General features: G+C 39.7%; 1 protein-coding gene, 1 long non-coding RNA gene and 1 pseudogene across 7 annotated transcripts; 1 reads left to right on the forward strand and 2 right to left on the reverse strand.

Moving 5' to 3' along the window:
- Positions 1-1,142: 1,142 nt before the first annotated feature.
- On the reverse strand, positions 1,143-12,474 carry LOC103886701. The gene is made up of 2 exons (XR_650480.4): positions 10,725-12,474; positions 1,143-1,436 (listed from the first exon to the last, which is right to left on the reverse strand). It is a non-coding gene; the product is annotated as an uncharacterized LOC103886701 (long non-coding RNA).
- Positions 12,475-13,022: 548 nt separating this feature from the next.
- On the forward strand, positions 13,023-37,682 carry CDC7 (cell division cycle 7). Of its 5 annotated transcripts, none has more exons than XM_003892179.5 (12): positions 13,023-13,152; positions 13,855-14,032; positions 19,800-19,883; positions 20,208-20,343; positions 23,527-23,620; positions 23,711-23,853; positions 24,999-25,248; positions 25,884-25,979; positions 26,752-26,930; positions 27,730-27,812; positions 32,052-32,201; positions 35,954-37,677. In XM_003892179.5, the coding sequence occupies exons 2-12, from the start codon at positions 13,918-13,920 to the stop codon at positions 36,346-36,348; spliced, it is 1,725 nt and encodes a 574-aa protein (XP_003892228.1). In that variant the 5' UTR covers positions 13,023-13,152; positions 13,855-13,917; the 3' UTR covers positions 36,349-37,677. The 5 variants fall into 5 exon arrangements, with proteins under 5 accessions (XP_003892228.1, XP_003892231.1, XP_003892230.1 ...); XM_003892182.4 differs by having other exon boundaries at positions 13,023-13,081; XM_003892181.5 differs by having other exon boundaries at positions 13,033-13,152; positions 13,889-14,032.
- A 6,125-nt stretch (positions 37,683-43,807) lies between these two features.
- On the reverse strand, positions 43,808-50,009 carry LOC101000771 (annotated as a pseudogene). The gene is made up of 2 exons (XR_004183251.1): positions 49,880-50,009; positions 43,808-48,477 (listed from the first exon to the last, which is right to left on the reverse strand). The product of XR_004183251.1 is annotated as a WD repeat-containing protein 82 pseudogene (transcript).
- Between the last annotated feature and the right edge of the window lie 17,338 nt (positions 50,010-67,347).

Genomic DNA, 67,347 nt, shown 5'->3' on the forward strand with positions numbered 1-67,347 from the left:
ACTTATCTTTCACTTTTAATATCCATGGTAACTACTCATGAGTGAACTACAGTGGAAATATAGTAGAAAGAACTCATTGGCCAGGGGTCTTGCTACAAGGAATTATCTTGTAAAGTTAACTTACTTTGACAAGTTCCAGATGTGCTTCGTAGCAGAAATACTGAAATACAGGAACCTAGTATAGATCACAGAGATGTGATTTCTTGCTGTATAGAAGATGAGTGTTTAGTACTCATCTAAACATAGGATCTAAAAATTGAATATAATTTTTCTGCTTACAGGATCTAAAATTGAATATAATTGTGTTTTTTAATTTTATTTTTATTGGTAAAACTGCTATTTATTTGGGGTGATATGCTTTATACATCACATGCTAGAAGACACTGTTCATTCTCATTCCTGGGCCTCCGTTTTCCCTTTCCTTTTATTTTTCGGTAGCCACATTCAGTCTCTTTCTTAGCTATGTGATGGTTGGAAGAAACAGGGACTATATATGTGTGTGTGTGTGTATATATATATATATATTTTTTTTTTTTTTTTTTTTAGACAGAGTCGCACTCTGTCGCCCAGGCTGGAGTGCTACCTTGCCTCCCGGGTTCAAGTGATTCTCAGGCCTCAGCCTCCCCAGTAGCAGGGATTACAGGCTCTCACCACCATGCCCAGCTAATTTTTGTATTTTTAGTAGAGACGGGGTTTTGCCGTGTTGGCCAGGCTGGTCTCCAACTCCTGACCTGAAGTGATCCACTTGCTTTGGGTTCCCAAAATGCTGAGATTACAGATGTCAACCAACGCACCTGGCCAGCTATATATTCTTAAAACATACAGCTCATGATCTTCAGGGTGCTTAGAAGGCAAGCGATCCTTTTTAGCTCCCTATAACGTATTATCTGAGATCACAGTTATCCTTTTTGAGAGACGACCACATGGGGATATTTCTAGGTAGTGAGGACATAACCCTAGTTTTGTAATACCCAGAGGACCTACCAGCTTCCTAAAGAGGTGTCATAATCCGGAGCTCTACATTTTTAGACATTTGTGGTACTCTAGCCTTTTCATGTGGCTAGAGAGAGAATAATGTACTAGCAAACATAAGTATCAACATAGAATTTGAACCATTCAGAAGGACTAGAATCACTGCTATGGACGGATGTTGAATAATTTTATTGACTTTACCACAACCCATTCCCAGCTACACAAGCGGCAGCAAGAAAAGACACCATGTGTCTTTCCCTTCACTTTAATAGAGGCACTGAGTATTGCTGGCTTCTCCACCCCCTCACGTCAAAATTAAATGCCAGTCACTGTCCATCCATAGTCATGCTGTTAACAAAGACTTCAGCATAGAGACTCCTGCAATATTTCCTCCATCTCCTGCCTTGTGGAGGATCATGGGATAAGTGTATTTTTTCACACGGAAAGAGTAAGCTGGTGCTCTCCTGTCAAGAAAAAGAAACTACCATTAGAAAGCACTAGTTACAATTCTTAGCTGTTGTAATTAACAAATACTAAGTAAATATTTGTGTACTTTGTTTCTCCATATTAAACAACTCATGTATTGCATGGTAAAATTTTTTCTGCGTGCCTTAGTGACATTTGGTTTATCTCTATGTTGACTTCACAATGCAAGCTGCAATTATGATGCTCAGCAGTTGGCAAACCTTTTGCATAAAGGGCCAGCTAGTAAATATTTTCGATTTTGTGGGCCACACATCTCTGTGGCAGCTACTCAACTCACCTCTGCCGTTGTAGAGTGAAAGCAGCCATAGACAATACTAAACAAATGAGCATGGCTGTGTTCCAATAAAACTTTATTTATGAACACTAGAATTTGATTTTTATATAACTTTCATGTGTACCAAATATTATTTTACACACTTTTTTCAATAACTTAAAAGTGTAAAATCCATTCTTAGCTTGCAGTGTGTACAAAAACAGGTAACAGGCTGGATTTGTCTCACAGGGGATTTGGTCTATAGTTCTCAGACCCCTCTGATGTTCCAACCTCAAACTTACGAAAGTTAAGTTTATCACTATATTTAAAGCTTCAAAGTTAATTGTGCCTATGCCTCCATTTTAAATTTATTTTAGGGTCAGGCATGGTGGCTCACACCTGTAATCCCAGCACTTTGGGAGGCCAAGGTGGGCAGATCACCTGAGGTCAGGAGTTTGAGACCAACCTGGCCAACACAATGAAACCCCTCTACTAAAAATACAAAACTTGGCCGGGCATGGTGGCGCATGCCTATAGTCCCAGCTACTCAGGAGGTTAAGGCAGGAGAATCACCTGAACCTGGGAGGCAGAGGTTGCAGTGACCTGAGATAGCACCATTGCACTCTAGCCTGGGAGACAGTATTTTTCCCATTAATAGCTGAACTGAGATAATCAGCACATTTTGAGACTCCATCTCAAAAATAAAAATAAAAATAAAATAAAATTAAAAATTTATTTTAGTATTTTTGAGAAGGGGCAGTGATGGATAGCCTAACTTGAAAATTCTTCTTTGGGATGAAATTTTATATTTAAAACTTAAAACTGAGAAGATAATTGTTCTAAATCTGAAAAACCACTAGCACTAAACCCCGATTAATATTGCTGTATTAAGTTATATCTTAGTAAATCGTCTTAAATAATGGACAGTCACATCTTTAGGTTTTTAAAAAATAAATGTTGGCTAATTACAATCTTATTCTGTAATTTTAAAACACATAAGAATATGAAAAGTTTTGTACAGTATTGATATATCATTTTCAAAATGTGTTCTTAAGCATATTTCTTTTCCAACAAAAAGGCACCAACACGAAGGGCCTGAACTTGAAATTTGTAGGGATTTTTCAAAATCTTAAATCATCTTCTTTAAAGATAACAAACAATTGGAAGTCAAGTCATTATGATTTCATCATAGTGGGTATTTTTCCCATTAATAGCTGAACTGAGATAATCAGCACATTTCAGAGTAGTACCAGATGCTAGCAAGTTTCAGTCCCTGGAGATGAAACTTGACATATCACAGTACTTGCTCCTTGACCTCCCAGTCCTAATAGTATTTTTTACTCTATATTGGAGCCCTAGGAATGTACAGATCTTAATTTTCATAAGTTTACATTTAAATTTTTAAAATATGAATTTGGTCCTGTGAGTCTCTCTGAATTTTAGTAATAATAACAGGATTTTTTTTCTCCAGAGTGTTTGAAATCTGTCTGTTTTAGGAGGAAAATATGTGTTATTTGTTTTCTTTGTATGCTGCAATTACCTTCAGGTGCAACATATTTATTTCATACTATAAATACTTTTTCTCCCTTGGTAGATTTGCAGGTATTTTTTAATCAAGTTTCCTATTCTTCATGTTTTTGGTTTTTGAAATTGGGTTGCAACTATCCATAGGTATCACCAAAAAAAAAAAAAAAAAAAGATAAATGAATAGATACACAACAACACTAGATAGATAAATAATTATTATACTAAACTTCTTGGCTTCCTTTAAAAAAAATTGTTTTTAATCTACTCCTGAGAGATTTGCATCTCTTTAAACTGTGCTACAGGACAATTGGACAAAAATTAGTATCTTTTTTTCAATAATAGAGCATGAAGTTACCTGTACTTGAAAACTGAATTTCAATTTGAAGGCAGCCTGAGTAAGGTATGAAAAAACTTAAAAAAATATATAGTTGAGGTCTCCTGGAAAACTGGATATCCACAAACAAATGAATAAAGCTGGGGCCAGGCACGGTGGCTCATGCCTGTAATCCCAGGACTTTGGGAGGCCGAGGTGGGCAGATCACCTGAGGTCAGGAATTCGAGACCAGCCTGGCCAAAATGGTGAAACCTCTCCCTACTAAAAGTACAAAAATTAGCCGAGCGTGGTGGTGGGCACCTGTAATCCCAGCTACTCAGGAGGGTGAGGAAGGAGAATGGCTTGAACCCAGAAGGCAGAGGTTACAGTGAGCCGAGATTATGCCACTGTACACCAGCCTGGGTGACAAAAGTGAGACTCCATCTCAAAAAAAAAAAACAAAAAAAGAATGAAGTTGGACCCTTACCTAACACCATTTACAACAATTAACTCAAAATAGATCAAATATCTAAACAAAGAGTTAAAACCATAAAACTCTTAGAAGCAAACAAAGGGACAAATTTTCTCAACATTAGATTTGACAATTATTTCTTGTATATGACACCAAAAGCACAGGCAACAAAAGAAAACAATTGACAAACTGTACTTTATGAAAAGTTAAGCTTTTGGGATTTTTCCTCTTGGGAGTAAAAACAAAACAAAATATTTGGGTATCAAAAGACACTATTAATAAAGTAAAAAGTCAACCCACATAATGGGAAAAAATATTGGCAAGTTATACATCTGATAAAGGATTAATACCCTGAATATAAGAGAACTCCTAAAGTTCAACAATTCAAAAAAATTCAAAAAATTGGCAAAAGCCTTGAATGTACTTTTCTCCATAGAAGATACACAAATGGCCACAAACACAAGAAAAGATGTTCAACATCAATAATTACTTGGGTAATGCAAGTCATAACCACAGTGAGATTCCACCTCACATCCATTAGGATGGCCACCAATAAAAAAAAAAAAAAAAAGTGTTGGCAAAAATGTGGGGAAATTAGAACTCTGTGCACTGTTGGTAGAAATGTAAAACGGTGCAGCTGCTGTGGAAAACAGTATGGTAGTTCATTAAAAAAACTAAAAATAGAATTACCATATGATCTAGCAATTCCACCACCAGGTACATATTCAAAAGAACTGAAAGGGTCTCCCATGTATACCCATGTTTATAGCAGCATTATTCACAATAGCTAAAACATGGAAGCAACCCAACTGTTCACTGACAGATGAATGGATAAGCAAAATGTGATACAGTCATCCCTCGGTATCCATGGGGGATTGGTTACCAGACTCCCCGCAGATACCAAAATCCATAGATCCTCAAGTCCCTTATATAAAATGGTGTAGTATTTTCACATAATCTAGCCAATCCTCCCATATATTTTAAATCATCTCTAGACTACTTGTAATACCTAATACAAAGTAAATGCTATGTAAATAGTTGTTATATTGTATTGTTTAGGGAATCATGGCAAGAAAACGTCTGTATATGTTCAGTCCAGATGCAAACATCTATTGTTCCCCCTGAATATTTTCAATCTCAGTTGGTTGAGTCTGCAGATATGAAACCCACAGATACAGAGGTTGTCTATGCACACAATGCATCTACATACAATGGAATACTATGTAGCCTTAAACAGGAAGGAAATTCTGACATATGCTACAACACAGATGAACCTTGAGGACAATATGCTAAGTTAAATGCGCTTGTCACAAAATGGCAAATCTGTATGATTCTGCCAGAGTTACTTAGAGTAGTCATATTTATAGAGACAGAAAGTAGAATGGTAGTTGCCAGGGTCTGAGAGACTAGGGAATGAAGTTATTGTTCAATGGGTATAGAGTTTCAGTTTCATCGGGTGAAAAGCGATCTGGAGATGGAAGGTGGTGATGGTTGCACAACTATGTAAATGTACTTAATACCACTGAACTGTACACTTAACAATGGTTAAGATGGTAAACTGTATGTTATGTGTATTTTACCACAATAAAAAAGGAAAAAATATATAGTCGAGGTCTAATCCAAATGAAGACCTTTGTGTTCAAAGGATCCTAGATTCCAATTTCAGCTCTGCCACTTTCTGGCTTCTTGTTATCAGTAATTTACTTAGTCTTTTTTTTTCTTTAAAGACAGGATTGGTCTGCCTCCCAGGCTGGAGTTCAGTGGCCTGATCTTGGCTCACTGCAGCCTCGACCTCTCAGGCTCAGGTGATCCTCCCACCTTCACCTCCCAAGTAGCTGGGACTGGAGGTGCACACCACCATGCCTGTCTAATTTTTGTATTTTTAGTAGAGATGAGGTTTCGCCCTGTTGCCCAAGCTGGTCTCAAACTCCTAGGCTCAAGCAATCCACCCACCTCAGCCTCCCAAAAGTGCCGGGATTACAGGAGTGAGCCACTGTGCCTGGCCAGTCTTTTCTAAAGCTAATATTTCTCATCTATAAAATAGGTCCAATAATTAAAGAATTAATAACACATAAAAAGATCTTACTGCAGTGCCAAACACAGTGCCTATGACAGTGTGCATCAAATGCATCCCCTTCCCTTACATTCATTATGTCCGTAATTCAGATATACATCAAATGGGATCAAGAAGGAATTGCAGAATTTTTCCCTTATAGCACTGCTATTGAACTTTTCTCATTTTTGTTTGGGATGCTTGGATAAAAGAGAAGTCTCCCAGTTTGATTGCTAGAATTTATGTCCCTCGATGCCAGTACTATGTTCTTTTACCCCATTCAGTGTCCATTTACCTCGTGAAGTGGCCAAAAGTGTCTATTTCCCGTATTATTCTAATGTAGGCCTAAACTTAGATATTATGTACTTACTTCAATTCCAGCTGTACCCTGAGGAAAGGGGTGGAGGGCAGAACGGCTTATCCCAATTTCCCTCAATAATTCACCAGGTTCTTATAAACAGGCCTATTTTAGAGGAGCAGTGGGCCACAAAGAAAGTGCTGTCACCAGCTGCCTAGCTCTTGTTGCGAGCCCATACCTTGTGTGCAGGGAGTACCTATTCTATTTGTTCATACTCTCCCACTGTTGACTCCAAAGCAGAATACTCTGTTTTGGGTGTTTTTCTAAGGGGAGGTAGAGGAACATGCTTTGTTAGTGACCCTTCTTGGACCATGACTTTGTCTGCTACTGACTATCATCTTCAGGAGGAAGCCAAAAAATGGCAGACTCAAGTCTCAATCCATCATCCAGGCATGTAGGATACGCATGGAAGCCCTTCCTATGTTTAGAGCTCAGGTCATCCCTTCCCTAACCTCTCATCCAACAGGGACCCACTGCTCACTAATCCACCTCCTCCAAAAAAGCTACATCACAGAGAAAGGGATGTATTTTCATTGGCTAATTTGTTCCTACGATTCACTTGTTAGAATCACTGACCTGGTTATTATTACTTCAACTGCTTTCTCTTGCAAAGGAAACCACATTTGGTGATGCTGGAAACAACATTCTTGTCAATCAGCAATGATGAAATCAGGGTTGCTACTTTTGCTTTCTTGTAAGCCTTGTACTTAATCAAACTAGATGCTTAGTCTCTTTTCATTATCTCTCAAGGAGAAATAAACACAGAATAGAAATGTCCTATATGCAGTATAGGGCCTCATATAGAGGAGACTAAAGAAATTGAAGCTTTTCCAAAAGAGACCATTTCAGGTCATCTATTTTAAGTTCTCTCTCACTCTTGCTCTCTCTTTTTATATTTGTATACATTTAAGGGGTACAAGTGCAGAGTTGTTACACGGATATATTGCATAGTGGTAAAGTCTGGACTTTTAGTGTATCCAGGACCCATATAGTGTACATTGTACCCATTAAGAAATTTGTCAACCATCACACACCCCTCACCCTCCCATTCTCCTGAATCTCCAATGTCTATCATTCCACACTCTATGACCATGTGTACAGATTATTTAGCTCCCACTTATAAGTGAGAATATGTCACTCTCCATCTCTAAACATTTGTTGAATAGGCCACTCAGCTTATAGCCTCTTCCTCCTATAGTTCATTTCCTACACTAAAGTAATCTCAATAAAGCAAGTCTATTTGTCCCTCTCTCCTATTTAATACCCTTCATTAGTTCTCTATAGCCCTCATTTTGAGAACGGCACACAAGAAACTTCATGATATGTCCCTGTCTACTCTCTAGCTCAACTCCTACCAGTCTTTTTCTTGCTGTTTGGGCTAAAGTAATACCAAAGAACTTAGAGTTCCCTGAAAACATTTGTCTATTTCAGTCTTCTTAGAATGCCTAGCAGAGTATCTCTTCCTTACCCTGTTGACATGGTAAACACCTATCAATTTTTCAAAACCCAGCGCTTTTCCAGAACAATTTTCTGACCCAAAGTTAATCACCTCCTCATAGAATTGTTGCTCAAGTCAAGTAATTAATAAATGTGTATTGTTTAGAAGAGTGCTTGGCCTGTGGTGAGCTCTATGTCAGTGTTAGCCATGATGATAATGACAATGATGAGATTTCCTTACACAGTAATTGACATATATGTGGTCAGTGAATATTTTTCCAATGTTATTGAATTTGTCAAATAAATGAATAACATGGAATAAGTGTTATTCATGTTACTGTGATAAAAGCTGGAGTACAGGTTGCTAGGGAAGCATGCACCCAGGAACTCAACCTATTCAGTTGAGAAAGAAATGTCTTGAGAAAGACATGCTCCATGCTGGGTCATAAAGGATAAACATGAAAACTGTCCACTTCAGCCATTAGATATATATATATATATCTCAAGCTACTTAAGAGTGGAGTCCTCTTTTTAGTCATTTGTATATTACAAGTACCTATTGTGTTGCTGGACACAGCAAGTGTGAGAAGGCATTCATTCAACGAAAAAATAAATTCAAATGTTAGGTGTCTTCCACGAGCTCTCCCAGAAGCTTTAAATATTATTTGGTTTGTGTAACAATCCTGTAAGGCAGTTATTTTTCTGTCCTACATTACTAATTGAGAAATCAAACTTTGGTAAATTTGTGGACCTTTGTATATTTCAAATTTTCTTGCTGCTTCATTGTAGTTTCAGAATTGATTTATAGCTTTTAGATTTTTAAATAATTTGCAATTTTATTTTTGAAATAAAAATTTTCCCCATTAAATTCTAAGTGTTTTGTCCTGGTATACTTTATAATGACTGGCTAGAATTTCATTTTATAACCTGGGAATTTCTACATTTACTTGGCCATTGCCCTAAGAAATAATTTCTGTTCAATTTCAAAAGCTATGTATTTGCTTTACTTTATCTTTTTTTTTTTTTTTTTAAGACAAGGTCTTGCTTTGTCACCTAGGCTAGAGTGCAGTGGTGCCATCACAGCTCACTGCAGACTCAGCCTCCAAAGCTCAAGCAATCCTCCCACCTCAGCCTTCCAATTAGCTGGGACTATAGGTATGTGCCACCATTCTGAGCTAATTTTTTTTTTTTTTTTTTGGTATTTTTTTGTAGAGACAGTGTTTCGCCATGTTGCCTAAGCTGGTCTCAAACTCCTGGACTTAAGCTATCTGCCCTCTTCAAACTCCCAAAGTGCTGGGATTACAGGCATAAGTGACCACACCCGGTCTGCTTTATTTCTATCCTAGGTTAATAAATTCCTCCAAGATAGGAGGTTCTAAGAGAGTTTGTCAGCTATTTATATATATAATAGTAGAGAGGGGGATAAGATTTCCAGTAAGTTTTCCTTTGTCATTTCTTTCTTTCCTAGTCATTTTTCTTTTTTTTCTTTTTTTTCTCTGTGTGTGTGTGTGTGTGTGTGTGTGTGTGTGTGTGTGTCCTTTGGTAGGGACATTCATGGAGAGAAAGATGAGCAGAATTATTTGAAAGTTGTTTTGGGAACTCATTCTGAGTTTACTGTACAACTGACCAGAGGCTCCCCATTTCTCCCAGAGTTAGAAGTTGCACCCAACTCAAATTTCCACAGGCCTCAAGGTCTCCAGTAGCTGGGCATCTGGTTTTCCCAGACAACACTTAGAATTACTCGGCTTCTAAATGCAGATTACCTGGTGCCTAAGTAGTTTGAAGTCCACTAATAAGATTGTTCTCATGTGCTCCCTCTAAGAAAGGAGGACACTTAGAGGATCCCTTTGTAACGGCACAGATCCACAATCTCACTGGCACAAACAGGTCCATGGCTTCCCTTGCTAACTCTGAGTTAGTAACTTCTTTCAGGCTATAATGGGTCAGCTGTGAGTTATGGAAGGGACAGATCCTGGGCTAGGCTATCTAAAGAAAACTTCACTGACTTTGGAGGATACAGAGAGAAACAAAAGATAACAAAACATACACACACACACACACACACACACACACACACACACGCAGCACAAACAGACCTGGAGACAGAATAAACATGTTATGAAGGAAAAATGGTAAAGGCACTGGTCTGACCCTAAAAAAAACTTTGTATATGTAGTTATCAAAATCTCTAAATAATAATTTTTAATCAACAACCTACCTTCAATCTGCTTACAGGAGACATAAGTGCAACCAACCATTTGAAACCTAATTTCTAGCTGAGCATGGTGGCATACACCTGTAATCCTTGCTACTTGGGAAGCTGCGGCAGGATAATCGCTTGAGCCCAGGAGTTCGAGGCTGTAGTGATTCATGATCATGCCACTGCATTTTAGCCTGGGCAACAGAGCCAGACCCTGTCTCTACTAAGTAAATACATAAATGAATAACAAAAATAAATAAATAAAACCTAACTTCTCATTGTACATTAATTCCATAGCCATTTATTAAATCCGTACTATGTGAACAGCCATGTACTAGGTATTACCGACAGGATCACAGAGAAAGGGGGAAAAAGTACCTACTAAAAATTAACTAATACAAGCTAACAATGTCCAGGCCTATGGGACCAAGCACTTTACATGTATTATGTCACTTTATCTAATTTAATCCCTATAGCAAACCAAGCAAATATTTGTTCATTTTACATTTTTGAAATATGAATGTCACAGATATTGAACAAGTTACACAGCTAGTATAAAGTTTATAAACAATTTGGCACTGTAGCCACCATTCTATTTGTGTGCCCTACCCTCCCGATAAAGACAAGAAACCAAACTAAGAAACAAACCAAACCTCAAGAGTTGTCTCCATTTGTAGATCTTTTGTTTGTCAATAAATTCAATATAGTCTTTCTGTCCCACCCCAAAGTTGCTCTTTCTAAAGGCTCTAATGACTATCTCTGATCAGTTCTGTATCCTCACTATTTCGTGAAGCATTTGCTATAGATGACCACTTCTAATTGTAAAACTTTCTGCTCTTGGCTTCTATGACATCGCCTTCTTACCTCACAGACTACTACTTTTCAGTCTCTTGCTGGTTCTTCCTCCTCCTCTGCTCAACTGTGAAATGTTGGAAGTTATCATAGCCCAACTCTCTATCTACAATCTTTGCTTAGATAATATCGTATAGTCCAAGACTAAGTTTCATCTACAAATTCATAAATGCCAAGTTTATTTCTTCACCCTGAACTATACCCCAGACCAATATATTCATCTGTTTCTTTGACATCATCAGTTGTATATCTTGAACTTGATTATTGTAAACGTCCTCCAGACAATGACCACCAGGAACACAACTACAGCTGAGCAACTTGGATTTATTGCTTGTTTCAGTACACGAGGATGCACACCATGGGGAACCATGGGATGTCTTAGGAAGAGGGTGTTAAAAAGGACTTGTTATAGAATTTGAGTTTGTGTTAGGAGATTTATGGAAGGGTTCAAGAAAGAGGGACTTTGGTCTGGATTGGAAGCTGTAAGGAAGCAAGGATAATTCTATAATTGGGTATTTTAGTAAGTATTATGTAGAAGGAAGGAAGGCTAGACTGAGGCTAAAACTATAATTGGTAAAGAAGCAGCAGGCGCTCGTATTAGCCAGGATAAGGAGATATTTGATCACTTGTATGGCTTGGGCAATGTTGATGTTTTGTCTATGTTCAGGTATGATTACAGAGTGATCTTACTTTTGTCTTGATCTATCATGGTCAAACTCTGTCTTGTCTTGATGTTCTGTGAAATTGTTTATGTTCAACAGAAGAATAAAAATGCTTAGCTTTGATTGCCAGGCCAGCTCAAAACAACGGCAAGCCACGCTGGTAGTACCAGGCCATCTCCTGGATGTCACGGTCTGCTTTTCTCTTTCTCAGTATCCACACTAGAATTCTTGATTTACTCTCTTCCACCTCACTCAATCAAAACTCATTACCTCACAGACTTCTATGTGGCACTACCACCCACACATATGCTAGCCCCAAAACCTAAGATTCACTCTTGATGATGCCCTTTTCTTAATTTTCCACAGCCAATCACCAAATCCCATTGTCTTCTTTCTTTTATTTCTTCCGCCATTGTTCTGGTCCAAACTACCATTATCTTTCTCCTAAACATGAAGTGCATCCTATTTCCTCTGCTTCCACATTTGCCCCTCTATAATCCATTCTCTTCATAACACATAGATCATATCACTCCCTTGCTTTAAAACTTTCAAATAGCTTCCTATTGTACTCAAAATAAAAGCCAAACTTCTTACCCTGGCTTTCAAGGACCACGGTCTGGCTTCTGCCTAACTCTCCACCCTCATCTATCTGGGACTATCTTGCCGCTCACTCACTACGCTTCCCCCACACTGGCCTTTCCTGCCCTGCCCCTGCAACATACCAAGTTCCTTTCTCTCTGCATTTGCCCTGTCCTTTCTTTGCCAGAACAATAGTCTCCCTGCCAGCTCTTTCTCATCCAGGTCTCTTTGAGAGGGCTTCCCTGACCATCTAGATGCCACCTTTCTAGGCACTATCACATCTTTTCATTTTATTTCCTTCAAGTAGTAATCAATACCGGAAAGAATACTGTTCATGTATTCATCCATAATTGTCATCGCTTCATTGGAATTTAGCTTCCTACAGGGATGGTGTTTGTCTTGCTCACTATGATTTCAGCCCCTAGAAACCCGCCTACCTCAGAGCCAAGGACTCAGTAAACAGTACACACTGCCTTCCTGCCACTGTGCTAATTTCTACTAACACAGTAACAAATAATCAGCATTTTCTGCTTGTTTTTAACGGAAAGTAGGGCACTCAATGAAAAGGAAATAAAAGCAGAGTCAAGAAAGTGCCTTCTATCCATGGAGTACCCAAGTGTTGTGCGGCCACGGTATACAGGGATGTGTCAGCACCGGAGGTGTTTCCTTCTCTGAGCTAGTTTCTTTCCTGGAAATCATGTTGGGCCCTTAGCCTTATGGTTCACCCTGTTTTTTAAGATCATCCCGGGGTTTCATTCCCGTAACCGCTCTTGCAGCTGGCCAAGGCGGCGGGAAGAAACCCCACCCTCTTGCGCAAGCGCCCAGTAGCGGAATCCGCTGGGTCGAGGGCTTTAGTGTGCGCATGTGCAACGAGAGCTGCGGCGGGAAGTGTTGCGCAGGCGCATCCGATCCACTCGGTAGGTGGGGAGCTCTTGGAGACGGCGACCCAGGCATCTGGGGAGCCCCAGAAGTCGTACTCCCTTAAACCGTGAGTTTCAGACGGTTTGTTCCGTGGCGCGGGATTGTGAGGGATTAGGAACGAATTCTGGATGGTGACTTCGGTTTTCTCGCCGTGCAGTTCCTTTCCCCGCCCCCCTTCGGATCCCTCCGACCTGCGGCGGGAAAGTCGCGCGCCTGCGCACTAAGCATCTGGTTCGGTCTGGCCCGAGGGAAGCCGGTCTTTTCCGGCTGACCTCGCGGCCAGGGCTGGTCGGAGGATTCCCATTCATTAAGCTATCTCCTCCTCCGCCCAGTACTCGTAGCCAGGGTCGTATCAGTTCTCCATCAACTTGCGTGGGGCCTTGGACGAGCTTCCTGGCGCTCCCTGTCAGTGGCGAAACGGTTTTCTCCCTCGGTCCTTTTCCTGACTTCAAACCGCCCCCGGCGCTCGGCCCCTCCCCCACGCGGTCCCGCAGGCTACGCCGGACTCGCAGCCTCGCCGTTTCCCACTGCGCCCGCTGCTGCGCGGGTACCCAAGCCGGGAAATTCTCCCTGCAGCCCCCTGCCGGCGTTTCTGATAGGTGAAAATAAAGCACATGGAATTCCTTAGAAAAGGCCACAGTATGCCCTACTGTGGAGGTTTGGACACATGGTGCGTTTGAAAATGTTTGCCCCTTTGGGGGCAGTGGCATGTTTTTAGTGCGTGGTTTAGCGAGTGATCTAAACTTCTCCAGTGTTCTAATTTTTACAGCTGCTTTGCTTCCCCTGTGGATGTAACCCCTTAGCTGGCATTTTGCATCCCAATTGTCTTGTGATGGAGGCGTCTTTGGGGATTCAAATGGATGAGCCAATGGCTTTTTCTCCCCAGCGTGACCGGTCTCAGGCTGAAGGCTCTTTAAAAAAAAACGAGCAGAATTTTAAACTTGCAGGTATGTGTTTAATTCCAAAGATGTACAGTTGCAGAGATTTTTCAGGCAACAATTCTGTGTTTTCAGTTGCTCTCAAAAAATAAGTAGATTGAATCTTAAAGTGAGTTGTGTGTTTCTATAGGACAGTGTTTTAAAACAGAGCTTCATATGATCTAAATGTAGGACTGAATTGCAATTTGGAAGACTGTAATACAACCCGTTTTACGGTTGAAGTTGTTATGGTCATCAATATTGGTAACTAAGAATGCAGAAATTTGATGATGCCCAAATTAAATTTCTCTTCTCTACCTGTGTTCTTGTCTCTACTCACCACATTGCCTTAAGCTTAAATTTAGAAATTGACACTGGAGATCATCACTTAAGTATTCAAAAGCAGAACTCACAGAGAAAAAAATATGAAATGTTTGTAGCAATAATAAAGCACCATATCTCAGTGTAGAGCATGAAATGTTGTTTGGCCGTAAACCAGACCTTGGGGTGAAGAGGACAGGGTCAAGCAGTGCGTGCTTTTGTACACTCGCATGTGTGCTTTCATTTCTGCTCTGGCACAGGACCTGGGACATAGTAGGTATTTATTAATAATAAATATTTGTTAAATAGAGGAATTCTAGTTGACTGTATTTTTTTTCCTGAAAGGGTAGCCAGATCTTTTCCATCTTTGTCTGAAGTGAATTCTGTGCTTGTCCAAAAGATACTTATTTTGACCTTTTGTCCATATATTCTTTATAACCCCACCCTAGAAAAATATGACATCACATACTTTCTGCTTTGATGGAAGTCATTTATCCCAGTTACCTAAACTTGAAACTTTAATCTTCAGCTGATGCTTTTTATTTGTTCCCCATATCGTCACCTAGCTTTATTTCTTTTTAATAGGTATGGCATTGTGTCTTCTTTCCATTCCCATTTCCACCACATTAATTCATTTCCTTACACTTTGTTCCTGATTTACAACAGTTTCTCACCTATGTTGCCTGCTTGCACTTTTCCATCCTTCAGTTCATCTGGTACGTTGGTGCTAGAATAATCTTAAAATGCCACTTTCATCCAGTTTCGTGGATACTGTTCCTCTTCCTTTCCATTTTTCCAGCAGTTAGCTGTTTTTTTAGTTCATCTTTCCCTTACTAGTCATTGGACACATAACACAGTAACACAGTCATTGTAGTATTCTTTTTCTATCGCTTAGGATTCTGCATTTTGTCTCCACTGTAAGCCCCTTGGTGGCAGTATCTCCTCTGGCTTCTGAAGTATGTTGCGACTTCAGCAGAGTATCTGAATGGATAACTCTGACTTGGTTCTGGCATCTTGTTTAGGAGAATGCCACTATTCTAATATTCTGAAAATCTGCTGGGAAGTAAAGAATGGGGTGAATTTTATTCCAGATTTCAAAAGTTTTGTAGCGTCTATGTAACAGAATATTGGACATTATAAATAATACGATAAATTGTAAAACATGCTAAAACTTTACTCTTGCAGCTCTTTTTAAAATATGATCCTTAATAACAGCTAAAATTATATAAACATAACTTCAATGGGGAGTAAAGCTGATGAGGTCCAGGCACGTAACAGTCTCGTAATCTAATTGGGAAAGTAAATCAAATTAGATCATAAGACAGGTATATCCCTGCACCTTATCAGCTTTACTCCTTATTGAAGTTATATTTTTGATTGGATGTTTTATATATCTTTGCATTCCCAGAGCTTAACAGTGTCCAGCACATAGTAGGTGCTTGAAAATATTTGAATGAATGATTTAATGTAAGGATATAAAGTAAAGTACTTAGTGTAATGGATGAATAGCATGTCTCTTTATTTTGAGATATTTGTAAGATTTTTTATAACATTTTTCTGATAAACATGATTATTGAAAGTTTTGAAGTAAAGAAAGCCAAAATAAAGTCTTTTTGCATTATTGAAATATTGCCTGAACCGGAGTATGAGATCTTATTTCTGATCTCCATTTTTTGTTTAATATATATCTTGAATATTGCTGATGTAGTAAATATTCTACAACTGGATTTAAGGTCCATTGTATATTATATTTAATCACCTTTTACTGTTGACCCTATAGATTGTTTCTATTTTTTCCTATTAAGAAAAATGCTATAATGCACAAACTATCTGGCATAATATTGGTCAAATGTTTATTCTTTCACTAATTTGGCAAGCCTTTTTTTTTTTTTTTTTTTTTTTTTTGAGACACGGTCTCTCCGTCACCCAGGCTGGAGTACAGTGGCGCAGTTACAGCTAACTGCAGCCTTAACTCCTGCACTCAAGCCATCCTACCCCCTCAGCCTCCTGAGTAGCTTGGATTACTGGCATGTGCCACTACACCCAGCTAATTTTAAATGTTTTTTTAGAGATAGGATCTTGCTATGTTGCCCAGGCTGGTCTCAAACTCCTGACCTCAAGCAGTCCTCCCATCTTGGCCTCCCAAAGCACTGCGATTACAGGTGTGAGCCACCATGCCTGGCCAGTAAGCTTTTATTATTTTTTTTAAGTATCTTACGATATGCCAAGTTTTAATAAGTGAGAAAGAAAGTGTCTATTATATACAGACACTTTTTTAGGTGCTAGGGATAAATCAAAACATAAAACAGAAATGAACACCCTGATAGTTAGACAGTAGACAGACAGTAAACAAAAGAAATAAATACTAATGTTCAAAAGGGATTAGTGTTACAAAGAAAATGTAAAAGGGAAGGGGAGATAGGAAGTATTGGGGAAGGAGATTGTAATTTTGGTAAGTATAGTTGGTCATAGCCTTCTGTAATATTTGAGCTAAGACTTCAAGGTGGTGAAGGAGTGAGCTGTGCAGATATTTGGGGAAGAGCATTCCAAACAGAGGAAACAGCAAGTACAAAGACCCTGAGATGGGAGTGTGCCTAGCATTCAAGAATAGCAAAGAGGTCATTGTGGCTAGAATGGGGAAGGTAATTGGAGTGAAGTCAAAGAGACATGTAAAGAGACTTTCTAATGGAGTGAGATGTGGAAACCATTAAGATTTTGAGCAAAATCGTGACAAGGTGACTTAGCTTTATCAGAACACTCTGTTTAAACTGTTTGCTATGTTGCAAGCTGACTGACTGCTGCATTACGGATAGACTACAGGCTGGCAAGGAGTGTAGTTAAGGAGAGTATTGATATATTAAAACCAACTTGGATATATTATGTAGCAGAAAACAAAAGTTACTTAAAATGTCAAAATAGAAACCTAGACCTTCATGTATAAAATAGAGGCATTTAAATAATTTTTAGCATATTATAATAGACTTTTCAGGGTCCTCCTCCAATCCTCAAAGTCTATTTCATTTGTCTGTCTTTAGTACTGTTTTCCAGCTTTTGACATGAATGCACTTTTCTGCTTTCTGCTCTCGTTTCCCACTTCAGAATTTGAAGATATTGCATTCACTTTGGTTGCCAGGAAGTTTTACTGTTGTTTAAAATTGTTGAAGTTGTTCTGAAGTGACAGGAAACCTTAATAAACATTTTGAGTTTTGTGAAGAGGAGTAGGTACATAGTAAGTGAGTACTGGTGTGGAAGCACCCTTAATGTTTCTCCTCCCCTTCACATCTGTTCTCCACTTGTCATTTTTCTTCTTAAAAACTTTCTGTAGCTTTCATGTGCATTCTCTCTTCTCTTCCTCAGCCACATTCTATTTCTTTTATTAGTATTATTATTATTGAGACAGGGTCTCCCTCTTCTATCGCCCAGGCTGGAGTACAGTGGCATGATCATAGTTTAGTAACCTCAAGCTCCTGGGCTCAGGGTATGCTTCTGCCTCAGTCTCTGTAGCTGAGACTACAGGCCTGTGTTACAAAAGCCAGCTAATTTTTTGTTTGTTTGGTTGGTTTTTAACTTTTTTAAGAGATGGGGTCTCAAACACCTGGCCTCAAGCAATCTTCTTGCTTTTAACTTTTTTAAGAGATGGGGTCTCAAACACCTGGCCTCAAGCAATCTTCTTGCCTTGGTCTCCTAAAGTGCTAGGATTACAGGCCTGAGCCACCATCCCAGGCCACATTGTATTTCGTTGTCTCTCAGCCCTCCCCCTGCCCTAATCATCCAAGCCTTTTTTGTTTTTTGTTGTTTTTTTTTTCTTGTTACTGTCTTTACAGACATAGTTAATTTTTCCTAAAGTGTTGTATTCGACTTTCACTACTTGGTGAATGCTTCAGAACAAAACTTAGCCATCAACTGAAGGCTTCCTATCACCTTCGGAAATCCTCCACAACCTAGTAGTATATGCATTCTTTTATTACAGGTATCACCTTGTATTAAGAATGATAACATGTTTCCTCTACTAGACCAAGCTCTTAGTGGCTGTACCACATTTATTAGGTTTTTTTTACATGCCCATTGCTGAGCATTTTTTAAAACAGTATTTATTTAAATGAATTAGTTCTAGCCAGGTGTGGTGGCTCATGCCTGTAATCCCAGCACTTTGGGAGGCCAAGGTGGGCAGATCACTTGAGATCAGGAGTTCGAGACCAGCCTGGCCAATGTGGTGAAACCCCGTCTCTACTAAAAATACAAAAATTAGCCGGGCATGGTGGTGCGCGCCTGTAATTACAGCTGCTCCCGAGGCTGAGGCATGGGAATCTCTTGAACCCGGGAGGCAGAGATTGTAGTGATTGGAGATTACATCACTGCACTCCAGCCTGGGCAACAGAGTGAGACTCCATCTCAAGAAAAGAAAGAAAATTAGAAAATATATGTATAATTAAAATAAAGGAATAAGTTCTCTAGACATCAGCAACACCTCTGTGAAACTAGGCAAATGATTTAACCTCCCTGAATTGAGTTTCCTTATCTGAAAAATCAGGATAATTCCTGTTCTGCCAAGATCACAGTACTGTTAGGAAGATCTGAAAAGATAAGGTATGTGCAAGTGCTTTGAAAATGTCTTAAACTTATGCTACATAGGGCTAGTAGAGCCTAGATGATGTAATAAAATCTGAAGAGTCTTACCTAGTTATCTTCTGTATCCAGTAGTTTACTGGGTTTTGTATTATTGTGTTCCCTTGTTTTAATTATGTACATTTTTATAAAGAACTGATATTTATTTAAAAGTAGCAATTTATCTGTAGTCAAGGATAGAGAGTACTACTGGCAATTGGGACAAATTTTTAAAAATACGTTTTTACATGCTTGAGAGCTTTAGTAGGCCTTCTCTCTGAAAATATAGGGTGAATATTCAATACGTAAAATTTTACCAAGCCTTTAAGATGTTGTATCTTTACGGGAAATAGTTTTCAAGAACATCGCAATGTGTCCTTGTCATGCCATCTAGTGATCACAGCACAAATTGTTTAGTCATTTTAAAAATTTGATGGTTTTTCATGTTGTAATCTATACGTAAAATTTTACCAAGCCTTTAAGATGTTGTATCTTTACGGGAAATAGTTTTCAAGAACATCGCAATGTGTCCTTGTCATGCCATCTAGTGATCACAGCACAAATTGTTTAGTCATTTTAAAAATTTGATGGTTTTTCATGTTGTAATCTATACAGTAACAATGTATCTATTAGTATATAATTCCAGTATAGTAGAAATTTGGTGTATTTAATTATGGGACTGTCATTTTTGCCTGTTCAAGAGGTATGTGTGAGTTATAGCAACTTGATAGGGTTTTAATCTTACAAGTTTTATTAAAACTTTTATTTATAATTAATTATGTTTTATAATTTCATTTAGCTTTTTAAATTTTAAGAAACTATAAAATATACTGTCATTGATTAAAAGTCTAAATTTTTGTTTCCTTGAAAGGTGTTAAAAAAGATATTGAGAAGCTTTATGAAGCTGTACCACAGCTTGGGAATGTGTTTAAGATTAAGGACAAAATTGGAGAAGGTAATTTGGGGATATGCTTTACTATTTTTACAAGGTCTTTTTTCCCTCCTGTTTTCCTTTTGTAATCTTGCTTTTCATTACTACTTCTTATTGAAAAATATACCACTTTTTAGACTATTAAGACTGTAGTTTTATTACTAATTATGGTAACAGCTTTTCTTTTTCAACCTCAAAGAAAGAATAAATAATAAATATTTACAGTAAAACGAAATCCTGTTTTAATCTATTATGCCATTGAAACAGTTTTTACAATCTATTTTAGAATTGTTTCATTAACATTTTTTAAAACCCTGATATTGAAAAATTTAATACATTGTTTTACAGGCACTTTCAGCTCTGTTTATTTGGCCACAGCACAGTTACAAGTAGGACCTGAAGAGAAAATTGCTCTAAAACACTTGATTCCAACAAGTCATCCTGTAAGAATTGCAGCTGAACTTCAGTGCCTAACAGTGGCTGGGTAGGCAATTTAAACATATTTTAATTGAACTTGTATATAATTTATAAGATTTTAAAGTAGATGCTTAGCAGGGATGAGGAGATTGTATGTGAATTAAATACATTTTTCAGTCAAGTGTTTGCAATTTGCTAGCACTTTCCTTCTAACCTTGCAATAGTTAGTTAAATTTATAGTAATTCTTTTAGATTGGATTTCCCTTGAGGCTCGGCTTGATTTCCTGTCTTTTATCACTGCTTTTTGTAACCTTCCTGCCAAATCATAAACCTTGGCTTTTATGGTTTACATTATTTTGTAAATGTAGGGAACTCACATTTCACATTTCCCCAGCTATTGGCGACCTCATTTAATATTTTATTTAGAATAATGGAATCATCTGGTATGGTTTCTCTCTGCTGGGTCATTTCTGTCAACATAAGGACATGATTTAGTATCTTATCCTCCTAAACTGCCCTCCTTCTTCCACCTGCTCCATCATTTCTTTGTTCCCCCCTTAACAGCCAGACTTCTCAACAATTATCTGCATACATTGTTTTCATTTCACACCTCCCTTTCACTAAATACTCACTGCGGCTGTTCTCCTCTAAACTGGAAACTATAGAGTCAGCCATTACTCTAGGCATCATTTAGCACAACTGACTTGAACCCTTATCTTAACTTCTGTACTGCCACACCCTCCTTGTTTTCTTCTTCCCTCATTTGGCCTTTCATTTTCAGTGTCTTTGCCAGCTCTTCCACTTCTATCTGACCCCTAAATGTTGGAGTTCCTCATGCTTGCTCTTGGGTTTCTCTGTATTCTCCTTAGCATCCTCCATTTCCACATGATCTAAAGTAATGATTCCCACAAGTATATAGTTAATCTCAGACCTTTTATCGTAACTACAGGTTTGTATATATCCACTTGCCTATTTAACATTTCCACTTGGTGCCTGATAAATATCTCAAACCTAATATGCCAAAACTAAACCTTAACATGCCAAAAATAACCCCACCACAACAAATGTTCTTATCTACCCATCTCTGCAAATGGCCCATCTATACACTTGTTCAGGCCAGAAACCTAGAAATCATCCTCATTTTCTGTTTCTCTCCTAAACCACATTAATCACTAAGTCCTAGCCATTTTGCCTCTAAAATATATCTAGAAGTTCATCCATGTCTATCTTCTCTGCCACTACCTCAGCTGAAGCCTAGACTATAACTGTAGCCTGCTGCGTCTTTCTCCCCTTCATTCTGTCTTCACACAGCAGCCAGAATGATCTTTAAAATATAAAATATATATGTATATAACTTAAATTGGGTCATTAGTTCCCCCACTTAAAATCTTTCAATGGTTTCCCTTTGTACTTTGAAAAAAAATTCAACTTTCTCATGCCTATCTTCCCACCTCCTTCACTGTGCTCCATTTCTTTAGTTTATCAAATTTGTCTCAAGAGCTTTCTTACCTCAGGGCCACTGCCCAGACTGTTTGCCCATTCAGGAAGGCCTCTCCCAGTCATTGCCTGCTGACCCTTTATCTTCTGATCTGAGCAAGAGTGAAACTGGACACAGGAGTTCATACTTGTAATCCCAGCACTTTGGGAGGATTGCTTGAGGCCAGGAGTTTGAGACCTGCCTGGGCAACATAGCAAGACCCCATCTTTACAAAAAACTTTAAAATTGGGCAGGCAGGGTGGCACACATCTGTAGTCCCAGCTACTTGGGAGACTGAGGTAGGAGGATCATTTGAGCCCAGGAGTTTGAGGCTGTAATGACCTGCGATCGCTCCACTGCACTCCATCCAGCGTGGTCAGCAAAACAAGACCCTGTCTCTAAGGAAAAAAAAAGAGTGACACTGCTTGAAAGATGTCTTCTCTGAATTAAATTAGATTCTCCTATTTTCTTCTAATTGTCATAGCATCTTTTGATTTCTTTCAAAGCCCTTACCATAATCTGTCATTATAAGTTACCTTGTTATTATCTGTATTGTCCACTAGGTAGTAAACTCCATGAGGACAGAAATTCTGTAAATTTTATTTACTGTTGCATTACTAATGTCTGTAATCCCTAACAGCAAATAACAGTGCCCACTAAATACTGAATGAATGAATAAGTAAGCCTGTTTGTTTCAGCCCTCTGTGTACTATAGAAGACAAGAAAATGAGATGGCCTTTGTAAAGAACGCTTGCATACGTTCTTGTACCGTAAATGTGATCATTCCTTTTTTTATACTTTAACTGTCTCCCTCTACCACTTCTTCTTTTTCTGTGCTTAAAAAGGTACATGCTAAAAATGCCTTCATCTGATCTTACAACGCAGTCAGGCAAATTGTCTTTAGGTTCAGCTTCCATTGTGTTATATTTTCCTTCTTTCTGTTTTGTTTCTTCCTTTCCACTTAAATTGCTGTCTTAAAAATTACCAGTTAATTATTCTTTGCCAAACTAAAAGCCTCCCCTCAGTTGTTATTCTCTTTGACTTCCATGCTAATAACTCCTCCTTCAAAATTCCTTTCCTATTTGGCTCTCTAACTTGACTTCTTCCAAGCTTAGTTTTCTTTTCTCACTATTAATTTTCATGTCTCTAGGTATCACTTCTCTGCAAGTACTCTCACTGACTTCTCACTTGTCTTACTTAAGGTTTAGTCCCTTATCTAGATAGCTCTATCAAAATGATGAGGTCTGGTTTTAGCTGCTGCTTTTCCTGGCTTTACTTATGTTTTGATATCTCTATTGTTTTCTTACTCAGGCTCAAAATCATAGAAATCACCTTTGTCCTATTTTACTCTTTTATGAAGCAGTGTAGCATAGTGATTAAGAGCATATGTCTGGAGCAAAATGCCTGGGTTCAAATCCTGGCTGTATGATCTATTAGTTTAGTGACCCTAATTTATTTATTACTGTTACCATCTTATCTGCTAAGTCTTATTAATCTTTTCCCTTTTTTCTCACTCTGCCACTTCCCCAGTTACAACTATAATTACCTCGTTGGAATTATTATAGTAACGTCAAAACTGGTGCTATTTTTGTTTTAAAAGAAAACTTTAACACAAGAACACAAGTCACTTATGTTTATATTATGTGATGATGATTTTAAGTCAGTTTTCAGCAATATGTATGCATTGCTAAAATTGCGGTTTTTAAAATTAGACATAAAGTTTCAGTCCCTCTGACTTTTCCTCTAAAAGTTCGTTGTGCATTTTTCCACTAGGGGGCAAGATAATGTCATGGGAGTTAAATACTGCTTTAGGAAGAATGATCATGTAGTTATTGCTATGCCATATCTGGAGCATGAGTCGTTTTTGGTAGGTTTTAATATTTCTTGAATTTTTATTAGCTGAATATTTCATTGCAAGCAATATTTGTAACTCATTTCATTCATAACTTTATTTTAGGACATTTTGAATTCTCTTTCCTTTCAAGAAGTACGGGAATATATGTTTAATCTGTTCAAAGCTTTGAAACGCATCCATCAGTTTGGTATTGTTCACCGTGATGTTAAGCCCAGCAATTTTTTATATAATAGGCGCTTGAAAAAGTAAGTATGAAGAGTTACTAGAAAATATTTACCCTATTTCTCTTTTAAAAAACAATTTTGTTGTCTATATTTAAGGTATTGAACATGATGTTATAACATACATAGATAGTAAAAAGGTTACTATTGTGAAGCAAATATTTCAGTTACCCATTTTATTTTTGTTTTTATGGCAAGAGCAGCTAAAATTTACTCATTTAGCATGAATCCCATATACAATACAGTTTTATTACCTGTAATCTTCAGAGTGTGTGTTAGGTCTAGATTTATTTATCCTACATAACTGCTACTTTGTATCCTCTGACCTATATCTCTTAGATAGAACATACTGCAACAGCCATGCACAGATTATTTCTGTTTCAGTTTCTTTGTGATTGGGAAGGGAACTGTGGTGAAGAAGAAGATAAAATTGTATTCGTGGAACAGTGTACATTATTAGATATACCATGATTCAGTGGAAATAGCCTGAACTAACAGACTTAGAGTCTAATAATTTTTGACCTTAGACATGTCTGTTACTCTGGACTTCATTTTTCTTTGGACCACATGATAGCCAATTTCCTGTTTTAATATGAAAGTTTTATTTTTATGTATACTTTTTAATGCTGATTATGATTATAAGCTGAAAATAACATAAATACCTCTATATAATGGATCGTATTGAACATAGTAAGATTATAACTTCTTTTTTGAGCTTTTATACCCCTGACTTAAATTTTCTTTAATTGGATCAGATTTTAAAACCATGATTTTAATTTTTTAAACTTGCTTAACTAGAAATTATCTGCTATGATGCCATCTCTGCCACCATCAAAGAACAAAGGATTGTGTTTATGTTATGTATTCCTCTTCTGCCTTATGAACCTAGACCACTGGAAAAAGAGAACATTTGATTGATTGTGGGACACCTCTTAATTTGCAATCTGAGTTAGATGTTAAATTCTTACTTTGTCTGGAAAACTTATGTTTTTTTTCTTTTCCAGAATGCTATAAATTTCCCCCCCCCAAAAAAAAACAGCAGAATGTTATAAATTCCTAATTGATCCCAAAAAGAATTACAGTTTTTATGAGGATGGTTTGAGAGTATTACAATGTTACTAAGCTTTAATTGTTACAGATAAGTAAAAATGCTTAATTTTGTCTCTTAGGTATGCCTTGGTAGACTTTGGTTTGGCCCAAGGAACCCATGACACGAAAATAGAGCTTCTCAAATTTGTCCAGTCTGAAGCTCAGCAGGAAAGGTGTTCACAAAACAAATCCCACATAATCACAGGAAACAAGATTCCATTGAGTGGCCCAGTACCTAAGGAGCTGGATCAGCAGTCCACCACAAAAGCTTCTGTTAAAAGACCCTACACAAATGCACAAATTCAGATTAAACAAGGAAAAGATGGAAAGGTTCTCTCTCTTTTATTTCTTAAGTACTGACACTGTTTTAGAAATGTACTCCTTCAGCCAACAGAGGGAGATACAATACTAGGATAGTACTTGTAATTTAAAAAACTTTTTTTTTACATTTGTTATATGTATTCAGTTGATTAACTTTTCACTAAGATTTGTACTGAATCATTTTGGTTACTATTTTAAAACTAAAATTTACTTTGTCCGTTTATAACATTTGTCATTACCTACTATGAAATCATATTTTATGACAAAAATGGAAAATATTACATTTTCCCTGCATGTTAAAAAGTTCAGATTATCCTTTTTAAAAGAAAGCATTAGTTATAGGGGAGGAATTCTGAAGTGTCTATCTCCATTTTAGCTGCACAGCAAAATGTAACATCCATGCAGGTGGTTTTTGAATTTTTTTAGTTACATATATTTGTGGACTATGATAACATTGTATGGGTGTTGAATTCTGTCTAGACTATTTTCTCCTTTCACAGAAGTGGTTTGGTGCCTGAGAATGACTTGGATGCAGCTGTTTTTGTTTCATCTCACTTAACTCTTTCAAAACTATGGCAGAGTACAGCTGGCAGAAAGTGTTACAGATATAATCCTTATTTTCCTTGTTTTTGTTGGTATTGTAGGAGGGATCTGTAGGCCTTTCTGTCCAGCGCTCTGTTTTTGGAGAAAGAAATTTCAATATACACAGCTCCATTTCACATGAGAGCCCTGCAGTGAAAGTAAGTAATGTAGCTTAATAGCATAATGGTCAGTCAGTCATACACTGAAGAGAATTTAGGTAATAACTAGATTAACATTTATTATCAGAACTTTTTTTAAAGTAGAGTTTGGCTTTGGCAGAAGGTATTACTGCTTTGAGCATTTAGTCAAAACTTGTTTTCTCCAGTTTTTTTCTGAACTTTTCTGGTGGAATTTTTTCTCATTTTTGGTTAGCTGACTATTACTGCTCTTTCTCTAGAGGAAGAACGTTAAGGGCTTTTCTGTCATTGCTAGAGTGTGAGCTCCATACAGCTAGCTAACTGTTCTGACACATAGTTGATAGTGTAAAGATGTTTGTAAAGTTAACAAAATCATCATCAACATAGATGATTTCAGATTGACTTAGGATATCTTGTGACAGCTAGACAGCATGAGCAACAAATTAAAACTGTGATTTTAGCCAATGTACTTGTGCAGTTTACAGTTCTGAAATGGAGTTAGACACTAGAACATAACTGTTTTATACTTTTGTAATATATCAGGAAAAGTTCTAATAAAGTATAAGTCAAATATTGGCCAAGCTAGGACTAATGAGTAAATTTTAATGTAAGGCAACTTTGCAGAAAAACCCAAGACCTTAAACATTTTAATAGACAACTGTTTATTTATCGTCCAGTAGCCATTCAGCAGTTTTTAAAGCTATGCTTCCGCTATCGCTTTTTGCCATACTAGCATTTTAGGACATCGTGTTAAATGTCATGAAAATAGAAAAATAAGACTTTTCTTTTACAGCTCATGAAGCAGTCAAAGACTGTGGATGTACTGTCTAGAAAGTTAGCAACAAAAAAGAAGGCTATTTCTGCAAAAGTTATGAATAGTGGTGTAATGAGGAAAACTGCCAGTTCTTGCCCAGCTAGCCTGACCTGTGACTGCTATGCAACAGATAAAGTTTGTAGTATTTGCCTTTCAAGGTAATGTGTTTTGATGGTGTTATAAAATCACCAGCATGCTGCCATTAGAAATTGCATTGATTTGGGTGGATAATTTTGTGAGTGCAAGGGATCAATACAGATCAGTGAACTGCGGTGGGCCTTGATGCACAGCAGTAGTACCTTGAAGAGCAAATGATAACAGTTTTCATATATTATTTATTTAATACGGATATACTCTGGAAAACACATTTGTTCTTATATGCAAATAAGTAGGATGGGGTGGCTTTTAGAAGCTTCGAATCACACATTTTGCTTGCTGATGTAATCTTTTCTGTTTTCTCTTTTTATTCCCATTTATGTGGAGTAACCAGAACCAAACAGTAAGAGCTCCTCTCTTACTCCCACCTCCAACTCTTTGATTCATAAATTTCTCCCTTTCCTTCAAGACTTGGCTTTCATAAAGCCTTTCCTGATTAACTCAAATATATAAGTGTATCTGCGATCAGTTACTCCAAACAGAAATGAATTTTTATACCTGTGAATTGCTATTGGGTTCTATTTTTCTATTGTGGCTCTTATTATCCACTACTGCTTTTTCTTCTTGGAGGTTATTTTAAAACCTTTCTGGAGTAAATCTGGGGAACTAGTAGAGGGAGTAAAAACCAGTAGAAGAAAAATCGAGGCTTTTTATCCCACTAGATTATCATTTACTTCATAGTAACACTTACTATATAGGTATCGAGGCAAAATTTACTGTGAACTAAATTGATGAATGTTATCTTTTAGACTTACATAGTTCAACTTTAACATAACTAGAGAAATCTTATTTCATCATAAGGCGTCAGCAGGTTGCCCCTAGGGCAGGTACACCAGGATTCAGAGCACCAGAGGTCTTGACAAAGTGCCCCAATCAAACTACAGGTATGTTGTACTGGAAATACAGAACCCAATTAAAATGGATTGTCCCAGATGTATTTTATTTTATGATCTTTGTCTATTTATAACTAATATTTGAGCTCTTCTGCTTTTATTTAAGTTATGTAAGCAGTTCTAGCAGTGTGGCATTCCTATTTTTGAGCTAATGCTATTCTTTATGAAAGTTTTTAATCCTAATGTTGCCTCTCTTTTTTTTTTTAAACAGTTTATTCCATAGATTACATTTTGCGTATTTATTTACAAGATGATCTTACCATCTTGTAAATAAATACGCAAAATGTAATCTATAGAATTTTGTTGACATCAGCTTTGTGGGGGAAAAAAATTATGTTTAATAGTTTTTGCCAACCAAAGACTTAAAGCATTTTATTTGCTTGCTTAATACCTCAAAAGTTTCCTGTGATGTAGATATAATTGTGTTTGATTAAAATTATTTTTGTTATATAAACAATATAATAGCAGTTAGAAGGTTTTGAAAAAGAAAAACGTCTTCCATAATCTAAAAAGTTACCATGGAGCTGGAATTCAGGAAACATCTTGAATGAACAGATGGATCCTGCTGTTCACTTGGATTATGGGCTTTGAAGAAATGCATTCATTCATTGAATGTCTGTTCTTGCTTGCTAATGATAAAGTAAATAAATAAATGAGACCATCTGTTCACACTCTAATCAGGACACACTATCAAATAATTATAAAATAACCTGTTGAGTATGGTAGTAAAACTTATACAAGGTATTTAAGGAGTATCTAACTATCCTAACCCAAAGAGATTATGAAAGGCAATTCATGAAAGAAGTGACCTCTTAGAATGTAAATTGGGCTGGGAGGTTAGCATAGAGGCATGAGCCAAGGAACTCAAGAAACAGCATACAGAAAACTAAAAAAGTTTCATTTTGGCCGGGCACAGTGGCTCACACCAGCAATCCCAGCACTTTCGGAGGCTGAGATGGGCGGATCACCTGAGGTCAGGAGTTTGAAACCAGCCTGGCCAACATGGTGAAACCCCATCTCTACTAAAAATACAAAAATCAGTTGGGTGTGGTGGTGTGCACCTGTAATCCCAGCTACTCGGGAGGCTGAGGCAAGAGAATCACTTGAACCCAGGAGGCGGAAGTTGCAGTGAGCTGAGATCACACCACTGCACTCCAACCTGGGCGACAGGGCAAGACTTCATCTCGAAAAAAAAAAAAAGGTCTAATTTTGCTAGAATATTAAGATGCAAGTTGAGGAATGGTGAGAAATAAACCTGGAATGAGGTAGACAAGGTCAGACCACAGTTGTTACAGTTTGGACTATATACTGTACATATAATCAAGCGAAAGAAGTGGCAGTGGTATATTCTAGATGGATCATTCTGGCAGGCATTCAAACAGTTTAGCTTTTGGAGAGTGGTGGCATGAATTTTTCCAGGTGAGAGGATGAAAATGTGAATGAGGGTATTAGTAATAGGAATAAAAAGAAAAGTGAAGGGTTGGAAAAGGCAGAGCTTGGTGGATAATTGGATGTAGAATTTGGGTGTGGTGTGGTGAGGGAAAAGGGCATTCAGGATATTTACCAGATTCCTAGCTTGGGAGACTTGGATGTGTACCAGTAACCAAGGTGGAGAGTAAAGGAGAAGTAACTGGTTTATAGGGGAAAGTAAGGTTGGTTTTGGGTATAATTGGTTTGAGGTATTTGTGGGACATCCAAATAGAGATATCCAACAGAATCAAAGTTAAGTCTGATGCTCAGCGAAGGAGCTGGGCTAGAAATGCAGTTGAATGTCATCATTATATAAATGACAGTTGAAACCATGAAGTGGATGGACCAATCAGGGAGAGTATACAGAGGAAGAAGTTAAAACTCTGAGGAACATTAGTCAGCACTTAAGGCTTGGAGAAAACATTGAAGGAGCAGGCAGAGGTACCAAAGGAGCTAAGAAAGGCATGTGGGGCCGGGCACAGTGGCTCACCACACCTGTAATACCAGCACTTTGGGAGGCCAAGGCAGGCAGATCACTAGGTCAGGAGTTTGAGACCAGCCTGGCCAATATGGTGAAACCCCGCCTCTACTAAAAAGTACAAAAAATTAGCTGGGCATGGTGGTGCGTGCCTGTAGTTCCAGCTACTGCGGAGGCTGAGGCAGGAGAATTGAACCCAGGAGACAGAGGTTACAGTGAGCCGAGATTGCGCCATTGGACTCTAGCCTGGGCAACAGAGACTCCCTCTCAAAAAAAAAAAAAAAGGTGATACAGTAGCCGAAGGAACAGAGCAAATAACCTGGTGATACTAGGAGGTCAACAATTAGGAGAGATATCCCTTTTAAAAAAAAAAAAAAAAAAAAAAAACTTTACCATCAAGTTGAGCTGGTCGTAATCTTTAACAGCCAGAATTAAGAAGATTAAAGTTTCTATAGTGGGAATGTAAATTAGTACAACCACTTTGGAAAACAATTTGGACGTTCCTCAAAAAACTAAAAATAGAGCTACTACATGATCCAACAATCCCACTGCTAGGTATATACCCAAAAGAAAGAAAATCAATGTACCAAAGAGGTGTCTGCACTCCCATGTTTGTTGAAGCACTATTCATAATAGTCAAAATTTGGAAGCGACCTAAGTGTCCATCAACAGATGAATGGATAAAGAAAATGTGGTACTTACACACAATGGAGTACTATTCAGCCATGAAAAAGAAGATCTTGTCATTTGCAACAACATGGATGGAACTGGAGATCATTATGTCAAGTGAAATAAGCCAGGCACCAAAAGACAAGCATTACATGTTCTCACTTATTTGTGGGATCTAAAAATCAAAACAATTGAACCCATAGAGAGTGGAAAGATGGTTACCAGAGGCTGAGAAGGGTAGTGGGAGGGTGTGGGGGATGTGGGGACTGCTAATGGGTACAAAAAATAGTTATAAATGAATAATCCAGCATTTTGGGAAGCTAAGGCGGGTGGATTGCTTGAGCTTAGGAGCTCGAGACCAGCTTGGGCAACATGGTAGAACCCTATTTCTACCAAAAATACAAAAAAGTAGCTGGGTGTGGTAGTGTGCACCCGTGTACCCAGCTACTCAGGAGGCTGAGGTGGGAGTATCACTTGAGCCTGGGAGGCGGCGGTTGCAATGAGCCGAGATCACACCACCACACTCTAGCCTGGGCAACACAGCCAGACCCCATCTCGAAAAAAAAAAGAATGAATAAGACCTAGTATTTGATAGCACAGCGGGGAGACTATAGTCAATAATTTAATTGTACATTTTAAAATAACTAAAAGAGTACTTTGGGAGGCTGAGGCAGGCAGATCACTTGAGCCCAGGAGCTTGAAACCAACCTGACCAATGTGGCAAAATCCCATCTCTACTAAAAATACAAAAAAAAAAAAAAAAAAAAGCTGGGCATGGTGACACGCCTGTGATCCCAGCTACTCAGGAGGCTGAAGCATGAGAATTGCTTGAATCTGGGAGGCAGAGGTTGCTGTGAGCTGAGACTGTGCCACTGCACTCTAGCCTGGGCCACATAGCGAGACCATGTCTCAAAAAAAAAAAAAGAAAAGAATATAATTGGATTGTTTGTAACACAAAGGATAAATGCTTGAGGGAATGGATACCCCATTCTCCATGATGTGATTATTATACATTGCATGCCTGTATCAAAACATCTTATATACCTCATCTATATATATATCTACTGTGTACTCAGAAAAATTAAAGTCTTTACAGCCACAAAAAAATAAAAATAAAATACTTTTTTAAAGGTTTCTATAGCAGCAGTTGGTGCTAGTGTCAGCTGAAGAAGAGCTTCTAGTGTTCATTACTTTTCATTAAAATGAAAGCATTTTGACCAGTATGGTATGTAATTCTCAAGGATCATTCAGATTTTTTCCCTCTTAGCTGTTTTTGGATTCCTTTTGATCCTATAAAATGTTCATTTACTTATTGTTTCCTAATGATTAAGTATCCTTTTAAATTTACCAACATGTTTCTTAAGAAAGAAACATTTTGCAGTGAGGATTCTCAGTCCTGGTTGTACATTAAAATCACCTGAGGAACTTTTTTTAAAACATTGATGCCTGAGCCCTACTTTGGAACTGGTCAATCAAAATCTCTGGGTCTGGGCATCTGAATTTTTTAAGGCTCCCAAGGTGATTCTAATGCATAGTAAATGTTGAGGACTATTGATTTAGATGATAAAATTATAGACTTGAAATTTATTTTTAAAATTTGTCTTCTATTGCAGCAATTGACATGTGGTCTGCAGGTGTCATATTTCTTTCTTTGCTTAGTGGACGATACCCATTTTATAAAGCAAGTGATGATTTAACTGCTTTGGCCCAAATTATGACAATTCGGGGATCCAGAGAAACTATCCAAGCTGCTAAAACTTTTGGTAAGCAGTTTTGTATTATAGAACAAAACAGAATGCCTTTGATTATCTCCTACAAATCACTTAATAAATTATTATGAAATTTTCTTTACAAATAAACATTCAGTCTTGATAAAGTTCTCTAATATTAAGTAGAAAATTCTTCAATTGCTTGAAAATAAACGTATCATCTCTCCTCTATACATATAATCATTTAATCTTATTAAGCACAAGTAATACCTTTTGCAGTATTTAAAGTTTACCTGTATAATTTTGTAGGAATAAGGAGTAAAATCTTAACTCCTTTTAGTTATGGTTTGACTTTTATTACATACATTTACCTTTAATAATATGTTTTACTTTTTTATTGTATTTTAAACATCAGATGTACTATGTCTTGGTACTTAGAGTGTCCTTGCCTTAAATGATCTTAGGCTATACTAACAAGTAAACAATTATTAATACAGTATAATAAGGATTAGGGAAGAGAATAGAAATTTGTGTTGTCAGGTTGTGTAGGTTTATGGTAGCAGAGAAGCAGAATGCATAGAAGGCCTTAACTGATGGGATATTATTGTAAACATATATTGGACATGGATGTCATCTCCTTAGCATGCAAGTTCTTCAAGACTGGGATGTGCAGTGTACTTCATAGGGCACGTGAGAATTATCTCAGCCTTGCTGTGGCCAACAGTCTGAACTCAAATGCCCGTTTAATGTTTATTTTCCAAGCTCAGTTATAGTTAATGCTTTCCAAGGAATAAGTGGGATTGAGTCAGCTTACTACCACACAATACAGAATACCCCAGGAGATAAAGGTTCAACCAGCCTACCTCAAGAGTAGCTGGGCTGCCTTGTGCCCAGCCCCAGGATCAGCGGGTCTTAACCGGGGTTGCATGTCAGAATTATCTGAGAATCTTTAAGAAATACATATGTCTGCCCACTCTACCTATTCTTGGAAAATATGATTCAGAAAAATAAGATACTTAGGAAGGCTCCAGCCTTGTTAGTTTGAAAAAACAAGTGATTTTGACTAAGAAACTACAGGTGTTTAAGAACCACTGCAAAAATTACTGCCCTAGCTTATGCACTAGTGCTATAGTCCAATCTATAAGAAAAACTTGGTGGTTGTGAAGAAAGCCTCATCTTAATAGAGGCTTGCCAAAATATGTTTCTACAGCAAAGTCGGTCCACAATTGTAACTATCTTGTACTTATTGTAAGAAAATTTTATTTGAAGATAATAGGATGAAATAATACATACAAGGGAAAAGTGACCATGAGTGGAAAACAAGATTGATATCTTAGAAGTGGCATTCTTACATAATAATAAACATAACAAGTATGTTTATTCTCAACTGAGAAAACTTTCATCTACTATTGAATAACTTGGTGAGAGGTTTATGAACATGAAGTTTATCAGCCAACACCAAAATATTTTATTGAAGAGCTTGAATCTCCCCATTGGTAATCCAAGTTATAATCAGGGCCAACAATGGAAGTACAACATCTGACACAAAAATACTCCAGATCAAGTGCCATGATAGCAAGCAAGAGCTTTTAGAGATTTATCATTGTAATACTTGTTTTCATATTTGAAAAAAAAAATAGGACCAGGCACGGTGGCTCACACCTGTAATCCCAGCACTTCGAGAGGCTGAGGTGGGCGGATCATGAGGTCATGAGATGAGACCATCCTGGGTAATGTGGTGAAATCCCATCTCTACTAAAAACACAAAAATTAGCTGGGCATGGTAGCACACACTTGTAGTCCCAGCTACTCGGGAGGCTGTGAGGCAGGAGAACTGCAGTTGAAGCCAGGAGACGGCAGTTGCAGTGAGCCAAGATTGCACCATTGCACTCCAGCCTGGCGACAGAGCAAGACTGTCTCAAAAAACAAATAATAAAAATAATGCCATAGGACTTGTCTCAGTTGTGTTAGTATGACATCTGTAGTTATTTTAGTCAGATCTTACTATAACTTTGGACTGAGTATAAAAGCCTCAAAATTTCAACAAACACAACTGTGTTCCCCTTTGTAACCTAAAGAAATGACGTAGCCGAGATTAGCAGTGAGATCACCTTTACTTCTCTTATCTGTAACCTATTCCACTGTCCTCAGCCCTTAAACCTGGCTCCATTGTGGGTTGTCATTTAGTACTCAGTGAATTGTATTGGATAAATTAAAAAGAAAAGTCTTGAGCTGAAACAAATTCCTGACACATAGTAGTCTGTAACAAAGTATGTTGACCGATTGTGTTAGTTGGAGTTATTTTTCCTGAATGTTATAAATGAATCTTCTTTTTGGTCATATAAAAAAAAGCATATTGTATAACTTGGGGACATGTGATAACATATACTATTAATTATTTTATGACTTCAGAACAAGCTAATAAAGGAATAAAAAACTATGTGAGTATTCCCCTCTGGCTTTGATTTTCCAGAGAGAATAGGAATGATAGAATCAGTTCAAAAGTAAAAAAGGATTGGCATATTGTATCCTCATAGAATTTGGTTTTTGGTAATTGTTTCTTTTGTTTCCTCCCTTTCCCTCCCCTCTTTTTCCCCTGGCTTAGTTAAACATCAGTCCAGTAGTTAGTTCAGAATAGGGAAAGGTAACTTTTTATCATCCTCAGCCAGATTAATGACTTTGTTGACAATCTACATTCCCAGAAAAGCATCTAAATGTTATGGTACTTATTGTTTAGTACATTTATGTTTAATAAGTAAATGCAAGGCAAAAATAATACATGATTGCCATTTGCGTGATTAACTTCTTTTTGCACATCTGATAATAAACCCATCAGGAAGTTGTTTCAGACATTTATATTTTTAAAAACTGAGATATAGTTTGTTTATTTGTTCATTCAGAAGCATTTATTGGGGCTTTATGTATGCCAAGTACTATTGCAGGTCTCTACTTTGACAGAGCTTAAATTCTAGTGAGGGAGAGAACATAAGTACTATGAGAAATGAGTGGTACTGAGAAAGATAAAAGGAAAAGGGGAGGGAAGAGGCTCATTTAGGATAGGTTGGTCAAGAACAGCATCTCTAAGGATGTATGTTGTCATTTGAACAGAGTTGTTGAAATGAATAATGCCTTTTTGTCTAGTCCAACAGACATTAACTGACCACCTAACATGTACCAGGCATAAGCTGGGTTTGAGAGGTTCAAAGATAGATAAGACAGTTCCTACCTTCAAAGAGCTCACAGTCTACTAGGTGAGACAGACATATATAGGATAGCAAAAATAATAGTAGAACTCCTCCCAAGATACAGTAGAAGCTGAAATTGATCAATTCTCTCTGAGGGTGTCAAGCCTGAGGTGATTCTTGATCTGAGTGGTGATGCCAGTGAGAGTGTCCTGGGCACACAAGGAGTGCAGGACATCATAGGCAAAGACAGGAGTCATGTAGTCAAAGACATAGAAGGCTGGAAAGGAAGTAGAGTGGGGGCGTGGGAGCTGCAGCTAGTTAAAGATTGTAGAAGGATAAGATGAAGCTTGAGAAACTGGCAGAGTCAAGTGAGTGCCTGGCATAGCTTAGTAAGTCACTGCTTTCTACTTACTATCTCTCACTTTATCTCCCACTGTGCAATTCACATACAACTTAAATATAGCATGTGGTGCTCTATCTCACTGTATGTGTGTGTGTTTGTGTGTCCGTGTCCATAAAGCATATGTTTGAACTTTCATGTTTCTCATGAGAGAGGCTTCTGATATACTCAAATAATAAAATGGCTTTTTCTGTTGTTGTTTTTTCTTCTTTTGCTTTTAGGGAAATCAATATTATGTAGCAAAGAAGTTCCAGCACAAGACTTGAGAAAACTCTGTGAGAGACTCAGGGGTATGGATTCTAACACTCCCAAGTTAACAAGTGATATACAAGGACCTGCTTCTCATCAACCAGCTGTTTCAGAGAAGACTGACCATAAAGCTTCTCGCCTCACACAAACACCTCCAGGACAATACTCAGGGAATTCATTTAAAAAGGGGGATAGTAATAGCTGTGGGTATTGTTTTGATGAGTATACTACCAATTTAGAAGGCTGGAATGAGGTACCTGATGAAGCTTATGACCTGCTTGATAAACTTCTAGATCTAAATCCAGCTTCAAGAATAACAGCAGAAGAAGCTTTGCTGCATCCATTTTTTAAAGATATGAGCTTGTGATGATGGATCTTCATTTAATGTTTACTGTTATGAGGTAGAATAAAAAAGAATATTTTGTAATAGCCATAAGTTCTTGTTTAGAGACCAGAGCAGGATTAATAATTTATTTTAACATTTTAGTGTTTGGTGGCACATTCTAAAATATAGATTAAGAATACTTAAAATGCCTGGGATAGTTGTTGGGACTAACAACATGATCTTCTTTGAGTTAAACCTACCTAAGTAGATTTTAGGTGGGTTCCTTATTAGGTCAGATTTTTAGTTTCCCTAATTACTTTTCACTGACATATGCAGAAAAAGGAGCAGTTTTAGTTTTAATTAATTAAAATTAACGGATGTGATGAGGATTAAATGAATCAAAAGACTTAATTTGTAGATTTTTTTAGAGTTATGAGCTATGTATACTTTGGGGAAACTCAACCTGGTGCTGGTGCTCTAACAATGTAAGAAAAGAAGATAATTTCCTTTTCTAGAGGTACATATTACGCCTTTTATGAACACTAAAACAATGAGGAAATGTTGGTCATGGGGCAAAGTATCACCTAAAATTGAATTTATCCATTTTTTAAAAACACTTTATGAAAGCATTTTAGTGTGAATTGCCATTTTTTCTTAATGGCTTCTCGATTTTCTTCCTTCTCTGCCCCTACCAAAAACATTCTCCTCGGAAATTACATGGTGCTGACCACAAAGTTTCTGGATGTTTTATTAAATATTGTATGTGTTTACAGTTGGGAATTTAAAATAATATATACACTGGTTGATAAAGGGAAGCTGCAGGACCAAGGTGAAGATTGATAGTCCAAATGCTTTTCTTTTTTGAGGTGTATATTTTTTCACACCATCTTAGATATAGTTAGGTAGCTGCTGAAAGGAAAAGTGAATACAGAATTGACAGTATTATTGGAGATTTTTCCTCTGCATAGAGCCATCCAGATCTCTGTATCCTGTTTTGACTAAGTCTTAGGTGGGTTGGGAAGAGAGAAAATGAAGTAGGCAAAGAGAAAAGGACCCAAGATAGAGGTCCCTATTCAGAAATGATATATATCAATGACAGCATATCAAACTTCCTATGGGAAAAAGTCTGGTGGTTGGGTCAGCTGACAGATTTCCCATTTAGTAGTCATAAAATATAGAAATAGTTGAGGGACATATATTCATTTTGTTATTTTGAGCATTGGTAGATCAGTATATCTACCTAATCTGTTTGGTAATTATAGGGTATATCTATATAAACCATTACCATTGATCTGCTCTGTCTTATGCCATAATCTTAAAAAAAATTGAATGCTCTTGAATTTGTATATTTAATAAAGTTATCCTTTTATATTTTTTATGTCAGAGTACTCATTTGAAAAATAGCTTTTTTTTTAAAATTGACCACTGGGAATAGTTTTCTTTTGAGATGGGTAAATGATGATATTTCTTCAGCAAATAGGTAGCATGTTAATGAAACAGTCATATTAACACATATTCAGAAATTAAAAAGAAAGAAAAATTTACCAAAAGGGTAGATAGGGAGACATTCTCTAAGAAAGTTTAAAATTCAGGGCTGTTGTTTTAACTTTCCATTAATGGCAAAGAACTTGATTGATCCTGAGGGGGAAGTAAAAGGGAGCTAGTGTTTTTAAAGATACCTAGTGTTACAAATTAGTTCTCAGGGAATTTCAGTCCCACTGAAGAATATTGCCGCAATTTTGGACTAATATTCCTAATGTGCTAAATCAGAATTGGCAGGGAGCTTCTATATGCATATTCTTTAGGTTTTTACGCCTTCTGAAGACCATTTTTAAATAATGGGAAATGTTTCTAAAAGATTTGAATTAGGCAAAATAGTCATTTCTAGGGATAGACTAAGAAGGTAACTAGTTAATGCCATTTCCTCTAAATCAGCTATTTTTCACTGTCAGTTTTTAAAAATTCCTACTGCTCAGGCTCAATAAAACTTAAGGGTATTTTCACTTAAAAAGCCTTAGACATTTAGAACTATTAATATAACAAGCTACAAGTATTGGTTTTTGAAACAGGCTGAGCTCTAGCATTTTTAATGAAACTTTTCCTTATAAGGAGATGATTATAGTTGTCTTAATGACCTAAATAAAAATGTGGTTCAATAATGGTTATTCTAAGAATTAATCATCGTTTATTTCAAGATATGAACAAGTCATCAAGTAAAACGTTAATCTTACTGTTCCTGGCATCAGCATTTTAGGGACAAAATAGTGTTACAGATGTCGGGATATTGATTGCATAAAATCTTGAAACCCACAAAACTCATAGGCTTAAGTCTTAGTAATTTCTGTTGTTTATGTAATTTCAGCCCTGCACGTCACTGAAAAGTTATTTATCTTAACAAACTGGCCAAATTTGGCGGGTAATGCTGTCTGCCAGTATCAGCAGATGTATTGTTTCCGCCTACATTTGTGCATGTTGTCTGTGGTCTTTAAAGAACATCATCTAACACCAGACAGAAATGTCAACTGTTCAGATTTTTTCCTGTGTTGGAAGAACTGATGTTGCTGTTTCCTAATTTTGTCAAATTATGTGTCTGAACTGTCTTCCTTTCTTGAAAGGTAGATATTATCAAACATGTACCAGATAAGTAATCAGAAGTAGTTAATATTGTGTCAAGTTACAGCACAGTTTTCAACAAAGTAACTACAGAGGTCAATGCTAAGGCAAGTATTTAGTAAACAATGATGTTTTAGCTATCTAAAGTAAAAAGGCATGATCTTAGGAAAGTGATTGCAAATTAAAAGAAAATTTAAAAACTGAAGTTCGGAAAACAAAAGTAATTGCAACAGTTCAAGAGTTTAATCTGACCTGATTTTTTCCTCTGTAGAAGACAATGAACTAAAAGGACACAATTGTTCTTGATCTTTGTTTTGAGTGCTTTAAAAAATTAATATATGGAAGAGTTCAAAATGGGCAAAATAAAAACTTATTTGGAGAGCATACACATAGCTTTTATAAAGCAAGAACAATGACTAGAAAACAGATGTAAATGGTTTAGCATTTCTATTTAAGCATAAACCATGTGCAAAATTACTCTTCCGAATTTAACACATCATGTGTTAGCCATTAGCTGATTCCATCTTAGACCCTACTGAAGCAATTCTTTGAGGAAAACAGGGTTAGCACTAGAAAACTTAACATATGAAGGAAAATAGGGAATAAATACTTTATAGATACACCTCTAGTTCTAGATTTAGAGAATGCCAGTGTTCCTCCAGCAGGTAACCAAGAAGTTGGATCAAGGAATGGGCTTCTGACATCCTGAAGAAATTGAACACTGTCAGCTGTGGTACAAATCAGAAAATGAAAGATCCATTGATTTCCTTCTAATCCGACTTTTGGCCTATGTTCTCTATCCACATTCTATTGATGTGTTTTTATACATGTATTCAATTATGTATTTGCCCTTTGTGTAAATTCCTTCCATAACTTCTCTGAAGACCAGCACATGATCTAGAAATGACTTTAGCTAGGACAAGACCAAGAAAGTAAATAAGAAACAGATGATCTGTAGCCTCACATTGTTGTTATTTTAGCTCTGTCCTTAAGAAAAAGGAGCAGGGCCAGGGGAACCCAGCCACCTCCAAATCTCCCTAGACACTCATCTTCATGCTTTTTTACTCGGTAGAAATTTATTTCTTCTGGCATGTTGCCACTGTCTCTACACTCAAAGCTCTGATTTAGAAAAACAAAAAACAGTCACACTGTGTGTATAAGTAATCTTTAGGCAAGTATTAGCAATGTATCTTTAAAATACACTTTTCCCCGCAGTTTGTGAAATGAATGCCTGGTGTTCTGTGAGTGTCCTTTCTGTCATTAGGTAAATGATCGTACCACATGTGTACTCATCATAAAAAGGAACCTCACTATCACTTTTGTGTTTAAAAAAATTAATTTGCTTTCTTGACAAAAGCCAAAACCACTTTTAACAAGGGTGCCTATTTTCCAAAGTTTAGTACAATTTATTTGATCGAGAGTGACACCAAATGGTAAGAAAAACGAAATGCCTCATTCCTCTTACATAATGTCTTAACAGTAGACCACCCCACTTCCCCATAAAATGTAATTTAGATGAAGCCAAGATTCTAATGCCTTGCTTTAGATTCAGAGTGGCCCCAAAGGGGCCTATGGATTTTGTAGTTGCCATTACCTGGAATGCCTTTCCCTCCAATCTGTATTTCCGAAATATATTCATTATTAGGCCAGCAGAAATCCTACTTCCCTCTACAAAGCCTTCCCTGATCAGTCCAAATGATCATTTCCTTGATTCCCTATACACAGTTTATAAGCTTCTTGAAAGTAGAGACTACTATATATCCCCCCGTATTTTCCATTGCTGCATCTAGAAACTCGGGTACTCAGTCAAAACTTGGGAGTTGACCAGGAATCTGACACCATGGGGTTTTCCAAGCTCCACCAGAATAATCCCATTCTAAGGACAGCTCCTATCGTTCTTAAAACATCTAAAGGATTATACTGTTTTTCCCTTGGTCGTCTGTCCTAAGGCTTCTCAGTCCCACAACCCCCATCCCATCCATCTTAGTTCTAATTTCTCTCCACTCCAATTTGCTGGTGCTCCATTCCCATTGCTTTGACCTCAGTGAAGACAGAACAACTGGTGGACATTTAATCTCTAACAACTTTTTACAACCTTGTATAAGAGGTGGGTAAGCAAAAATTTTACAATTCTCTATTATAGTCATGTTTTTAGCTCCTATTGTGCACCAAGCACCGTAACAATTTAAAAGACCAATTTAAGGTCTTGTATGTATAAAATACGATGGGAAAGTATAATATACACATTTGATTATGCTTTGCTAATGCGATTCATCTTCATACACGTGGAACCCTATTCATCTGGATTTTTCTTTTTCTTTTTTTTTTTTTTAAGACGGAGTCTCGCTCTGTCACCCAGGCTGGAGTGCAGTGGCGCGATCTCGGCTCATTGCAAGCTCCGCCTCCCGGGTTCACGCCATTCTCCTGCCTCAGCCTCCCGAGTAGCTGAGACTACAGGCGCCCGCCACCAGGCCCGGCTAATTTTTTGTATTTTTAGTAGAGACGGGGTTTCACTGTGTTAGCCAGGATAGTCTCGATGTCCGGACCTTGTGATCTGCCTGCCTCAGCCTCCCAAAGTACTGGGATTACAGGCGTGAGCCACCACGCCCGGCCCTCATCTGGATTTTTCTGAGACAGCTTCAATTCCAAAAACTCAATATGTTCTGAGAATGCCAATGTTTCTGCATCCAAATTGCATTTTTAAGAATGTCTGTCTCAACTAGAAGTAGTATGAAATTGTTAGAAAGGCATTCCAGTTTTTTAGCTTTGAAAATATGTCCATTCTTAGGCCGGGCGTGGTGGCTCATGCCTGCAATCCCAGCACTTTGGGAGGCCGAGGCAGGCGGAATATGAGGTCAGGAGTTCGAGACCATCCTGGCTAACACAGTGAAATCCCGTCTCTACTAAAAATGCAAAAAATTAGCCAGGCGTGGTGGCGGACGCCTGTAGTCCCAGCTACTCGGGAGGCTGAGGCAGGAGAATGGCGTGAACCCGGGGGGCGGAGCTTGCAGTGAGCCCAGATCCGGCCACTGCACTCCAGCCTGGGTGACAGAGCGAGACTCTGCCTCAAAAAAAAAAAAAGAAAAAGAAAAAAAAAATGTCCATTCCAATATATGTGGTATCGGAGGCTCTCTCTGCTTTGGGCACCAGCTGATGTGTATATTATTTAGTGAAATAGAGACTCTTCCGATGCCTTTTGAGAATGAAATGGGATCTTAAGCACTTTCATTGAAGTCTTAAATGTAAATATATGGATGTCACAACTGGGCAACATTTTAATGCCTCCTTACCATTTGTTGATTCAGAAATAAATCCTGATGGGAAGCAGCATAACATAAAGGAGTCAGCCAAGGCCAGCTTTTCCCTGTATTGTGAGTTGCAGTTTCCTCATCTGGAAATGGGGTTTATGTTGCCTACCTCATTGATTGGAGGAATGAGAGTATGCTCACTAAGTACAATGCTGACACAAGTACCTAACTGTTAACCTTCCCTCCTTCCTTTCTTTCCCTGGTTTCCTTTCATCTCCCCATACAGGGGAGCATTGTCTGAGAATATTCTTACATATTTCTTACTTAACCTGTTTTAGTACATAAGGGCTTTTAAACCACTGAGTGGAAAGTTGCTGTTATTTGAAATATTGTGAGCCTAACACTGTAGTAATGCTAATTTTCTACAAATCATGATGTTCTCTCTGTCCATTAGATGGCAGGAGTTCCTTTGGCCATGTTCTGTGAGGAAGCTGCCCAAACATGTTTGGACTTGTGTATCAGTAAGGCTACTAAAAGAGAAAACAAGGTATACAAAATAAACTGGCTCTTATATAAGTAAAACAATTTTACCAGACAAAGGGAGAGCTAGTAATAATCTATTACCCCCCTCATCTTTTCTAGTCACAAATTTCTTGTATTTTCTATTCCTTCTCTTCTGGCCTTTTGCATATCCTGTTTCCTCTGCCTGGAGCACTTCTCCACCAAACCCCAGCCTCCTTCACCTAGCTAACTCCTCTTCATCCTTCAGGTCTCAGTTCAGCATCACTGCCATTAGGAAGACTTATTTTACCTCTCATTCTGAGTTGAGGATACCATATCTTTCCGCTGCCCCATCTTGCTCATTGTATAGTACCCTGCTCATCATCTAGTAGTACCCTGCTCAAATGTTGCCTCCTCACACAGGCATCCCAGTTTACTCTTACTTTGTGTCTCTTTTTCTGGCATGTAGAATAGTGCTTGGGACAAGTAGACATTCAACCCTATGGTAAAAAATGACTTTGCTCCCTCAACACTTTGTAGCTTTCAGTCATTCCTGTTGTGGCACTTATAGCACTATGTGGTCAGTCCTCTATTCTATAACACCTACTAGATTGTGGGCACCAGAACAACAATAATCAGGTCTGTTTCATGCACCATTGCATCTCTAGTGCCTGGCACAGAATCAGGCCTCAATCAATATTTGCTGAAAAATTAGCACACATATACTATACGTATATGCACACAGTATAACTACAGTGAAGCGAAAATTTTTTGTTTGTTTTTTGAGGAGGTCAGTGAAGCAGAGGAGGAGAAATGGTAGCAGGGACCTATACCAGGCTTCCTTTGCTACAGCAGCATCCATATTCAGTCAACCAGGTGGGCTTTTGATAGCAGTTATACTAAGTAGGTTTTTGTTTTTATTTCAAGACGGAGTCTTGCTCTGTTGCCCCAGCTGGAGTGCAATGGCACATGATCTCCGCTCACTGCAACCTCTGCCTCCCAGGTTCAAGCAATTCTCCTGCCTCAGCCTCCCAAGTAGATGGGATTACAGGTGCCCAACACCATGCCCAGCTAATTTTTGTATTTTTAGTAGAGACAGGGTTTCGCCACGTTGGCCAGACTGGTCTTGAACTCCTGACCTCAGGTGATCCGCCTGCCTCAGCCTTCCAAAGTGCTGGGATTACAGGCATGAGCTACTGCACCTGGCCCACTAAGTAGGTTTTATGTTGACCTGAATTTTCAATGAGTGAATTTAGAATTAATGTCAAACTTGTAGGAAGTTGAACATGGCTTGCAGAGCAAGAATTTGGGATGCCATAGAAGGTTTGAAGAGATAAAATAGATGTTTTTGAGCAGCCACCTGGTGACTAAACAGATACAGTGATATACAAATATGTAACAGAATAACCTATATGGATTTAGATAGTCAGCTATAAGAAATGGGCTGAAATATAACAGTTAGAAAAATACTCAGATTTGAACACAAGAACATTTCACAAGATGTGCTTTGGGTCTTCTTGTTTGTTTGTTTGTTTGTGACAGAGTTTCGCTCTTATCACCCAGGCTGGAGTGCAATGGCACAATCTGGGCTCACTGCAACCTCCGCCTCCCAGGTTCAAGCGATTCTCCTGCCTCAGCCTCCCAAGTAGCTGGGATTATGGCACGCACCACCACACCCGGCTAATTTTTGCTCTGGGTCTTAGGTAGCAAATGATGTTCACATATGAGGCCTCCTCTGTGAAGGGCCCAGGAAAAAAAGTAGAACATGGCTCCAGCCAGTCTCTCAGAGTCAAGAAGGGCCTAGGGTTACTTCCATTTGTTGGATCCCAATATTTTTTTTCTGTTTAAGACTGTAACATGGAAAAAATGTTTGTATGCTAAGCACAAAAGGGACATAAAATTGTATAGACAGTAGAATAATGACTATGTAAACACACCAAAAATCTATGCACAGAAATGTTTAGGGGGACATTTAACACCAAAAGATAAACAGCGGTAGCATTTGGGTGGCAAACTGATTCTAAAATTTCCAAATTTTCCTTAATAAGTAGTAATTACAATTGCAACGGGAAATAATTTTTTTTTTAACTACCCCTCTGGCTAAGCAGTGCAGTGTCGCTATCAAATACACATCAGTGGTTTTGGCCCTGACTCCTAAGAGGATGGCAAATGCCGCTGCCCCACTCCCCAACCACCCCCAAGAGAGCTTGAGCACCTCTGGCTCCGCTGAGAGAACCTTTGCAGCCCCAGCTCTCAGAATCTCTTCTCTTATTCTGCCTTATCCCCCCACCACATCATCTCCACTCACTTCCACCTATATCTTTCCCCTTTCCTTCTTAACTCAGGAGGCAGGTTTGCAACCGCAGGACCCACAAATAGAGGCCACGAGGTGGCATGTTTTCAAAGAACATGGTGCCTCCATTTGGGACACACAGGAACTCAGATACAAATCATTTTCCTGCTGCTGGGTAAGTCATGCTTGGTGGCTGCTCTGGTTGCAGATATGTGACGTTACATAGCCTTTCCTGTTAACCCGTGGTTCCAAGCACTCTCTCTTAACAATGATTCCTATCATGAATTTTCTACCCTGAAAAGCCAGGGGTGGGTACTAACAATTAAGATCATTTGGTTTCTAAAAGTCCATCCTCTCTGGGAAAGCAGAGTCATACAGTGGGTGGCATCCTGCAGATTCTAGTCTACGTTTGGGAAAGGTATACACCTCTTGCACTTTCAGTTTAAGGGACAAGTAAAAAAAAAAAGTAATTGCTTTTAAAAAAAAAAAAAAAGCGCTAGCAATTCACAGCCTATTCCTGCCGCTGAACAGAAGTTGTGATGCCTTGATTTACTCCCTAGCAGCTATGTATTCTTGAGCAAATCATAACCTTACTGTGCCTCAGTTTCTGGATCTGCAAGGAGTGTTGCCTGCATAAATGTTTGTTTAGGAACTTAGTAAAATGACAGACCACTCTCTCTGCTGTAAGAGGGCCATCAGCCAGCTGCAGCTCATCTCACTCAGGCCAGGCCTGACTAGAGCCCCTTCTTCCTCCAAGAGAAAGCAAGGAAAAGCAGCAAGCAAGCAGACATATCAGGTCAACGGGAGTGATCTACCATTGGCAACGAGGCCTCAAACAAACTGAAAAGGCTCTGGCTCCAGCACCCTATCCCCAAATGCCACAGGCCAGACACAGAAGCCATGCAAGAGTGACTATCACACATACACACACATACAGGCACAGAGTACCACCAAGCAAAAAGGGGATAATACTGCAGAGAGGAACCCAAAGTGCAGCTTGAGGAACACAGGGAGTCATCCCGAGACCCTCACTTAGCTGCCATGGAAACAGCAAACACTATAAGCTTTGCTTCATTCAGTCTTCCAAAATGAAAACCTTAATAGGGAAGACTCACTAACACTTGTGGCAAACACTGTTAGCAAGAACGCAATCTGTCTCTTGGGCTGCAGGACTCCATCTGCTTCAGCTGAACTCTCAGAAACTACAGATGAGAGCAATACATGCATACGCACACACATGTATGCATATCTGTATGCACACAGATGTATTTAAACGAAGGTGCACACACTGTGCTAAAACACAAACAACAGAAATCAAAGGTCATATGTAAAAAGGCTAAATATAACATAACACAGGCCTAGAACTAGCTTTTGGTCGGGAGCTGGGGAAAGGGGTGGTATCATCTAAAGACTATGTACACAATTTGTGGTGGGCAGGCAAAGCATCAGTGTAAACAACTCAGACTCACTTCACAATACTAGCCCACAGCAAAGTGTGATATAGCACATGTATGAAAATAGACTCCCACCTTGCTTCTGTACAAACCAAGCTTGGTAGGCATCCCCAAGAACCGTGAGTTTGTCTTGCTGACAGGGCACGGCACCAGGCTGCTGCTAAACCTTCCAGCCCCAGAAACTCACCCGCTACCCTCCTCTTTCCCTCCCTTTCAGGCCCCTTTCCCACCCAACACCTACAGCCTGAGGCCTGCCTGACCACCTAGCCTCACACAACTAACTGCAGTGACTAACTGCACAGCTTCCTGCGAGCAAGGTCCTTCTGTATTTGTCCCTTTCTCTGACCCCAAGATACAAGAAAACATTTCTGTAAATGTTTGGCACCTAAGAAACATGGATGGTTGTGGATAATGCCACAAGTACACAGGGAGACCCAGTAACAAGACATGCAGGGTGAGGGCAAGGGGCACTGAGCTGCCTGAGCATTTCAAAACGAGGACTGTGGCTTCCCATACATTTAGCGGGGTAGGAGAAGGGATGTGCAGAACTGAAGACTTCGCCGGCTCCTCAGCAGCATGTACATTCAAACTGAAGATGCTTGAGAGCCTCACTATACCAAATCGTGAGTCTGGTCACTCCTCTAGCAAAGTTTGGTGCAGTGACAGCTAGAAAAGCCGAGTTCCAATTGAGTCTGCTGCACCAAGAGTCCTTTTGAAGACGCTCAGCAAAGTAATTATTTTCTTTTGAGCAGATGCACAGCACATCCATGGGAAGGCCATGTAAAAGGATGTTCTCCAGCATAGTCAAATAATCCAGTTCCACAATTATCTCAGTCCTCTCTGAGTTTCTTCCTGCTGGCGGCCCTCACTGTACAGAAATAGCCAAGCAGCATCAGGGTCAGTCATCAATGGTGGGCAACCAGAAGGCTATGTTGGAACACACGCTGGCAAAAGTCATGAACTTGGGGTTGAATTGCAAACAGGTAATTGGGCCTGTTTACCATCCAACACAGCTACTTTTAAAATACCCCTCTCTCCATTCCAGACATGGATCTTGCCATCCTCTGAACCAATCATAATAAACTGAGAGTCCGCAGTAAATGAAGCCTCCAGTGTGACAGCTTTGGTGTTGGCATAACCCCCAAACGTGTGTATCACCACTCCTTTGAATGCACCAGTGAGACCAGTGAAGCTGCGGTTGGTGGAAATGAGGATGAGCTTGCCATCGTTGTTGATTTTAAGTCCTGTCCACTCACAAGTTCGATCATACTGCATCTTAAAGGGAGCAAATGGCCCCTTATCAAAAGAACGAAGGTCATAAAGTTTGATCATTGCAGAGTTGACACCAGCAGCAAAAATTAACCCTTCTGGATCAAAACAACAAACTGGCTTCCCTTTTATATGCATGAGGCCCTGGCAGTTAGGAGACCGGAGATCCCAGGGTCAAATGCTCTTATCAAGAGACACAGAAATGAAAGTGTCATCCACAGATGACATGGACAAGAGCACTATCCTTTTGCTATGTCCGATACAAGTAAAGTCAGATACTTTCTTTGTTGTCATGCAAGGACAAGTAACGAATAGTATCGTCTATTTTGTTAGAGCTGTAAACGACTGTGTTTGCCGCAGGAGTGTATCTGATGAGGCCACGCCTTATTTCTTACTGAAGAGGGTTTTGGTTTGCCCTCCTGGCAGTCACAGAGCACCAAGGAGTCCTCGTCGCTGCTCGAGGTGATCGCCTCGCTGTTGGGGCTGAAATCAAAGCGGTTAATCTTGTCCGAGTTTTCGCAGAACACGTTGGCAACGCTGAAGCTCCGCAGCAGCACGCGGTCGGTCACCTTCCTGGCGGCGGCTGGGGAAGGCGAGCGGGCGGGCTGCGGAAGGGCCAACCTGGGCGAGGCGGGCGCCGCGGCAGCTAGGGGGAATTCGGCCAACAGTTGGGCTGCCTCCTCCTCTTCCTTCTGCTTGGACGACGGTCTTCCGCCTGGACTGTGGAGCCTCGCCAGCCCACCGTTCGTCCTCACAGCCACGCCACGGGCAACCCGCTCATTGTGTCTGCCATCTTGGGGCGACAGGCAGAAGTCGAGCGGGTCCCAGCGTTTTTTTTTTTTTTTTTTTTTAAGTATTTTTTTAGAGACAGGGTCTTGCTATGTTGCCCAGGCTGGATTCAAACTCCTGGGCTCCGGTGATCCCCCTGCCTCAACCTCCCTAGTACCTGAGATTACAGGTACATGCCATCATGCCCAACTCTGTTATTTTTTTCAAAATGACAAAGCAGGTTTTTGAAAATGATAGTTTTTAAATATTTTCATCCCCCTGCCTCACCCTCCCCAGTACCTGGGATTACAGGTACATGCCACCATACCCAGCTCTGTTATTTTTTTAAAATGACAGGCCGGGCGTGGTGGCTCACACCTGTAATCCCAACACTTTGGGAGGCCAAGGCGGGCGGATCACAAGGTCAGGAGTTCGAGACAACCTGGCCAACATGGTGAAACCCCGTCTCTACTAAAACTACAAAACTTAGCCAGGCTTGGTGGCAGGCGCCTGTAATCCCAGCTACTCCAGAGGCTGAGACAGGAGAATGGATTGAAATCGGAAGGCAGAGGTTGCAGTGAGCCAAAATCGGGCCACTGCACTCCAGCCTGAGCAACAAGAGCAAAACTCCGTCTCAGAAAAAAAAGACAAAACAGGTTTTGGAAAAAGATAGTTTTAAAATATTTTCATTTAACAAATTAATGCCTCTAACACATACATAATTTACAATGAATTTAGGTATTAAGTTGAGCCACATGAAATTGTTGATATTCAATCATTTTTTTAACCTAGAAAATCAATAATGTCATGTAGTTCAATCTAATACAACCTCATTTTGAGATAAATGTTAGAAGTCTATATTTGAGACCCTGCCTTTAGTGACTATGAGGACCTAGCTAAGTGCACTGCTGCCCATCCCAACTCTCCCAATATTGATTATAGCCTTAAGGCTGAGGGCATCCCATCTGTGTGTGTGAATGTTCAACCTCTAAACAAAAGGGGTCTAGCCCTCTGACCAAGCAGTGGAGACTGAATACTGGGCTAAAAGAAAACTAAAATCTAGATTTCTAAATTCTAGACAAGCCTATAGTATATATTAAGGACACGGAGATGTCTGATATATCTTTGTAAGTTTTTCCAAGTACAAATGCTGGAGGCTTCTCTGTTCCTAAGTTCCCAAGAAGAAAATGCAGCAGTGCCTGATGCCTAGTGGGCCTACAGAAATATTAACTAACTGGCTCATTTTCTCCTTCACTCAACTGATTTTCTCCTCACTCTCTACTGCTAAAGATGAGACAGGTTCTGTTTTACTCATTCTCCCCAGCTTCAACAGTGAAAACAATGTTAAACAACTCCAGGGTCTTTCCTTTCCCTTTCGCTCTGCTCTCAAACATACACCATCCTCCCTCCTTAATTTCCTTGTCCACTTGCTTCTCCAGCCTTCCCTTTCGTTACATCCTTTTTGCCTCTGCCTCCTCCTGTGCCTCTGGTAACCACTGGGTAGTCAATGAAGAAGCCAGTGTGTTCCCCTACTGCCACATCATATCCTAAGCTCATCTTCCCTGACCTTGAGAGGGCATGAGGTGCATCTTGGTGCTCTCAATAAACCAAAGTTGTTTTAATAAGCCCAGTGAGACTAAGATGTTTAAATTCTTCTTCTCACTCTCATCACCGCAATGTGAGATGGATCCAGATATGTTGCAACAGCATAGCCTTGGGCCAGCAGCTCTTGAGTTATAAAATGTTGCAGCAAACTCTCCTTGCATAGCAATGTTATCACCCAAGAACTTCCTTTTTTCCTTCCCAGATACCATGTTTATACAATCCATCCAAGCAGGAGCTTAGCAGTGGCACATGAGTCCACTGAACCTAATGCTTCCCTAATTGCACAATTAAGAGGTGGCAGACATTTGAATTGGCAGCTGGACTGCAGTAGGTGGAAATAAGAACATTGTGTTCCTTTGCATGTGAAATCATGTATAGTTTTTCCGGCATATGATGAAGTTGCAATAAGAAGGAAAATCTGGACTTTAGCTTTTTGGTTTTCCTCTGGATATAAATTTTAGAGAATCTCTCCATGCTGTAAAACCTTGTAGCACTTCGTATCTGTTGTGGAGCATCATTCCCTTTATCCTGCCTCTCAATGTCATGATTTGTATGCCTGTCTTATCTTTGAGCAGCTGTCAGGTCTTACCAGTTTTCACATTCCACCCTCATCCCTTTATCCACCCAATGTCTAGCATAAGTCCTTTGAATGCACAGAGTTAGCATTCAGTGACTATTTATTGAACTATTAAAGTTGCTTTGCTTTGGAGCTGTTTTTGTCTAACCCTTCCACTGCTCCATTTTATTTAGAAGGACTTAGGATTTCATATATTAGAAAGATGGCTGTAAGGGATTCAAATTGTCAGGTCTCAATGGTTGCATTTTCTTTGGGAAACTCTTAATGCAAAGGAGTGGTCCCCAGTGATCACATCGGTGTTCTGAGACTCTACCTTGTCTCCCAAACACATCCTACCATAGCTGATTGATTCAGGGGATATACATAACAGGATGGGTCCCTTGTCACTTCCAGATATTTAAAACCTTAAGGGAATGCGCTTGAGCTGAGTTCTAGTAAAGACTTGGATCCTGAGGGAAGATTCAAAGGCTTATCACTAGAGCTGCCCTTGTTCCCACTTCACCTGAGAGCTGGTCTTTCTGCTCCTCCTTAAATCCTTTGAACTGCCCCAGCATCCTTCTGGAAAATCCCTTTTGTTCTCAAGTTGACTAAGATCCGTTTCTGTTGCACACCCTCAGTTGACCTAAGCCAACAGAATGATTGGAAGGGGCACAAAGAAAGCCTGCTGGGCTTCGAGCCTGATGCCGCCTTCGACTTGCTGTGTGATATAGTATAAGTCACAAACCAATCTGAACCTCACACACTCATCTTTAAGTCTATATTATCACCAGAGATTCAAGACAATGCCAGCAAGAATATTTTGAAAGATGGATAGAATTGTAAGATGCAGACGTGGCAGAGAAAGTTTATTGTGGGAACAAGGAACGGCACAGGAAAAGACATGGGCATAGGAAAGCAGGGGCCTGTTTGGGAAGCAGAAGGAACCCCTCTGGAGCATAGGGTTTCTTGTTTCAAAACGTAGTTAATTGTTTTATTATTATTATTTAGGTATAGCAAGGCCAGCAGACTAGATGACTGTTATCAAAAAGATAGTTATACTCACAGATGCCAAGAGAAGCAGACATGCCACACCACAGGGGCCCACTCAGGGAAGCACCAGAGTCCATCAGGAGGCAGAAGGAAAGGAGAAAACATGAGCAAGAGCCTTTATGGTGGTTTCCAAGGGAAAGAATGGGCAAGGCAGATTAAGCAGATTAAGGATTGACTAATTTGAATAATTTCAGCTAGTTCAGGGGCATAGGGACTACTCCTAGTTGTCTGGTAACTGGCCCTGGAGTGCTTAGGGCAGGGGATTATAGTCCTAAGTATGACAGCCCAATAGAGAAGGTATTTGCAGGTGTGGGCTCTGGATTGGGTGGTTTGCCTTTGAAAGGTATGCTCAAGGGCAAGTTGTTTATGGTCTCTAGGAATGGGCTAGCTCTGGAAGGGGCAGCGACTCCAGGGTCTGCAAGGCCCCAGATGTCAAAGCATTAAAATACAAAAAATAAATAACATGGTTAATACCTCCCTGTAGCAAGACTAGAAGGAGGAAATGGAAGCTGAGTCTAGATCATAAGGGACCACAGATGTTAAACTAAGGAGTTTGGTTTTCATTCTGCAAATAATGTTCTGCACACCCTGAAGAATTCTGAGCAGAGGAATAATATAAGAGCTGTATATTAGGAATACTACTCTGGTGTCTTTGGACAGGATGGGGTAGCTTTAAGGGCCAGATCAACAGATCCCAGTAAATACTGGATATGGGGTTGAGGGAAAGATAGGAATAAAAACCAACTTCAATATTTCAAGCCTTTGTAACTGTAGGATAGTGCTACTATGAACAGATGCAGGTGTCTGAGAAGAAGACATCTCTAACAGGAAACTTAAGAGGTAAGTGGGCAGAAATGATGAGTTGTGCTTCAGAGATGTTGATGCGACCACGTCCAATAGGAGTTCTCGTATAGTGTTGCTTGTGTGATTATCTGGCATTGTATGTGTCTCGACTCCCCAAACCGTCAGAAGAACCTCAAAGGACTTGTATCTTATTGTCTTTGTCCCTCCCTCATATCTAGTGCAGTACCTCATTCCTCTGGTCCTTGTCAAGTTCCTTCACAAGGCTAGCACAGGCTATTTCTCAGGGGGCGCATCTACCAGAATTTGTCCATATGAAAGAGGAACCACTCTGGGCATTCTGACTGCCAGGCTGGGGTCTAAAGATGTCATGAGTTTACACACTCAGGACATGGATGAGACTTAACTCTAGTAAGCCATGGTTTCCTCATACTAAATAAAACCCTTTCTGAATGTTCTCTAAGATCTTTTCCAGTGCTAAAATTCTGTAAATAATTTCTGAGATTTTGTAATGCTAGAAAGGTGCCTAGAGCTACCTAACAGATCAAGGAAATTGACTACCCTTGTTTTGTCAATATCAAGTTTAGGCAACCTCTTTCATCTTGACTCTTACTAAACCTTGTTGACCTAAGAAACAATTAATTCTAAAGGTATTAAAGTCTCTCTATTCTTTCCCCATCCTCTTAACCTTGTTCTTTCCTTATGTCCAACACAAGGAACCCCCACCAAGTTGGCTTATCTATTGGGGTGAGTAGGTCCCAATTTATGCTTCAAACACAACAGGCAGATGTCAATCACTGAACCAATTCAGGACTTCTTTGGAGTATCCTAATTATACTACAAGAACGTGGATATGAGTGGGCCATAAATGGCAAAGAAACATGCATGCAAAATGTAAAGTGGTATGAAGAAGAAAACAGTCAGGAGAAGGAAGGGGGAAAGGAAGTCACAGTTACTAAGGGTCTTCCATACATGGCCCTCTACTAGATTTCCTGGGTCCTCTTGTTAACCACTCCCATAGTGCTTTGAACTTCAATTTTAACATTAGCAGTGTTGTAAACATATTCAATATCTCTCTTCCTGTTAGAATGTATGCTCCAAGGAGACAGAGACTATACAATGTCTTATTTACGTCTCTATTCTGGTTCCTTCCGGAGTTCCAGGCAAATGGTGGTGGCTGGGTATTACATGAATAATTGAATAAACACATTTAATCCTACAGTGCTGCAAAGTAACAATATAACAATATCACAATTTACAGAAGTTGAGGCTCAGAGGGATATAGTGACTTGCCTGTGGTCACATGACTAGAAAGTTGAAAAATCTGAAGACTGAAAGTGGGTACCTGGAGCCAGACTCCTTCGATTCCCCTGCAAGACCCTCATGAAAACTCTCCCATGCAGTGTCACAGTCACGTTCTGTGTTTGTTCTTTGTAACAGAAATGGGCCACAGCTAACTTAAGCAAAACAGTTTAATGGATGATATCAGGGGTTCACAGAATGGAAGAACAGTTAAGAAACTGGGGCAGAGCTGAGATTTCAGGAGCAGGAGTAAGTAAAGGTTGAATGAGGTCCAAGGAATGAGGTCTTCTCCAACAGGTTTTTTCCATTCTTTCTCTTCACTCAGCTCAATTCAGAGTCCAGGAGAGAGAAATTAATTGGCTAAAGGAGGGCAGAATGCCTTATTGACAACCCCACCAAGACTGTATGTAATGGGGAAGAAGAAATTCCCCCCAAATAATCCAAGTGATCTTACCAGAAAAAAGTGGGAGTGTGTACTAGGCATCCAAAAAAATAGCAGTGTCCACTACAAATGGCTACATAGAGACTTCCAGCATCCTGAACCAGAAATAAGTCCCCTTGTCAAGCTGCTGCTTTCCTTGTCCACCTCTAGGAGGTGTTCATGGAGGATGGAGGGATAAATGGGGATCTCTCACAGTGCCATCCTTGAATGCCAGCAGGGCTTCTCCTTAGAAGTTTCTAAAGTGTTGAAGAAAGTGAGAACTCACTTGTCTCCCATCCAACACCCACCCTCCCCCCAGCTGACCTGATGAGGCTGTTTTTTCGTTGTTGCTTCTGTTTTTGTTCACACCTTCCTGTGGGATCATTTCAAACCCCTATTTCCTGATGACCCAACATCCTTCTGCAATCAACTAGCAGGGGTGAAGCCTGCCAAAACCTCAGGTAGCAGCTCTGTTGGGCACTGTTTTCAGCAACATCCTGTGTTCACAACTTTCCAGCTCAGCTCTAAATGCCAATTTTGGTTTGTGAAAATTTCCATGGCCCCCTGCTAAGCTACTCTTCTCATATCCCAGTTCACAGGTACAGAGATGTTGGCCTCTCATGCTGGGTCCCAGCCACCACCCTGTCCTCTGTGCCATCATTACCTTATACCCGGCATTTTTTATGTTGGTAGTACGCTCTGACTTCTGAAGCATCCCAACAACACCTTTTGGGAGGGGGACATATCTAGGAACCCCTAGATATGGAACCCTTTTATAGTCACACAGTGTAATGGTGGCAGAACCAGTACTGGAAACCAAGGTTTTTGGCCACGGTTCCAGCCTTCTTCACTAATAAGGCCGCTTATTCGGTTCAGTGAGAGGCTTATAATTCTTCTGTAGTACACCCAGAGAACCACAATTCTTCAGTTACAACAAAGCTCTGAATTTTCTGTAGAAGTAATTGGTTTCAGAACTTTCCCTCACATCCCATACATCACTTCAATATACATTATTTTTATATTTTTAATTAATATTTTTTCTTTTTTTCTTAGAGACAAGGTCTTGCTCTGTCACCCAGGCTGGAGTGCAGTGGCCCAATCATAGTTCACTGCAGCCTCAAACTCCTGTCTTCAACTGACCCTCCCACCTCAGCATCCCAAATAGCTGGAACTATAGGTGCCACCATGCCTGGCTAATTTTTTATTTTTTCTAGAATCAGGGTCTTGCTATGTGGCCCAAGCTGGTCTTCAATTCCTGGCCTCAAGCAATCCTCCTACCTAGGTCTCCCAAAGTGCTGGGATTACAGGCATGAGCTACTGCACCCAGCCAATATACATATTATTTTTAGTGGTACAACTACCTTGAGATTTACCATTAGCCTCATTTCAGAGGGAAAAACTGAGGCTTGAAGAGGGTAATTTGTCTCAAGTACATATAGTTAGTAAGTAGTAGAACCAAGATTCAAACCTAGCATGCTGGCTCCAGAGCCCCTGTGTTTTTTCATTGCACTTAAAATCATTACTATCTCGCATAGGTGTTTTCTGTCCTCCTATAACCACACACACACACACACACACACACACACACCCCACCCTCTCCCCAAGGACCTATCTAGCAGTCTCTCTGTCATTTGTTTTAACAGCTTTCTTGAAGTATAGTTTACATACCATAAAATTTACCTATTATAAGGGTACAGTTTGATTTTAAGTAAATTTATACACTTGTACAATAATCACAATTATAATAATAATTCAACTTTAGAATACTTCTATATTTTGCCTTTTCTAGAAATTTCACATAAATGAAATTATACAAAACATTTTTTATCTCTGACTTTTTCTACTTAACATGTTTTTGAAATTCATCCATATTGTTGCATGTATCAGCAGTTCATTTCTTTTTATTGCCAAGTAGTAGTCCATTGTGTGAATATACCACATGTCCACAGCTAATGGACATTTGGATTATTTCCAGCTTGGGCTAGTATGTATAACATGGCTATGAACATTTGCATATAAGTCTTTGTGTGAATCTGTGCCTTCATTTCTCTTGGGTAGATACTTAGGAGTTTAATTGCTGGGTCATATAATAAATATATGTTTAACATTTTGAGAAACTTCCAAACAATTGTCTAAATCAGCTATACCATTCTATGGTTTCAATTTCGCCACATCCCTGCTGACACTTGATATTGTCAGTGGATATTAATAGTTCATTATAGTTTTAATTAGAATTTCTCTAATGAGTAATGATGTCAAACATCTTTTTATATGCTTATTGACCATTCATATGTCTGCTTTGGTGCAATATCTATTCAAATCTTGCTCATTAAAAAAAATCAGTTTGTCTTACTGAATTCTTTATATTTTCTGAATATAAATACCTTATCAGGTATATGATTTGCAAATATTTTATTCAGGTCTGTGACTTGTCTTTCCATTTTCTCAATGGTATCTTCTGAAAAAACAAAAGTTTTAAATTTTGATAAAGTTGAATTTATTACTTTTTTTACGGATCATGTTTTTGGTATCATGTCTAAGAAACCTTTGCCCTAATCCATGTTTCTCCTATGATTTCTTCTGGGAATTTTATAGTTTAACTCTTACATTTAAGCTGTGATTCATTTTTAGTTAATTTTTGCATATGGTTGTTGTGAGGTCAGAATGTAAGTTAATTTTTTTTTTTTTTTGCACAGGAATATCCATTGCTCCAGCATCATTTATTGATGACTATTGAATTTGACACCCTTGTCAAAAATCAATAGACCATAAATGTAAGAGTTTATTTCTGGAATCTACTCTGTTCTATTGATGTATATGCCTATCTTTAAGTCAATACCACACTATTTTGATCACTGTAGCTTTATTTTTTAAATCCTCCAACTTTGTTCTTTTTCAAAGTTGTTTTGATTTCTCTAGGTCCTTTGCATTTTCATATAAATTTTAGTATCAGCTTGTCAAGTCCTATTTTGATATGGGTTGAGCTGAAACTATAGTTTAACTTGGGGACAACTGCTATCTTAACAATATTGAATCTTCCGATCCATGAACATTGTGTGTCTCTCCATTTGTTTAGATCTTTTTATATTTTTCTCTGCAATGTTTTGAGGTTTTCAGTATATAGATCTTCTACTTCTTTTGTTAAAATTATTCCTAAGTATTTTATTCTTTTTATGCTATTATGAGTGGAATTGTTTTCTTAACTTCATTTTGGACTGTTTGTTTTAGTGTATCCTGCAACTTAGTTTGCTTATTCATTCTAGTAGATTTTTATAGATTTCTTAAGCTTTTCTACATACAAAATCATGCCACCTGTAATAAGGACAATTTTACTTCTTCCTGCTTCAGTCTGCATGTCTTTAATGTCTTTTCTTGCCCTTTTGCACTGGCTAGGATCTCCTGTATAAAGCTAAATAGAAATAGTGAGAGCAAACATTCTTGACTTTTTCTGCTCTGTCCTTTGCTCTGTTTTCAAAGGGAAGCCTGATGCTTCTTGCAGAGAAGGAGAAGGTAAAGCTTTTCTGCTTCCTTAGGGGGTCTCTTCAGTATCTCCTCCTGCTTTCTTGCCTAAAAGACTTATGAAACTCATAAGATACCATCTCTCTCTCTCTCTCTCAGAGGTCCCTCTGGAGCAGCCTCATCCTCAGCACCAGAGTTTTAGTACCTCGGAGGAGTAGCACTTGCTTTTTGGCCCCTTCCATGGGGATTCAGTGAGAAGGAATTAAACATTAACTAAAATGTTTGGAACTCTGATGAAAGATCTTCCCAAACCCCAAAAGGGAGCTGAGAATGAGTCTCAGGAGAAAACCCTGACAGCTGAGACCTTCCTAGGCACTGTGGGGTTCTGCAGTTAGCCCCCATCTCTACACTCCAGCTGCCTGTGCTCTCTTTTCTCCCGTGCTCTTCAGAGCACCTGCTACACTCCAAACAGTCTAATCCCTCTAAAGCCTCATAAACCCACCGTGCTCATCTCCCGGGCTTTGGCTATGCTGCCCCTTCCCTCCTGGAATGCCTTCCCACTTTCCTGTGCTTGTCCATATCCTGCCCGTCATTCAGCACCTTACTCCAGTTCTTCCTCTTCCACAAAGCTCTTCCTGATCATTCTGGCCCTAAGAGATATCTCTACAGCTGTACTCTGACTGCCACCCAATTTAGCACATGATCACAGCGGGTTTGTACCATGTAATTAGTATAGGTTTTCCCTGGCCACTTGGATGTAAGAAACTTCGCATTTATTTGTTCTACATTATGATCTCTGGCTTGGCGCTAGCCACGAACACAATGAGAAATCTAGTATCAGCCACTAACAGGGACGCCCCCTCCTTTCTGAGGTTCCTGCAGTGGCTGTTGGGGCTGGCCTTTCAGCACACTATTATCACTGACAGGTTATTCACTCTTTATGCCCCAAAGCCGATTAGGTAGGCAGTGCCGCTATGCTGAACCCAGTGCGACTTCTCAGCAAATCCTTGTTGTGCTGAGTCCCCCTCCTACTACCCTCCCAGGACCTGTTCTTTGTACCTCTCGGCACCGCGCAGTTTTCCAGTGCTCCTCGACTCCTCGCAGGGCCGGGCAGTAGCCACTCCGGATTGCCTAGCCTTGCCCCTTCGTGATCATGGAAGTGGGCGGGGAGCGTGGTGAGCTGGTGTGCCTGGAGCGAGAGAACCCCAAGGCCCGGAGCGGAAGTCAGCACCCACCCCCATGCCACGTCCCTGGCAGTCCCGGCCTTCCCCTTCCGGGGGCCGCCCTGAGGCCTCGGGCAACCTCATCCACGGCCCTGGAGCCCATCATGTCCCACGGTTCGCGTTTTTCCTCCTGGAGACTGCATGCCTGTCTTTCCGCTTTGCCAGTGTCCTTCGCACGCGCAGGGCCCTGAATTACAGAAGTCGCTTTTCTCCAGTCAGTTCAAGCCAGCCTGGCCGAGTTCTTCATTCTCCTTTGTCAACGAGGCCAAGACTCAGTTGTTCACCCAACTGTGTCTTGCTGGGGGGCAGCCCTTTCCCTGCCCTTCCCTTCTCTCTCAGAAGCCCCAAGTGTGCCTTTCCCGGACCCTGCTCTGAGCGCATGGAAAATCTGCTTCGGTCGCAGATCTCGAGTCGTTGGCCTCCCCTCATTTCTGTCTTTCGCTTCTGCCCGCGTGGGGCCACTTTGGTATAGGTGGGAATGAAGCCGGGGAGGGAGGAGTAGGTCGGAACAGTTTGCAGCTGGCAGCTCGCTGATTGGGTGTTATTTTACTGCTGGGCCGAAATCACCGCGGTAGTGCTCCCGGGGAGGCCTCTATAGCTCCAGGCACAATGTGTCGTGGACCCATCCAGTGCTGGCCCCGTGCAGGAGCACAGGTTGCGGTCTGGTCGCTGCCCTGGGAGCTCAACATCGGAGCTGTCAGAGGAGAGTGCCCTGTGAGTGCGTGAGAAATGGAGGTATTTCTTCCCAGGATTTATAACCCGATGTATTTTCAGGGAGAACCTTCCTAGGTACCTCCACTTCTCAGTCCCTCAACTCAACAGCCTCCATCCATTTCCACGAATCCGCTGGATTTGCTCTTGCAAAACACGGTGTGGAATTGACTTCTAACTGGAAGCCTTTCTTTTCCAACCCCATCCACTGCAATTCTTCTGTTTTCAGCACTCTAGGGTTCTGTTTGATTTGTGTGTGTGTGTGTGTGTGTGTGTGTGTGTGTGTTTAGCTCGGGCTTTGAAAGAATCTGAAATCTTATCCTTTAATTTCAAATCCCCTAAAGCCAGAGAGTGCATCTTTCCCTGTCCCACACAGTGCCTAGTTCAGTTCTTGTCCCACAGTATATTAACCAACTGCCACAAAGCCTCATGTATGCCACACAACTAAACACCAGGACGTCTGAAGGAAAAACTCTAGAGTGGCCCTTTGGAGCAGGAAGAGCTGCTACACTCCCAATGCCCTCTGAGAACTGCCAGGTCCCATGATGCCTTCTCTTGTGTGTAGACTGAGATGTTTTCATTAAGGGTAACACGGTGATTTTCTGTTTGTGCTCCCTTAATCAAAAAACAAAAAAAGATTTGGTGGGAAAGGCAGATGGAAGTTCTTGAAGGGGGCTACTTCAGAGCAGACCTTTCTGAGCCCCCTTGAGGCACACCGTGTGTGTGTGTGTGTGTGTGTGTGTGTGTGTGTGTGTGTATGTGTGTCGGGGACCCCAGAGTCAATCCAGATGATGCTTATATAGTTACATTTGAGAACCAGTGGTAGGTAGATCTTTGCTACTCTAGTCCTCAGGCAAACAGCATCAGTCTCACCTGGGAGATTTTAAGAAATGCAGAATCTCAGGACCCAGCCAGACCTACTGAATAGGAGTCTGCATTTTAACAAGGTCTCTAGGTGATTGGTATATACACGAAAGTGCAAGAATCACTGCTTTATTAATGACTGCTCTGGGACACAAGCTTAAACTTGGGCAACCTGGACCTATGGTCACCTATCCTATCAGGGAGATCGATGGTAGGTGGTGGGCTAGGGAGAGGGTGAGAGGAAATCTGAGCAGCCACAGATCTCAGGTCCTCTCCCTCCCAAACTGGGCCCTGATTTAGAAATATGATCTCAAGAGCCTATCTTTCTGTCCCCAGTTTTCACTGTAGACAACTTTCTAATAATTGAACTGTCTGTTCTGCCTGTTAGTTGCCTTTGTTATTATCGTGATCATTAGTGGTTGCTGGAAGTGGGGCAGGGTGTGTTTAGGCGAGCAGGGGGGAGTGTTAATGAGCCCATGGGTCTGATGTGATGAGGAGATCCCTGGTGCCTATCACAACCCTGTGCTTTTATCGCATGCTCACCTACACACCCTCCACCCTTGAAGAGGTTTCCCCTGGCCCCCTGCCCAGTAACTTACTTACTATGAATATTCCGTTTCTATATCCTGTTTCTGCTTTTACTAGTTCTTGATATTTTGACTTTGCATCCTGTTCGAGACCCTTAGCCTGCTCCCTAGCCTCTAATCTGACTCTTCCATTAACTGTCAAACCTTCAACAGATAATTCTTTTAGCATCAGCTCTGCACACTAGTAAGTGCCGAAGATTCAAGGTGAACCCAAGACACAATCCCTGCCTCATGGGGTTTACAGCATTGTGTGGACATCCATCATTCACTTAGTCCTCACTGCACCAGGGACTGCACTAAATGCTTCACTTATATAATCTCACTTTCCTCAGTCGTAACTGTCAGGTTGTCCCCACTTCATAGATGAAGAAGCCATGGCTCAAAGACATAAATAATTTTCCCAGGGTCATAGCTAATTGGTGGCACAGGCAGGAGGATTTAAGCCTAAGCCTGATTGCCTCAAAAATGTCTGAAACCACTCTATAAAAGACTGTTCTTCATCACTGTATCTCTGATGCCCAGGACAGTGCCTGGTATGTATCACACAATCAACATTTGTGGAAGGAAGGAAGGATATTGTTTTGAACTATCTCTTGGGCTCCACCCTTCAACCACAGAACCACGTAAAACCCAGCCCTGAGGTTTCTCAACACCTCTGGGCACCACATCTTCCTGCCTCACAGACCTGTCAGCCCCCACCCTACATCTGAGGCCCTCCCTAATTTATCCCTGCCTCTTAGGGGCAGTCAGCCAGACCAAGAAACCCTTCTTCATCTTGTCTGAGTATAATACATATAAAGTTTATCCAAGCTTTCTACCTAGAAAACACACACACACATCCTGAAGCTTTATAATTTACACAGCAGTAATAAGAATGTTGAAGGAATTTAAGTAGATGGATGTGGCACAACCCTAGCTCTCCTGATGTTTTACAGACTGCCACACTATATACCAGCCGCCTCCCACAATGGCTGTGAAGTGAGAACACACTCTTCTTCCAAACTACTTCACACTGCCTCCTCAGCATAAATATAAGATTTTCCCTTTTCTATTCCTCTTAAGAGAAGAAGTATAATATAGGCCAGAGAAAAAATATAATATAGGCCACAGAGACTGACTTAAGTTGCTTGTGGTGCAGATGAGAATTTGATTATATTGTGACATTTCTCTTTTCTGTAACAGGGTGGACCACAGTGAAATAAAGTCCTAAAATGTATGAAAACTGTTTAGACCACCTAAATTAGAATCCTTCATTTGCTAGGCCTTTCAGAAAGCTTTCTCAGGACTTCAAAATATATGGTAGGGATTAATTCCATTTTACAGACCAGCAAACTGAGACAGAAGGTGAGGGAGGGAATTGGAATCATGCGAATGGTTATGGCAGGCTGCAGGGCACAGAGACTTTGGCACGCTTTACTCTTTCCACTATACCACATACTGTCTCCCGAATTGAACATTTTGATCTTCTTTATTATAAAATGACTCAAATAAAATACATCTATATGTTTTCTTATTTCTCGCTTTTTCTTTTTTTTTTTTTTTTTGCCACTCTAGAACTGTAAGCATTTCTCAGACGTTCACAATGGGAAGTTTGAATGTTAAAGTTGGAGAGATTGTGGTTAATAGCTTGAATTTTAGAGTCAGGAAAACCTGTTTGTACTCGGGGAAGGTAACTGATATGGTTTGGATCTGTCCCCACCAAATCTCATGTCGCGATGTAATCCCCAGTGTTGGAAGTGGGGCCTGGTGGGAGGTGATTGGATCATGGGGGTGGTCCTTCATGAATGACTTAGCACCATCTCCTGGTGCTGTTCTCATGATAGTGAGTGAGTTCTCACAAGTTCTGGTTGTTTACAAGTGTACAGCATCTCCCCGCTTCTTTCTCGCTCCTGCTCCCACCATGTAAGACAGGTCTGCTTCCCTTTTGCCTTCAACCATGATTGTAAGTTACCTGAGGCCTCCCCAGGAGCCGAGCAGATGCCAGCATCATGCTTCCTGTACAGCCTGCAGAACCGTGAGCCAATTAAACATTTTTTCTTTATAAATTACCCAGTCTCAGATATTTCTTTACAGCAGTATTAGAATGGACTAACACAGTAATTAACCTCAGTTTTCTGACAGGTAGCTAGAAATTACTAATACGTCCCCCAGTGGCACATGTTCCAAGGAATTAAATGAGATGATCTATGATAAGCACTTGGCAGAGTACCTGGCACATAGTAAGCACTAAATAAATGTTAGTTCTTGTAATTGTTACTACAACTATTATGTGAATCCCTCAGTTTCTCTGAAGAATCCTCCTTGTTTTGTGTCCAGCAATACTTGACCTTTACAGCCTTTGTCCAGGCAATTTTTGTCTTTTTTTTTTTTTTCTTGACCTATTTTCTGGCTATAGCTTCTAGTTTCAAGATTGTAACCACATCCATTTAGTCTTTACACTTATTTCAGACATGATACTTAAACAGATTTTAGTTGATTTTCTGAAGATAATATTAAGTCACGGAACAGACCCCCTACATGCTCTTAAAATCTGATAACTCAGTTCTAAAGCGCACATGCCTCAGGGTCCAGAGAAGTTAGATCAGGTAGTGGAGGCCCAAGCCCAAGAATTCATATTCCTTTTGAAAAGAGAGTTTGCTTGCTTTAGCTTCTAAAGCAATAATTGCATCTAGGGCATCAAACGCTTTGAGACATATTGCAATAAAGGGGTTTGGGGTATACAAATTCCATTATATCAAAACTGTGTTCACCCCTGGGATTTTGTTGAGTCTAAAAAAGGTATTCTCCAGAAACAGAGCTGCTCCCATGTGACCACTCGAGAAAATTTAATTATAAAAGAGTCAAGATATTGATGCCAATTGACATTGGTTTTTCTCTGATGCAGAATGACAAATATGGCCATCTTCTAGTTCTCATTTGAGACACATCCCAACTTGGTCATTCAGTATATTTACAAATCTATCTCAAAACAAAACGTTTGCTTTTTAATTCTCTTTTGGCCTCCTGGGATTATTTATTATTCAACAAACATTTATGGAGCTCCTACTATGTGCTAGCTACTTGGCAACATGCTAGAGAGAGAGGTGAACAAAGTACTCCTTCCCCTATTCTAGTGAAGGGAGATGGCCAGTAATCAAACAAACAAAATTCATAAACAAGAAAAGTATCAGAGAGTGGGAAGCACTACCCAGAGAATTAGAATAGGGAGATTCAACAGAGAGTAACTGGATGACTTCTTTATATCAAGCTGTCAGAAAGGTTCTCTGAGGAAGCAACATTTAAGCAGAGACACGTTTAACATTTGAGCAGAAGAGGCTTCCTGGAAGAGGAAAAATTCTGGATCCAAGGTTCTAGGACTTGAATAAACTTGACATTCTGTCTCTGATCTCCTCTATGTTACCTCATTAAATTGTGAACTTCAGAGGGTCAAGAACTGGATGATCCATTTTTATGATTAGGAAGTCATTCCTTCAATGAACCGACTACCTACATTCTTGTTAGAACTTTCTCAGCTGTGAATCAGACTTTTTCAGGAAACTTCTACAGTCTTTACTTTGGTGACTACAACCACAATTCTCAGTTGTTCTCAAGCAGAAAACTGGGGTTCATTCAAGACTTTAGTGTTTGATCAAGATATTTTGCTTGGTAAACTATTTTTTGATACGGTTTTATTTTCCCCATCTAGCTGGAATAAGATCGTCAAAGTTGGTCATCTTACCTGACATAGCCTAGATATTTTCTTCTTCAGTACTACACTTAGATGTCCTCACCTTTACAGAGTACATATTAGGGTAACCAAGGCTAGGTTGTAACAAATAAGCCCTATAGTCCTTCTGTGGCTCTCCTCTAAGCAGTGACTTAGAGATCCATATTGTTTTCATCTTATATTGCTGCCATCTGGATTCAGAGGTTACAACAGAAGGGAAAGAAAGTGAGAACATGAACAGTTGCACAGTGAATTTTATGGCCAGGCCTGAGAGTAGCATACATCATTTCTGCTCTATCCTATTGGCTATCCAGTCATGCGGCCCCAAGCTAAGAACTCCCAAGGGTGTCTAGGAAGTGTAGTTTTCACATGTGCTTGGGAAGAGATAAATGGCATGAGATTTGGTGACCCCCAAAGCTTTATCTCTGCTATAGGAAGCCACCCTTCTCTGTTATTCTCCTCTTCAGTCTGGGTTAGGTGCCCCTCTTTGATTGTAGCACAGTCTGATATATAATAGGCACTAAATATGTTTGTTGGTTAGATGAAAGGAAAGATGTATTAATTGCAACCTATGATCTTACATCTATTAAAAGAGTAAACTAGAATTAATCAATCTGTATTGAATTGATTAACTAATTAATAGAAAATTCTCTATTCATTCAAGGTATGCCTAAGAGTTATAGGAAGAAATTGAAACTACACTGTTAAAAAATAGACTAGATTGGGGATCCCTAGGAAATTCCTTTTATTATTTCAACACACAACCTTAGTAGCCAAAGTCACTCCAACTCTCCTCCCCTCTGAGTCACTCTGGCAATCACTCTGTAGTTATTTCAAAGATTGGGAAATTTTCTGAAGGCAACATGGCCTGTTGATGGCATTGACTTTGGCTCCCCTCACCATCACTCTCAGTGTTGCCATAAGTCGGTTTTTAAGGCCCTGAAGTTGGCTGCCCTTGAAATAAAGTGGGAAAACCTGCATTTGTGGGCCAGCTTGGTCCCCAGCCCAGTTCCCCAGCCAAAGACAGTGAACAATCCTGTATTTGTGGCATCCTGAGCCTGCAGTGACCTTCCGGGCCAGCCAGGATGCCAGAGGGAATGCACATTCTCTGAAATGACAGTAGAGGAAGAACCAACCCATTGCCTCAGGACTGATGAATGGGTCCTCTTTTCCCCCTGGGACAGCCTTAACAGGGCCACAAGTAGGGCTTAACTCTTTTCTATCTTGAGCTTTATACATAAAGGCTGATCTATTTTGTTTCTTAGCTGGAAATTAATTGGGCTGAAAATAGATATTAGTCCTCAATGCTAGCTGAGGTTATTTATTTATTTGAGTGATTATTTGATTAATGTATTTCTTTACCTTAATACTAGAGAGCAAGGAGTATGTCTGCTTTGTTTTTCATTTTATTCCCTAGTGCTTAGAACAATGCATGGCAGAGAGTAAGTTCTAGGGAAATACTTGTTTACATGACGAATGACTGTGGCAAACCTTGTCTCAAAGCTCAAGCTCTTATTTTGTTTTGTTTTAGCATCATTTCCCCTGAGAGTGATCATTTCTACTTCTTATTATAAATATAAAATGTATATCAAGTGGCTTCTGTTGCGTGTTTTTGACTCAGTGAATCCCAGAACCATCAAGACAGAGGCTGGGGATCAGCCCCTTCACCAGCTTTCAACTTTGGGCTGGTGGTGAAGCCTCTTGTTTTCAAATTGCTTATGTATACATGCATCCTGAGTGTAATCAACAGGACTGCTCCACAAACCCAGGGGGCAAATACTGTCACATTTAGTTTCTTTACATAAAACAAGTAGCCTAAGTTCCCATGGTTTATCAGATTGTGGGATTAGCAGAAAGTCTAGCCTCTCTGTCTTGGGGCCCTCTGTCTTCCCATAACTTTTCCAAAATCCCAGTGGTTTACATAATTCAAAAAGAAGGGTCAGCCTGACCTTCACACTCTAGGGGTGAGATGTTGCTGATCACTGCCACATGGCTGTGGAAAGTGCCCACTTGAGCCTTCAGATGATGTTAGTCCAAGGCTTTGCATAGGCTATTGAAGGTCTATCTGAGTCTGTTTGTGCTACAATAACAAAATGCCTGAGCCTGGGTAGTTTATTATCAACAGAAATTCTTTCTCACAATTCTGGAGGCTGGGAGTCCAAGATCAAGGCACTGGCAGGTTCAGTGTCTGGTTCCAAGATGGCACCTTCTTGCTTTATCCTCTGAAGTGGAGGAACAGTGTGTCTTGCCATGGGAGAAGAGAGGAGGAGCAACATGGACCGAAGCTAGTTCCTCACACTTTTACAAGGCACTAATCCATTCATGAGGGCAGAGCTCTCCTGACTTAATCACTTCCCAAAAGGCCCCACCACTCAATACCATCACATGAGGATTAAGCTTAACACATGAACTTTGTAGGGAACATATTCAAACCATAGCAAGGCCTCCGCAAGAAAATCATCAACCTTGTGTTCAGCTTAGCCAAGATGGCCCCTTGCTTAAGTTCCCAGAACTGCAGAAAGTTAGCTCTTAGTGCTAACTTTCAGTCCCTTATGTGACCTTTCTGCAAAGATCCAGTCATCCAAAGGGGTTGCATCAGATTGTATGAGG

This window comes from Papio anubis, chromosome 1 (assembly GCF_008728515.1).
Source record: "Papio anubis isolate 15944 chromosome 1, Panubis1.0, whole genome shotgun sequence".
In the NCBI taxonomy this organism is placed as follows: domain Eukaryota; kingdom Metazoa; phylum Chordata; class Mammalia; order Primates; family Cercopithecidae; genus Papio; species Papio anubis.

Excerpts from the sequence above, each read along its gene's own strand:
- CDC7 (XM_009212736.4), top strand. Across the intron at positions 23,621-23,710 it reads TGGAGCATGAGTCGTTTTTG|GACATTTTGAATTCTCTTTC; the intron begins GTAGGTTTTAAT and ends ACTTTATTTTAG. Across the intron at positions 25,980-26,751 it reads ATGAGAGCCCTGCAGTGAAA|CTCATGAAGCAGTCAAAGAC; the intron begins GTAAGTAATGTA and ends TTTCTTTTACAG.